Genomic DNA, 60948 nt, shown 5'->3' with positions numbered 1-60948 from the left:
CCAAAGCCCCAGGCATTTTCTAGTCGCTGGATCACCTCCTGGGGACAGCAGGTGGCAAAGCTGTCGGCACTGGTCAGGATCTTCTAACCACCACTTCCCCAGATAATTTTTGGACATTCTGTTGATACTATGGTCAGTCTAGTTGCCAATACGTTCAGTTACTTTGTTTATGGCAGGAATTCTGTCTGTATTTTGACTCAGTATCTTTAAAATGTCTTCATAAGGAACTTGTATTCAAAGGAATGACCTCTACTAGGACATGTTATTTTGATAAAATATCTCTAGTATCAAACAAGTATCAGACTGGGCTTCCGTATGCCTCTGCCAACTACTTCCTGATGCATCTCTCACGTATACATTGACAAATGTTTTCCTCATTCGTTTTTTCATAGTTCCTCTTCCTTATATAAAATAAATATAAAGTAAGAGCAAGATAAATTTCTCTGTTCATTTCTGTAGCTGGTATTGCCTTGCTCTCTGCAGTCTTGGAGCTGGCAGCAGAGCATTCCTGCAATACGTACCTCTTGCCCCTCCTTCACCCACACTGCTCCACTTCCCTGGTGGTTTCCCCTCATGCAAGGGGATTTCTCAGTTTACTGCCTGGGAAACTCTGGTTCCCCATGACCAGGTTGTTCCAATGCCCAAGCATTTTCTTCCTGCTGGACCGCTCCAGGAGGCAATTAGCAGGGAACAAAATTTTCAGCAGTCATTGGGATCTTCTGATCTTCTAGTCTGTCCCAAGGTTTGACGCAAAGCTAAGCTGGTGGAGGGCGGCAAGAACAGCTGCAATAGCAACGCTGAGCAGCAGCTCCCACCTAACCCAAGAAGTCTTCTAGATTCTTGCCACTCTTTTTTTTCTCATCTTGATGCCCCATGTAAATGGGGGCATTATATTGAAATATGCAGAATATGTGCTATACACACATAGCTTTTCTTAATTGCACATAGATCAGTAAGAGGATTATTGGAATGGTGAAAGCTGCATTAAATTATCCTTCGCCTGCCCATTTTGTCCTCCTTGGCCCACCAATATCAGAGAGTCTGCAAGGAGCAGGGAGACCATACTTTAAAACACCTACTTTTCCCTTCCCTGTTCCCCAAAATTGTTCCACAACTGCTGCTGCCTCAGTCAGCCACCAATGAAGGGGATCACTGGGTCCTAAATGCCTGTTTTCTTAAATCATTGTGAGATTTGCTAAAGCAACTAGTCCTTAGGGGTACTTGCCTCTAAATAGGTGATAACGATTAAATGCATTTTTGCACTTTTCCTTCCTTGCAAACACCATAGCCTTTATTTCTTATTGCGCTACGTTGCTGAAAATACCTTGTGGTCAACGGGGATCTTTAAGTTTTCATGCTTTCCTTTCTACTGCATTTTACTTCATAATATGATGTCAGGTGTATGGGAGCACAGCAAAATGAGAGTGAGAAACTTTTTCTGCCACCATGGAACATTCATATCTCAATGGGTGATTTATATCCTGCCTGAAGTCAGTGTCAGACAGAATATCTCTCTTCTCTCCCACAGGCTGCTTGCAAAGTCAGAAGTAGGCTGATCATTATCTGCATCTCTTAAGTCATGATTTCCCTCTTATTTTGCTCTTTTACAATTCCAATTTTGTGGGGAGTCGGGGGAAACTCCCCTTACTCCTGGGCTTTTTGTTGACCTACTACACCTGGAAAACATTTATTTAGTCTGAAAGTTATCAAATTACAAACTAGTAATATGAACGCAATAAGCAAATCAAGGGCATCTGTTTTCGTGTGAAGCCTCTTGATGCTGTTTCTGACATGAGTAAAAAGAAATCTCACTGATGTTTTAAATGGAAAAAATCTTTAATGTAGTTTCTTACTTACTGTCACTTTTTCTAGATTATAACCTGATACAAGCTTAGGATTGTTTCATGTATTAATACACTACTAGACTTAAGATAGCAGAAACAATTCAGACACATTGCTCATTTGTAAGCGTCTTGGATTTTTAAAGCCCTTATGTGAATCAGGAAAAAGGCCATTATGGCAATCTAGGTGTTGTGTTGGTGAAGCGTTTTGCCTTCTCTTTCCAGCCCTTTCACTCCTTTGGTTTGCCTGAGCCATGCTGCTGCTGAGCTATAATGCATTCTGTGTCTCGACAGGAAGAAGACAACATTTATCTTGTATCTCGTAACAGTAGCGTGAACATTCAGGATTATTTACAGTTCATATAAGATGACAAAAGATTGCTGTTTGAACTGGTGCTTGGTGTGCAACTTACACTACAGAGTGTGTGTCCATGAAGATGCTGTAATTTATAGATCACCATGGTTACTTCCATGAGAGATGCACGTAAAAGTCCCGGGAATTTTTAGTTCTAACTTTTGGAGATTTTTTAGTTGATTGTATCAAAAGTGGGAGAACAATAGAGTAGATGGGAAGGGAGTTACAACCAGCTGTGGGCAGGTATAGGCTTATCTGGGGGGAAACAGACTGGAAATGGTAGTTACTTTGGCTTTAGTCTTCCCAGTAGCACCACCTGATGTTATGTGTGCTGTCATTTGTGTCTTGGTGATATTAAACCCTGGTGTGTGTTGAGCTCTGCAAGCAATCGCTATCAGTCTTCAGACAATCGTAAAATGCAGAATGCTGGGGAGAAATGAGTTCTCGGTCTCACCAAACTCATTTCCTTACTTTTCTGTAAAACTAGAAGAGTGAGGCTTGTCCACATGCCTCAGGAGGGTGTTGTGAAGATTAGCCAGATAAGATCAGCTTTCTTATACAAATATGTAAAACTGCTTTTAAATACCGAGTGTGATTTATGACTGGGAAGCATTTGAATGGCAGCCCAGTGCCTCTCCTTCCCATAGCATGGCATATACCAGACTTGTTCTTACAGGGGTGCAAGAGACTCAGAAAAAAACAAGAACATAAAAGATGCACTGGGGCAGTTTTGGTCCCTCCAAAAATATCTTCTAAACCAGTGTTTGCCTATCTATCATTGGAGACAGCTTCTTATTAGATCTTTGACACTGCTTAGGGCTTGGGCTTGTCCTGCAGCAGGTCATGGAGTTATGTAAAATCAGGGATAGCAGACTGGAGCACAAGGGCTTTGGCTCTGCTGCTGTACTTCTGCCTTGGTAAGTATCATAGCAGAGACTCAAGCATATAAAGCTGTCCTAGTCAGGTTTCTGAAGACGACACTAGAAGTTTTGTAATAGCCATGCTACTGAGTGGATGCCCTAAAAAAATACTACTGTGGAACTGCGGATCTTGTGAATGGGTTTCTGGCTGAGTGCTGTCAGCAAATACCTTTCAAAGAAAGGGTTGTGTGCTGGCTGGTGTAGCAGGATTGGGAGAATTCTTCCTTGCTGAAGAGTAAAGTAGCTTCTCAGGTGTCTTTGGGTCATTCATAAGATCCAGTTTAGCATTACTTCATGCTAATGGGGAAAAAAATTGTATCGTTGTGGTGATACGTGGTATGGAATTGGTCTGTACGTTCCCAACACTTCACTCTAGTGAGACAGACATTCCTGAAGAAAGAGGTGCTATGTACAGAGATAATGGTGTTTCTTTCCAGTTTGCAGAAAGTAACCACTCCTACCCTGCATCCTCAGACATCGAGGGTTTCTGTCTCAGAAATCATAAAGTAAATAGTGTTCAGAGCCTCCTTTTCTTGATGTGGGTCATAGAAGCAAGGTGAGTGTGGAACTGTACATATTTGAAAACAACCACGCACCTTGCCATGGGCATCTGGACAGGTTTGAATGGTTGGAAGAAGGGCTCTTTCCTAAAATCACGGTTGATTATCAATTCTCCATTGTAAATCTATTCCACAATATAATCTACTTGTGCAGACAAGTCATCTTGTATACCAAATGTCTGACCTTTTTCACCTCCTCTGTCCCTCCTGCCCTATGCCACATCCTCTCCATCAGAGAGCATAGTATGACACGTCCTGCTAGAGAGCTGCTAGAGAAAGATAATTCAGATAACAGAAAAAGGTACTTGTTACAGTAAATAAGTAACTCCGTGGATTAGTTTCCTTTTGTTTTCATCTGTCAGTTTCACAATCCTATTGTGAACCAAACTCGAGAGAGAGGAGAGGCCCACGAGCATCCGCAGGGTCCCACATCTGCTCAGGGGCTGGCTGAAGGCATGTTTCGTCCTGCTGAGAGACATACAGCCCTTCCCACAGGGCTGCCCTGGGGCTTGCAAAACCTTGCAGGGCATTAGGGTCCCACGGAGAAGATCTGAATAAGCCTGTGGGGAGGCAGAGAGCTAAACTACTCGACGGTGGAGGACTGTCACGTTTCCTGGACTCTAGATCACAGGGGTTTGGGGGAGGTCACCGGTGCAAGCAAGCACTTGGCATCAGCTCACAGATGCAAAGGGTATGTGTACAAGGACAGATGGCAGTGGACGTACTTATTTCAGGTTGCACAATTCTGCACTGACTGCTTTAAGCCCACAACGATCATTTCTCTCATGCGGATTGCAAACCAAGGTGTCAGATGAGTAGGTATTTTGCAGAGGTATCTTCTGCAGTTCGGTATGTTTGGCTGGTTTTTCAAATTCTGTGCAAGAGTTTCCTATTACTGTCTTGCAGAACTGATTTGACTGCAAGCTGACTGACTACATTTGACTCTTGCCAGCTTATTTTGGGTAGAACTGAATTCATGATGTGTCTTTTGCTTGTGCCATGATTTCACAATTACTCTATCTATTTCATAAATCTAATGAAGTCATTTTGGGGGTAAAAGTATTAGAGAATTTTCTTTTTCCTTGCAGTTGCTGAAAACACACAGTTTAGAGCAGCTGTCTGCAGTCCTAGGACCTGGGAAGTCTTTTGCTCATCTATAAAAATCAACATTTTTCAGATTTTACACTTGCTACAGATTATGACTAGACACAATGCTGGTGAACTGTACATGCAAAGATATGAAAATCAAAGCATCACGGAAACAATGAAATAGCTTGGACTTGCACTTGGAAAATATTAACAAGACTGAATATCAGTATTTGCTGAGGCAATATTTGGAAATTTGAGATCTGGCATCATACTAAGCACTAAGATCTGTGGATGTTAATGAGCCTTTTTCTTCTGTTCAAGGCCAGGAGCATGTGGAAGCATTCTGCTTTGTTAGAAATGTGGATGATTTTCCTTTGCACTAGAATCAAAAAAAATGGTTATTTAGGAGAAAGCTGTCTGAGCTGAGTTTGGAGTAGAAAATGTAGGAAGATACAAAAATGTGAGAAAGATGAAATAGTTGTTTTATTTCTTGGTTTCACCTGCATAGGCGTTACCACAGAAATAGTCTTTTGTATTTTAATATTTTTTATCTTCTTATCTTATTTGAACCAGGTGGCAGAAACACATCAAGAAATGCACTTGATCTGATATCTATTACATGAGTTTAACTCCTTTTGTATAGTTGTATCAGATGCATTTTCTATAATCTATTTCTCTCTTTTCCCCCAAGCCCATATTAATGGAAACCTTAAGAATAATAATGTAGTTGATGAGCGTTTTCATCATGCTTTTGATCCTAGAAACATGTTCATCCCATCAATATATGCCTGTGTCTGTTCCTTGAAGTCTGAAAAATCCACCATACTCCAGTGGAGGTGGTGAAGAAATGACGGTCGTTGGAGGTCTTTTTAAGATCCTCCATCTCAAAGGCCAGCCCTGTTACAATGCCTCATCTCTTTTGTTCCTCTCTGGAACATGAAATCTGACCTTCCCTCACCTGTTTGGGATTTTGCCTTGTGTGAAGAGATCTAAGAAACTACTAGTAAGGCTGGAATAGGTGGCTGAGATAAGCCTCTTTTGTTTCTGTTGAGCTGAGCAGAGAGGTGATAGAGAAGCGTATCTGAGCTCATGGCACTATAGAAAGATCTTCTTTGAAGCCAGTGTTAAATACATCCTGAGAAAGAAACAGTTGTCCACAACACTTTCCAAATACACAAGCCCATTAAGAACTTGTAATTAACCCTGGATATGGTCTTGCTTTTGTATGTTAAAATGTTCATGAGTTCTCTGCTACTGAATATTTAGAAGGAGAAAAAAAAAGTGGCTATGGGCAGGAAAATCTGCAACCTTGCAAGAAAGAAGCTAAGCGACTTTTTCATGGTGTGTAGATGTTAATTTCAGTAAAGTGTGTAGATATTAATTTCAGTAAAATTTCTTCACCGAAAGGGTTGTCAAGCATTGGAACAGGCTGCCCAGGGAAGTGGTTGAGTCACCATCCCTGGAGGTATTTAAAAGACGTGTAGATGAGGCGCTTAGGGACATGGTTTAGTGGGCATGGTGGTGTTGGGTTGACGGTTGGACTTGATGATCTCAGAAGTCTTTTCCAACCTTAATGATTCTATGATTATCAAAAAATAAAAGTGATGCAGAAAGAAAACACAGAATTTCTGTTTGAATCTCAAGTCCACAAATATTTCTGGTGCTATACAGTGGTCAGAGTGTGCATTTTGCTGTAGCGTCTCACGTCAGTGAAATTGTTGGACTGGAGCTTTGCAGAAGCATTTTGACACCCACTGGTACAAAAACAGGATGTTCAAACCTTTCACCAAGTACAAACATATAAAATGAAGGCTCTTGAATACTTTTGGTGCTTAGGTAAATTATAGTTTTATTGGTTTAGCAGTTGTTATTTCCACCTTTTATATTTCAGGGGGACAATAAATACAATAAATAACTTTTCCATTCCCTCTTCTTATCGAAGAGTTTTGGGTTTTTTAAAGCTTTTAAATTTTTTTTTAAGCTCTAGATTTATGGATTGTTTGATAGGTTCTCAGGATTTTATTCAAAAATTCCTTCACGTTTCCCTTGGTCTTGTACTGGCATTGATCCCCACGTGCCAGGCTCTGTGATAGAAAAAGGAATAAAGATTGGTTTGCAAAAGATTTTGTAAAAAACCAAAGGATTTAGATGAAACAGTTAAAATATACAATCTTTGGAGCTAAGCAAGGATTTCAGAAACAATTCCTAAAGAACTGTTCCTTGAGCAGTGAGTGTAAGAATGGCTTTTCATGGTGATTAAGAAGGTGACAGCTGGACTGTCATATAGTTATAGCTGAAGTAATTTAAACTAGGCTGTTTTAACCCAGAAAACAGGGCAGACAGGGCAGTATGAGAAGCTGGGTAAGACTAGGGGAATGGGTCTGCTTGGTGTTGCAATGCCATTCTAACAATATTCCCCCTTGCAAGTTTGAAGCTAGTTTAAAGGAGCTTGAGACACTGCAGCAGCAGCATCTTCTGCGTCTCATTGAATTACACAACAGTTTTGCTCAGTATGTAAATAAAGGATGTTTCACTGCCTTAGAAAAGGCATCTGGGGATTCAGGAGTCTTCCTGAGCATCATCACAAGTTTGAAGACGCTGCAGGTAACAGCAGTATTTCATGCCCAAGCATCCTTGAAGAAACTGCAGCTTAGTTAGAATTAATGCTCCAGAAGAGAAGGATGTCTCTGCCTGCCTGTTCCCAGCCATGCCGCTTCTGCACATCTACTCTCATTTTATATCATTACTATTTAGTGTAGAAACACATTTTGAGAAAGGAAAATAGAAAAGCAATTTGAATAAAGGTCCTCTCCCAGAGATCTATGTTTAAAGGTCTTCATGCTAAAGGGGTTTGGAGAAGGGAAAGGGCACAGTGGGGCAGAACCCATCTGCCTGCTTCCTCTGCCAATTTTAATAGCTTTCCATTGCCTCACACATGTTGCAGCTATCATATCTGGCTCCTGCATAAAATGAGTGTTTAAAACACATTTGAAATTAATCAAACACTTAGCTACAAATGTTTAAATTATAAAAAATCATTTCTTTTGTAAAGGTAGACAAAGGTCTATAGAAAAGGAAGAAAAGTCTTACTTTACAGAGGTTTCTACCCAGCTGAATCTGAAAGGATAGATTAAGCCTTGCAATTACTGCTTTTGAAGATATGTTGTTTTTCAGCATGTGATCGGTTCCTTCGACAAAGCATGCCAATTCGTGGCCAGGCTGTTAAATGAAGAAGGCATTAGAAAAAGCTAGAATGCATTTTGTGTTTATGTACAGAAAGGAGAAATACGTATTCCTAAACATGGCAGCATGTCACAATTAGACGTAACATATTTTGCATTCTATTGAAAACCGATACAGGAACTTTGGGGGGGTTGTAAAACACTGAATCATCATGTATGCCATAAGAAACACCTGTCACATCTCAGAAAACCTCAAACCATAGAAGTAACCTCTCTGAAGTATAGTTTCAGCTAATACTGGGTTTCACCATATCTGAAGAGGCTTACAGAAATGAAATGGCTTTTGGATACACCTAGAGCTGAGCATCTGAGGCCTGACATCTCTGGCCCAGGTTCACTCAGTATTTAGGTACCTAACCATGAAACAAGGTCTTGCGGAGATTTTCAAAGCAAGAACCTGTATCTCTTGATTTGTAAGTCAAACCCACAGAGGACTTTTGCCTCACTCTGGGCTTGGTTCTGATTGCAGTGATAATGGGAGGACTTCTGCTTCCCTCCCCACCACTATTCATCAAGCTCAGTTTTGCTGCTACTAATGTATTAAAATCTTCCTCATAACTGAAAGCAAAAGTTATATAAAGAGCAAAGTGAACAAACTTAAACTCAGTTAATACTGAACTTCTGTAACAATTACAGTAGCTTAAAAATACAGACTTACCTCAGCAATGGGAAGACATGTACATGACTGAAAATGAAAAGAGTGAGCATTAAAATCCAGCATCGCTAGCGTTCAACACACAAGTACATTTTTGTTTGGTTTCATGATATTCTCAAAAGCAATGTACTCACACTGACGGCTGTCTCCCTACATGGGCAACTTACAGAACTTTCCTCCTGAAAGAATAACAAGTGAGAAGTCAGTTTTTATTATCATCTACTTTACAAGCATGCATTTTTACAGAATTAAGGTGATAAAGAGCCACTTACAAGTAGATATTTTGTATACCGGATAATGTCACGGACAGTGCAATTCTGTGCTTGCACAGAGAGCAGCAAGCAAGAGAAGAGTATGTATGACAGCATGCTGGCATTCATGTGCAACTCAGTCTGATGGGTGACAGAAGAATAGGAGGACACTCCTTTTAATTGAGTCTTCACAAAATTCCCATTCTAATATGGAAAAACCCAATTATAAAACTGATACCAGGTGCCCACTATTTTTTCCCACTAGCTTGGACAGCATTTTAGAGAAATCAAACGTGGAATTGAGTCACCTACTGCAGTGACTTTTCTTTAGTACTGCGGAAATTCACAAATGCTCCTCAGAAGTGATTAATTTGAACATTATGATATCACACCCCAACAGGAAACAATGGTTAAAAATCTATGAAAGCATTTTTTTTTCAGATGTGGGTTTTGTCTCCTGTGCTTATTGAAATTATGGTTCCATGAAAGTGAAGAGACAATAATGTTCAGCATTGCCAAAGTTCCTGAGAAAACAAACTGCCAGGCTCCAGACTGGCTTCCCCCTGGATTCAAAGCAGGACCTTTCTCAAAGAAAGTTGGTAATGCTGCAGGGGTCTGTTGAGCAGAAAGACAAACGGATGGAGTTGTGGAGCGGTGGCTGGAGAAGTTGTCACGCTGAATTACAGCTGCCGCGTCCAGAGAGCGATCGCATAGTCCTTGACTGAGATCCCACCTTTGCCAAGTGCAAGTGCACCAGTGCACAGATAAGGATGGGGCCCTCAGAGTGCGAACACTGACTGCAGTGTTGCATCCCACCCGTTCCTTTTTAAGCAGAAAGGAGTGGATGCAAAAATAGTTCTAGGTGACCAAAACGGTATTAACTTGGAAATTCTCTCAGATGGAGTCTCCAAATCAGGTTGAATGTCTGCTAGAGCTTTCTGTGGCCACAGAGGTTCTCTTTTTTCAGCAAAGCAAGTGGTAGCCCTTCAGATTTCTTTTAGCTCCCCGGTGTTGATTTTTAAGCTTCCCTCCTATTATGTCTTAAATCCTGTTATGCCTCAAAGATCTTCTCCAAAAGCTTGAGCCTTCCGCTGGTCAGTCTGGCTGAAGGATGAGAGCAACCTCTCTGGAAATTGTCCTGGAAAGAGAAAACACCAGGTTGCAATTTGCTGTTTTTTTCTCTGGCATTTGCCTACCGGCAAGGAATTCATCTGGCCAAGTGCGGCTCCACTGCCTGCCCGCATGCGAAGGGGAGTGGAGGTGGATCTGCCTGCTGCTCCTGCCCCTGCCTCGCTGCTGGCCCACCGAGCACCAGCTCCAGGCTGGGGTAGATGTTCCCTGCCTTTTCTTTGAAGTTCGTCCTTAGGTGATTTAGTGTGGGAAGTGTACATCCCATTAGGAAGCTGCAGCTTTCACGCAGGCCCCAGGGAATACCTAGAAAAAGCCAGAGACCCTCCCTTGGCAAGTTAAAGCTGGCAGCAGGTTACGTTATGATCAACAGACGCACAAAAGTATATCGCGGGGAGGGATGGCATTCATGAGCCAGGCAGTGGCATCTTTCAAGGCACTGGGCTGTTAGAGAAGGGCTAAAATCATTGATTTGTGATTGAGAGCCTGTGATTCCCTGGAAAGCAGTAGAGACTTCCGTGTCTGGTAGGTCTCCCTTGAGGAAACAGCTTTTTGCTCAAGCAAAGCAATGGGCGTGCTGCGCTCTGTTTCTTCAGCTCTCTGTTCTAGCCCCACAGCAAGAGCTAGAACAATTAGTTCGAAGCATAAATCCCTGAAGGAAATAAATTATGTGCAACATTTGTGGGACACTTGGTTTCTCAGATGGTTGAAAAAATGATTTTACATGGTTTTAAAGGAAAGAATTCACAAGCATCTTTGATTTAGCCAAGGTTGTGCAAGGAATATGGTAACAAGCCATGGAGGGAGAGGGGCAAGGGGCTCTTTGTGACAGCCAGGAGTTTCTACTGCTTCTTGGTTTTAAGGAAAATGTGTTCATTAGAAATCCCATTTTGCCCAGTAGCTGCTACACTCTTTCTTTGCAAGGATTTTACAAAATCTGATATACTTAGCAGGGTCTCTAGGGCCTCTTCACCTAAGGAATGATGTCTCAATGCAGCAGCCATGCTCTGTAAGTTAAAGTGATTGGTGGCATAAATTATATGCAAGATATGTAATTAGGACCTTTCCATACATGAAATGTAATTATGTTCACTGGACAGTGAGCAGATCAGATACCTTCTTCCCAGGCCTATAGCCCAAAAGGACAAGATCTGTATTTTTGTTACTACTTGAAAATCAGAATGGAAGGGCTTCCAGACCTGCTCCTGAGCTGCTCCCCGAGCCTGCAGTTCCTCCTCGCAGTCTCTATCTGCCAGCAGTGCCAGCACTATCTCTACATCTTTTCATTTCTGTTTGATAGCTTTGTGAGATCCGTCTCATGCTGTTGTTGCTCCAGGGCAAATAGGTCACCAAAGAAGCTGTATTCAATTTACAGTGAATCAGAAATCACCAGAAGTCAAACTGGCAGAGAAAGAACTTCCCATGTATTGGTTAGAGCAGCAGTGGATTGGGCACAGAAGCAAGTGGCACCAGTTACGGCTTCTCTTTGGAGAATTTAGGCTCTATTTCGGCATTTAGAGGCTGATCCAAAGACCGTGGAAATTAATATTTGCTGCCATCCCAGCAAAAAGACCAGCTTTTTTATATAATCTTTAAACAGTTTTGATATTTTAAAAGTTTTCATTTTGATGACCAGCTGTGGCAACGTATTTTCACAAATATATTGTCATTTGTGTGTTAAATATGATCAGCAGTTTATTTTCTGTCCTCACGTCTAGGTATCTGATCTCTCCCTGTTCCTCTCCCTTAATCTCTCTTTCAGCAACACAGGCCAAAATGTAGAGAGGAAATAGAGGTTTTTCAACATCACTCAAAAAAAATGAAACAAATTCATAATAAATTCAGTAGCCAAATTGCAGTAGGTAGGAGGGTGACTGTGTGAGTCCACTTCACTCTGAGGTCGCAAACCCACAAGCCTCAAAAGGCCGCTTGTCAAAGTGGGGAGCCACCAATGCTAAGTCTGGTCTTTCTGAAGCTTTTTCTTCCCTTTTAAGCTTTCTGGCTGGAAAAATGAGAAACAAAAGGAACTGAAACCCAAGATTTTTAATAAAGGTCACCAAGCTCAAAGGTAGTAGGTGCATTAGCCCATAGAAACATTCCCTACATTGCCATTGGGAAACCTGCAAGGGGAAACTCGCTGTGGTCAGCCTGGGGCAGGACCGTGCATTAGCAGATCGTATATCCCCATACTTCATATCACTTCCCTACATAAGGATGCAGTGACGAGCAGAGTAAGGAAGAGGGCAGAGAGCTCCTTCAGCCAAGGGTACTGCCAACACTAAGGCAGCACATCAGCTGGGTGTGTCTGGTTCAAGATCACAACGTTAAAGTAACAGGATTGTAAGATTTCAGCCCAGAACAGGTATTTGGAAAAGGTGAACACACAAAACTCTCCCAATACATTTCTGTGGTCTCTTACAGGCAGTTCCCTCTGGCTTTTTTGGAAATGCTCATCTAATGGTCTGTACATTTTTGATTATGTACATTATCTCTTTTAATGCACCTATTTTGATGAGAGGTCGATTGACTGAAAATGTCGCACAAACGTCCGATTTCCAAATAATTATTTTAGCCTGGTCAGCATGAACCTCCAGATCTGAGTTCTCATAAGAGAATTTGCATCCCACTGTAGTGTTTCCAAGAAACTGTGTACAGTTTGGGTTTTTTTCATGTAGAAAAAAGATTCCCTGTAGAAGAAAAATACCAAGATAACATACCAGCTCATTTTACATTTGCTGTGTACACTGATCAAGATGTAAGAGCTTGCAAAGACCACAAGTGAAAAGATGCTATTGATAGTTTCATTTTCCAGAGATAAGGTGGCTTGGAGTATTTTTTTTTCCTTTCTTTTAGATAAAGATGACATATGCTAGTGTAGAAATAAAGGAAAATAGGGTCATTCTAATTCCTCCACGAAAGGGTAAACCATAGCATAATAATAGCAAGATTGCCTATGACAGAAAGGTGTAAAATCCAGATGAACTCCGGGAACATTTCACATTTCAGCTTGAAGAGGGCAGTGGCACCTCCTGATAGCCATATGCTCTGCCCTGTCCTAGCAGATGGACCATGGGACGTCCTCAGGACTCACGTTAGCTTCTGTAGGTAATGGAGCCCCCATTACTCTCAGAAGAGTTTTAATTAATTTGAAACCATTTAAACTAACTAATCAACACTAGTGATGCTCAGGAGCTGTGAGATGGGGGAGCACACCTGAAAGGGACCTTCAGAGCTGCGAGTCATCCTTGTTTCATGCAATAGTACAGTCACCAGAGCTTTCCTGGGTTTTCTAGCAGGGGAACCAAGCTTTCCATGCTGCAATGATACTTAGCAAGACCTGAGGCATCTAAAAAGAAAAAGCCCTGACAGCAACATGCCAGCCATGCTGGGTGTTGCACATATTGCAAGTGCATCTCAACCAACAGCCTCCAGAAGCAAGCAGAGGAAAACAGGAATTGCCAACAAAGGTCACCAGTTCTCTTGTATTTTAAGGTTTTCCTGATGTCATTGCTCTTCACTTCAGCATCTGCTTTTATAGGCCTGACTGCTTTCACACCAGGAAAGAGAAACATTGCAGAGGTCTCAGATCATAAGTCCACTCACCCTTCCTTGCTTGTCCCACTAGGAGATGGCTCTGGGTGCTGGATTTCCCTCTCAGCGCAGCATGCAGAGGAAGGTTGAACATGCAGGACAGACAGACAGCGCAAGACATTCACTCCGTGGCTGCGTTAGGGCCCTCCACCAGCCAGACCTGCATTGCAGCTTGCTTTTCATGCTGGAAGCATTGAAAAACCACCTGCAGACTGCTTGACTGAAACACAGCAATCACAATTTAATAATGAAATAAGCACGGATATTGGTTCACACCTAGTTGCATGAGTAAGAATAGGCTGGCCATCTTCCAAGAGTGGGCAGGATTTTCTATACTATGTGTAAAGTAGGCTACATTAGTGCAAAAATGTTTTGAAACATGGGGGAGTAGACCATGAGCCAGTCCAATCCATGAAGATGAGCTATGTTAGTCCTGGTGCTTTTACAGCAGGCGAGGCTGTGTAGGTGCCAGTCTTGAAGCACCAGGTGTTGGCAGCCGGGCAGTCTCAGCTTGTGCTTCCCCAGTTGCAAGGTTCTTGTTTCTCCAAATGTTTCTCCTTGTGACCCAAGGTTATCTGTTGCTTTCTCCATCACTCAGGAGGACCTTTGTATTCTTTTCAGAGTTTTGGTGTTCTACAGTCCAGTAGCCTTAGTATTTCACCTATACTAAGAAAGGATTTCTTGATGTGTCCAGCATTTTATATCTTACAGTGAAACCTCATAGGGGACCTCTGAGACCCCCTTAATACTCTCCTTCTACTGCATGGATGGCTCTTAACAGGTTGGTTGTTCCACTATAGTGTCTGCTTCTGGAGCTGTCGCAGGACCTACAGTTTAGGAAAACTGCTTTGAAAATCAGTGTAGCTACTTAAATTTCCCCTCACTGCATGGCTTAATTCCCTTTGGAGCCTATCTCTGGAAGGATACTTTCCATACTACTTATCTAAGTTGGCGGTGATCAGTCTATGTATCCCTATAGGAGCATATATAGGCAGAAGATGGCTTTAGCGAAAGGAAGCTGTTCTTGTGCAGTTTATATTCAATTTAGCAACTTGAACAACTTCTCACTTCTTTCCTTGGATCTCACCATTTCTTCTGACTCTACACTTTACCTTTTTCTTCACGGGTACAAGATAGGCATTGGCCTTCTCGGCTTACATGAGTGCAATGTCTAGGAGAGAAATCTCCACTGTAACAACCTCTACGACAGAACAAGGAACTGCAGATAAACCAAGGAGGTATAATATATCTTAATGCCTGCAAAGACGTCACCTACTCCTCTGCCTCAGAGTACAACAGAGAAAGAAAAACCGAGATGGGGACTGTGATCTCACCTGGCCCGGAGCCATCACAGGCAGGCCTTCAGCAGGCACTAAAACCGCTGGGGGTGAGCTCCTGCATGGGATGTCAGCAGCACCCTGCCTGGGAGAAGGACTCAAGGACGTTATAGGTGCCCAGCAGCAGCGGGGATGCAGAAACAGGGAGGTAAGGTGGCCCCCTCCTTGCCCCCTGGCCAGAGGGCAGCCTCAGCCTGCTCCCACCTCACGCCCTGTGGGCACCACGAGGCTTCTGTCAGCACCAGAGACCTTCCTCCTGGTCAGGGCTGTTGTCCAGAAAAATAGCTTTTCACTGGGAAATTGGTTCCTGTTTGGTTTTGTTTTTTTTTTTTTTTTTTAAATGGGGAAATAAGCTGCTGTTACTTTTTTTTCCTTCCGTAGCACTACATAGTGCATAAACTGGGAAAAACAGCTACCCAGCCAGCATCTCATTAAGTAATATGGGGTGTTGTACGAGCTGGAACACCACTAGCGACATGAAAGTTGGGCAATTACAGACTCATTTGAGGCATGACAGGTCTGAGTATGCTTTCATATTCCAGGCAAGAAAAGCATAGAAGTAGGTATCCCTGGTCCTTCTGGTCTCCATTCTCATTTTTGACCAATTTCAGGATTTACTGCATTTATCTTAGAAATGTGGGACTCTGTGAGCATCTGTGAACAAGCTATCAAGCAGATGGCTTCTCCCGCTCCAGCGTGCATGGTGCTGGGGAACGTGCCACCGACGGTAGGTCACTACAGCCACAGCACTGACAGAGGAGCAGGTCCGTATCCTGAATTACATTGACACAGGGGATTTTTCTTTTGTGTAATTCAGGGACAAAACCACCAACATAATGCAATCGGTGCCCCATACAAGGGATTTGAATCAGCTGTATGTATGGCTGCTTGCCTGCCAGGCAAGGCACTGTTTTAAACTCCCATCAGCAGGTGCCTGAAAAGGATTCCTTAGAGATCCTAATTTCTATCAATGGATAATGATACTGATATTATCTCTAAAAATTAATGCATTTGATATATCATAAAGAAAATCATTCACAAGACGCAGACCTGTCAAGTCTCTGTGTGCATAAATTGTAATTGCCATCCCTCATCTTCGAGACATGGGGCTGACCCCCTGCGGTGTCACCCAACCCCACCACTAGACCTCTTTCCTCAGTGACACAGCCATGCACTCACCACTTGAAAAGCAAGACTAAATTATTTATCAGTCTCCGTGTGCAGGGATCCGCTGTGATCGATCACAGCGATGGGTATAACTGTACCACAAAGTGCTGTGCCTCAAAAGCCACTTGTCCCAACCCTTCTGTGCCTGACCCAGTGTCAGCCCGACCTCCTGCACGGTGGCCAGGGCTGCTGTCACCCTCAAAACCCTCATGCTCCAGCCTGGCATTGCTTTGCCTCACTCATGGTTTCTCTATGAATGCTAACGGGGTGATATACTGATTAACCAGTGCGTCCAGGGCTTGCCTTCCGTGCTGCTGGGCTAGGGAAGCCATTGGCAGGGCAGGGTCACCCCAAAATCACCTGCACGCTGCCCAGTGTGGGGCTGCCCTGTTGGGAAGGGAGCGTGTGCTGGTCTGGCAGCAAACCTGGACTCGGGGTTGAATGGAACAAGACAGAAAGAGATTGCCTGGCAGCTCCAGCGAGCGGCACACGGCTGTGCCCTGCCACAGACGAGGATGCCATCATGTGGCCAAAGCTTTTTATTCACTTCCCACTTGCTTTTCATGTTTTTATATTAAAAGCTTTCTGCCCTCTGCTCCCTTTCTACACCGGGTAGTCCACAGCTCTCCCTGACAGCTCCTTCTGGCAGGTGTGTGTTCCACGAGAGTTTTGTCCAAGTAAATCCTGGGCATCCGTCTCAAAACTGGTTTAATTGTATGAAGAATATCAGGAAAAATCACCGTGCAATTCCAACGTGGGCCTCAGGGCTTTATGCCCAGGGAGGCACTGAACAGACCAAACCTGGGCACCGTGAGGGCAGGATCATTCAGATACACAGCTTGTTGCAAACCTCATCAGTTTAATTAATTCAAGGTCCATTTTACATAATGCAGGCAGATAAGCAACACCATTTATTTGCACTGAAAAATCAGTCTCCCCAAGTATTATCCCTGGAGACATATGATATCATGCATCTAAAGAACATGTTTTACGTTTATGCATTAAAACAGGTAACATGGAAAGGATGAATCCTTAAATGCAGCCAGCAACAAATACTTGTGTGAAGGCTCATCAATTTTATCCATATTGTTTATCAAAAACAGTTCGCTGTGTTCTTGCCAAGCTCAAAGGCACTGTGAGCCTCCCCTCCTGCAAGTCCTGAGATGAAGCAACACCAGCTGTTTCTCCCACTTTTTAAGGCCAGTTTTGGGGGAAGCCACACTGCTGTTTTTAATTTGGGCCGCAGTGAAGAGGAGCCCAAGGTTGGGGACCCCATTTCTGAGTACTGCTCCAGGCCCGAGGTTTTAGGCACTTTCTGCTGAGGTCTTCAAGTCTTGTCGCCAATTCCTCCATTCATCCAGGGAAGGGGATGTAGGAGTTTCTCTTTCCTTCTCCTCCTTTTAGGGAAGAAAGCTGGACGGCTGCTCCAGGTTGTCTTCAGAAACCTTTACTGAGGGCATCTGCTAAAACTGCCATTGCTGGGCTTTTTCCCCAGAGCTCTTCTTCTCCAGAGGAAGATGGGGGGGAACCATACATTTCCCAGAGGACAGTGTTGTCCCAGACTGTTCCCCCATGCCGCATGTCCCTGTGCATGCGAGGCTGTTACCCTCAGCCTCTCCTGCCAGTGCCACCAGAGTCCTCTTGTCCCAGCAGAGCTGGTTCTTCTTGGGTTTTGGCATCAGAAGCTCCATGCTTAGAAAATAAAGCATGGAGATATTTAACAGCATAAACAGAAATAATCATGATGTAAAAGATCTTGGAATAATTGAAAGGCTGAGGTAGACCAAAGAGAGACCTGGGTCTGCCCCAGTTGTCTCAGTGGGGTTGCAGCAAAGAGCTGGAGGTCAGAAGCTGGCCCATGTATTTTAGAGAATAGTTTGGGATAAACTCTGCATCCCTTAAAGAGACTTCCTTTGGTGATCGTCTCTCAAGGCTGCAAAGTGATGTCTGCAGGATTTGGCAGTTGGCAAGCTGGACTGTCGTGTCAGGGAGATCAGAAGGTGTAATGAGATACCTCTAGCAGGTCGCTGGAGGCCTACGCAAGGCGAGTTAGGTAAATTAAGAGGCAGCCATCTATATGAAGTGCAGACTTGTTTTATTGTTTTCTGAAGAAAAAGAGCAGCTTAGTCTCTGAATTTAACATCCTCCTGTTTCCCAATTTAATTTATACCTTGGATAACAGACTGAAGTTGTTGAAGCCCTTCACATTTTTTCATGATAACGTGTTAAATTGTGGCAAACTGGAGAGTTCTGTGGTGTAAAACGCGAGTATCCGTTCATACGGGTGGAGTCATCCATTGCTTTGATGCTGAAAGCATGCTAGGATTTGGTGGGAATCCAGACTTTCCTACACAAAAAGCACCTGCGCACCCACCACACCTCCTCCTTTCCTTGTTCACAAGAAAGTCGAGCATTATACGCAGTGTTGTACAAAAGACGCTCCCTTGGCTGATGTCGGGTGGGCTGGGTTTGGGTGTCTCACTTGTGTGGGTAAGGGAAGTAAATTGTTCTCTCAGCTCAATGGGAAAATGTCATCGGTGATAAAGCCCAACACTACCATGGGAATTATTAAGGTGCTTTTAGACAACAGAGTAAAAGATAAGAAAATGGTCTTTGGATTTGATTGAGCTGGTGCAGGTTTTGGAGTCCTCCAGGGACTAAGCCCGTGGCAGAAGAGAAAGCAGATGCTGTGGGTGCAGGATGGGAGTCTTCGGTCAGAGCAGCTGAGCCTTCACCAACACCACATGCTGATTTGGCTCAGGAAAGTAGGAGACTTTCAGGTCTTCTTGGCAACGCTTTTGAAATAAGAAAGAAGGAGGTTTATGAAGTACTGCAGAAAACAGCAAAGACTGCTAAGAATAATCTTGAGCATTTAACTGCTAAAAAAGTTTCTTTAACCAGATATTTTTAATGCTGCTCCTTTATGCAACCCTAGGTTTATGAGGGAAAGAGTAAAACTGTGAGTTGACAGTCAAGACACTTTGAAAGGGCTTATTTCAGGTCTTTGTGGATGGATCAAGGGAGAAAAGGATACTGTGCAGGGACTCTAGTGAGAATGGTGTTTCAAAATTTATAAAATGTTAGAGAATATTCTCCTTTCAAATTTTCTTTTCTGATTCATACTAATAAAAACAATCACAACAATCAGAACAGATTGCAATGAAATTCCAGGAGATCTGGAATGAAACCAAAATCCATCGGCACATCTATTGTCTGCTCCAAATCCCACAGACCCAAATTTGAAAAGTGTTTGACTATTCAGATGTAGGTAGCCATGTAAGCTATCTGACTTTCAGAGATCTATACAATTGCAACTCCATTTGATTCAAAGATTAATTCTCTAATTTTAATAAAGCTAGAGGGTCTTTATGCGCTGACCTGGAAGTTAAGGATTGGTCTCAGTTTGGTCTCTTTTCATTGCTTTGAGGGAAAGTTCATAGCCAAGAAACGTGGCTGAACTCATTGGGAATCCTCGCACTGCATTGACCGTGATGCCCCTAAAAAAGACCTGTTGGGGATGGAGAAAGGTTAGAGCATAGGAATATACTGGCTATTTTAAGAAGAAGAAGAAAGCATTGAACAAAGTCATGGTGGGATTCTGAAGAACCAAATCTTGGTTTGCTCAGGAGATACGCTCTCACTGCTGGTCTTTGCTGAAGTCTGGAGAATGGAAATGCAATGGCAAAAGTCACTGGATTGGTACCATTGTGTTCCATGCTCCCTATGGACCCCACTCTCTATCTGCCAGCAAGAGCTACAAGAGGTAAAGGGTAAAAAATGGCCTCATGCCACTGGTGTAGAGCAGAAAGCAAGAAATCTAAAATGTCTTCCAGTGTTGGTCTACCTAGCTACTGGTCCTTCTTCCCTTTGCATACATCAGCGTGCGAGGATCATGCAAACCCCAGGGTACAACAAGAAGGCTGTTGCTTTCGTGCAGCAAATGCTCTGACTCCTGGGGCTGGGTCTATGGGTGCAGAAGACGTCTGGGAAGTGGAGAGGGAGCAGTGTGGCTGTGAGCCAGCCCGGCCGATACGGGCACTGTGCCACACGGACTATTTTGCAGGTTTCACCTTTGAGCATAGAAACAATTTCTCAATCAGCAGAAAACGAGGCTTACTCTGTACCTTGCTGAGAACTAGCTCTTGCCACCGGCTTTGGAAAAAAGTATTCGATAGAAGCTGATATTCTCACATGTCGGTTCCTAAGGCCAAGCTTTGGTGCTCATACATATCCCAGAGTTTTCTTTCATTAAGATAATAAATATGAATTTATACAGCCAGACTTCCCCATTCTACTCAATATATTTTTTTTTAAAAGATGGTGGCACTTACAAGAGTGAAAGACGCTGCGGCTTTTAAGTGCTTGAACAGTAAAGTGCTTTTTGGAAAGTGGAGAAGGGGCCCTTGTTGCTCCTGGCATTGGCTTGTCTCCCTTCGAAACCCCCCCTCACCACAGGCATTGCTGCCTGGTATGTGCAAGGGTGTGCACAAACCACTCACTCTGGGGTGAGCCTGCTTGCAAAATGATGATTGCAGGGAGTATCTCTGCTGGCCTGTTTCTCACGCAATCACTCCGTTAACCACCCAGGCTAATCACTGTGGTCACTAATCTAAACACCAGAAGTTCAGAATAGACACGAAAAGTAACATCAGCAAAGCAAACTCCCTTCCAGGCTTTACAAAGGCAAAGCTCCCACAGCTATTCTGAAAGCGCGGAGGATCTTGGCTGCAAGAACCAGAAGCCCATAGATTTAAGTGTCTAACCAGCATTTTCCCTGAAATACTGAGGTCTGCTAAACATGACTATATCTTGTATCCAATAAATCCAGTGCATAGTGCTGACTTGTACGAGACAGAATCAAAACATCTTCACATTGTTTAGAATAGAGTTTGCAACATGAAATTGCAATATTGGGATATTTAGGATATTACTTGATTTATTGGGGTGTTTTATTTTGCTAGGAAACATAGAATTTTCTGGGAGGAAATTCAAATTTTTGCAGTGTCCGTAAAGTAACACGAGAGACCCAAGTTAAATAATAATGAAGATTTATGAAGAAAAGCCCAGAGGCATACTTTTTTTCTCATCAGAATGAACACACCTGACTACGGAGAAAGAAGAGGGCTATATTTACATTTTTTTGTGTACACCAGGCAATTATTTTCAGCACTGTGAATGCAGTTCCTTTGTCCCAGAATGAAAACATCCAGAGCTGGGTTTGCCGTTTATCAGTTCTGTGTCCCCCAACACATAAAAAGGTTTTCCTTACGAGAGAAGGATCTAGTCTTATCATCAGCTGTTACTTAACCCTATTGCTGGCTTTGGTCCGGGTGTCAGGTATGATAGAAAAACTGCAAGCAGCTCAGACCTCAAACAGAAAAACCCTAAGTGCCTGAATTAGTTGTTAATATTCAGGCAGGACAAGGAGGGTAGGGGGTGAGGATGAGGACGGAGAGAGAAGGGAAGACACATGGAAATTCCCTTTTCAGCCACCCTGTGTTTTACTGTGAAACTGCATGCCAAACTGAACGTGCAGGGCAGGTGGTCTGCATAGAGCCCAGGGCACCCTGACCCTCTTCTGACCCTCCGAGCATGGTCTTTAGCATCTCTCCAGGTGCCTGTGCTTCATATGGCTGTGACTTTCTTCACTCAATGGCAAAAAATGAACCAGACTGCAGGCTCCTGTGACGGCTGGCATAACACAGTGGCATGTTGGCAAATATTTAAATCATGCTAACTTGTGATTTTGCAGGTTATTTTTCTTTTTGTAACTTGTTACTTTTCCCTCAGAATGTGAAAATTAACACTTTGGAGCTAAGAGCCCACATGATGTTTTGATGACAACTTAAATACAGATTTATTTCAATATCAGAAGACGTAACCATGCATTGGCAATGCAATAAAGCTGCAAACCCTGGTTCTCTGCCATTCACATTTAACTGAGGCAAAGTTTGCAGGTAGAACAAACAACTTTTATTACACTAATAAACAAAGTCAGAAAAAAGGGATAAGTTTTTTTGGCATGCATTCTTCACATTTGAAGCAGAAGCAATTCTGATTTAAGAGCATTCTCAATCTACTCTGCCTTGGTGCAAATTGAGGGTGGGCAGCATCAGTTCCACCAAAGCATTGCCCAAGGCAACCAAACGCACCCGGGGTGCCAACCCGGTCCCACTGGAATCAGTTCCCATTGACTTCGGTGTCCGTGAGAAATATTTGACTTCTGCATTTTGTAGAAGCAATCACAGGGGCAAGATTTTCTACCTCTGATTTATGATGTCAAATCATATTCACAATTAAATGCACTGACATGAAGTGTTATTTTAAGTCAGTTACACCAGCCGGCTGTGACCCCCAGCCATTCATTTTTTCATTGCTGTAAGGCACATTATTACTCTCACTATTATGATTTAGAAAGAATCTGCACTATAATTACCTGCTGTCATTATTATAATTTAGCAGTAACTCGCTTTAGCTGTCTCTCAACCCTGCAGATAGGTTTGTAACAGCCATTGTATTTCCCAATTGAAAATTAAATGCCTCATACCCAGATTTTACTTCAAATACCACTTACTTTTAAGCCCTCGTTCTGGTAGCTCTGCAAGATACAGTCAAGGGTCCCTTTGTACTTGTTTAAATAAACTCCATCTGCCTGAAGTCGACTTTTCACAACATCCATTGGAGTAGCAGTCCCCCAGGAAATGGCTCCTAGAAAAATGCAGAAGTATTTGAACAATTTCTTCTCTATATTTCCTTGGTCGCAGGTCAGTGAACTCAGAAATTCACCTCTCATCTACCACGTCATATTCATGGGATTTTCATTTCAGGGCATTCACCCTGCTCAGGTACAGGAACGGTATTTCTGGGAGTAAAATTCCCTGTTTCTGAAAGAAGCATTGAGATTTTGGGGGTTACGCTGGTAATCAAATGCAGGCAGGAGGTGTTCCCCCAGGTGCAAATACATCTTCTGCCGTGCTTCTGGTGGAGCATGGACGTGTTGTGGAAAGAGCCCGAGCTGCGGGGAGCTGCCGCTTTCAGAAAAACTGGAGTCCTCAGATAATACTGTTGAAAAGCGAAGTTTGAGCTGAGAATGCAAATAAGAGGCTGGTCCATCTCATGCAACCAGGATTAGGCTCCATGCAGCTGAGATACATCGTTATTCCAATAAAGAAACCCTCTATCTGCACTGATCAGCCTGCAGCTGAGTGGGACGTTTTGCCTCTCTAAATAGGTCAGCACGTGACCGCAACACGTGGCCCAGTTGGACAGACGAGTTTGGACCTACGTGAGTGTTGGGGCATACTAGAGCAGCTTTCCAGATGGGCCAGGGCTCTGTTTATTTGCAGGAGAAACAGAGAGGGCATTTTGTAATTATTACCTGAGCTAAGGATTGACTTGCGTTTAGGGGCCTGCAATTTAGAAATGGCCGAGAAATGGGGAGTGGGTGTAGGGGTGACCTTACACATGTAAGCGTGGTAGGGGGACGCACATGCCAGTCTTACTGGCAGGTGTACACAGGAAAAAAAGATGATCAGTAACAGTCAGCTCTGCTTCTGCTCCGTGCAGGTAGGGTGCACACCCTCCTGGTGGGCAGCCAACAGGTTGAAGTCCTCTTCTGGAGGCACTTTGGCTGCCGTGTATCACTGGCAATGTGATACGCAGGCTGCTGCGAGACGTCCAGGGAGATGAAGGCGCTGGCTGTTTTCCTTCTCGCTGACATTGACCCTGATGAAGATCTGATAACACAACTCCCATAAAGTTTGTCAAGTCATAAAGCGCAGCCGTGGTGCCAGGGGACCTGGCCCTGGGGGAGGAAGGTCGTTCAGCCCCATGTCCTCTCGTGGTGACCAGGAGGATGTGGCAGCCCCTGAGCCACCGCTGGGAACCTTCCTGTCCTTGTTTTGCCAGTGTTGTGGGAAAAAAAGGTGCTTACCTGCTACACCCCCTGCCAGCCAGATGGAGGAGGGATTAGGGGAAATGCATCCATCAGGGGTAATCCATCCACAGAAAAACGTGTAAGGGGTGAAATAGAGGCAGTACCCAGGAACATCCCTCAGAAGCATTGCTCCCGCGCCTCGGTATATTCCTGCTATCCCCTCTTTCTGTAGGACTGTCCTAAAACAGTGAATTGGGCCTCGGTACACAGGAAATCCAGGAACGGTGGGCTTTAGTTTAATGTTTGCTGCAAAAAAAGATACAACTGTTACAGTAGCTATATTGGTACAGAACTCCTCTCAAAAGCCTACCGCCACTGAACAGACAGCAATCACTGCCATCCATTTTCTTTTGCTGGGATCAATATGTAGTGTGGGAAATAAAGTTTTAAGAAAGGGGACTTAGGTCCATTTTTAAAAGATGTTTAGACACTTCAGGACAGATTTTTCTTAGCTGCATTGCATGCTTCCCAATAGGTATGTGCCCAGTGAGATTTCCAAATGAGTTTAAGGCTACGTGCCCAATTTTCATGGATTTTAACCACATCTGGTGCCAAGCTTCATCTTTGAAAGCCTTGGCATCTTCAGAGTCTGGCCCTTCTGATACAGAGGACCAAGCTGCTTTTGGAAAGGGCATTAGGTTGCTAAGCTGCATGGAGGCTTTTAAAAATTGATATAATATTATTTCATCAAACCAATACAAAAATGTCAATTTTTCACAGTTAAGCACCGCAACTGTAATCATGAGAATGGTGTTTGTGAAACTGCTGAAATCCAAGCTGTTCAGCTCTGAAGCTGCGCCGTCTCTTCGTGCATGTGCTCCGGCTGTGCATGTGCTCCGATAGGGTTTGCTCCGCGCTGGCAGCCTGCGATGAAATTCAGCTGCTGCCTCGAGCAGAAGCAGCTCCTTCTGCCTGCAGCTTCTGGAGAGGTTACAGCTGCCCGCTGCCATCCTGCCAGTGTCCCCTCCCGATCCGTCTTGCCTGCGCCTGGGTTACCTGCAACCCTGCCCCGAATAAGCCAGCCGTTTTCAAATGTACATGTGAAATTTTTGCTTTTGAACAGAGGAGGGTGGAATAACAGAGAGGGGTTTATGGGCAAATATATGTGGGGCTGAGAGTGTGCAGCAGGAGATGGAGAGCTGGCATTACCGCTGGCAGCTGGTGGGATCTCCAGGGGACCCGACAGCCCAGGGACTTGCTGTTCCTGCCCCACAGCCGTGTGGGGGAGGCGGCTCCAGTGGCTCCAGGTCCTGAGACCTGCCCCTGTGTTTGTTATAGATCCCAATCAGCTGGGAACGCCAGCAGAGATCTGATCAATGTCACTGATAAAAACCCTCCTCTTGAGCTGAGCAGGATGGGGTCCATCCTGAGGCAGAAGGAAGCATTTTTAGCTTAATTGCAGCAGCACAAGGCAGCAGAGAGCCAGGCCTTGAAGCAAAGTTGTCCTAAAGCTCTCGGTAAACACTGAGAACTGGCAGAGAAAGGAAAAAGAAACTCTTGCTTCCTACCTTTGATGTATGGCTGCATTTGCATCTGTAGCCTTATCTTTACCAGGTCCACAGGAGTGCCGATGCCCACGGAGACGAACCCTGCCACCATGCTGGCCAAAGCCACGTCGGCAAGTGCTGGCGTTTGAGATGGATCTCCGTGGCGGAGCTGGCTGAGGAGCCGTTGTGTGTTGCTGAAGACGCCAAACACCACGGAGCTGTAGACAGCGATGCTGGCCAGCGGGAAGGACATGCCTTTGAAGAAGCCGGCCACCTATCCAGGGAAGGGAGCAGGAGTTAAGAGAGCGAACAGGACTGAGCAGAGTAAACCCCAACTTGTCTATCAGGCCAGAAATGCAAATCCAAGTACCAGATGTCTCCTGGAACCAACCATTTGCACATGCTGAGCAAATGAAAATTAGTTCATACTGCTAAAGACTTGTAAACATTGTGCAGAATACAGGATATGCTGAAAGCACAGGAACCCATATAAAAGTCCCTCTTATGGCCAGCTTCTGTCCTGGCATCACCAAAGTCAGCAAAATACCTGCGGTAGAGCTTTGCCAGCAGGTACAGGCAAAAGAGCCACTGTGGATGTAACACCCTGACCCATGCGGAGACATGGGCAATGTCATTTATCACTCCCTGCCAGGCATGTCTCTTTTCCCTATAGGAATAACCAAGAGAGTTACCTTAGCGTTAGCAAGAGAAGGCTGTAGGAATTTGCAGTCTCAGTTGCACCAACTTTATTGGTCTTCATATAACTGCTGGTGTCAACTGTGATTTTGTATGATTGCTTTATGTATTTAGCTGTTTATCTATTTGCATTTCCTACCAGCACATTTTAAGTAAGATAAAGTACTTACAGACTCATTTCTGTACACAGTGAGAACACAGTTGAGTGTATTTCCATATCCTTGTCCAGCTTGCAAACGAGTCTGCAAAAGACATTCATGAAATGCGATTAAAATCCAGCCCAGTGAAAGCTCATACTACATAAACAATGTGTACTTTGCTTTGAGAGCAAATCTTTCCTTAGCTCAAAGAAAACAGAGCAATAAAATAAGATATATATGCATCCACCCCCCCCCCTTGAACTTTGCCAGAAGCAGGGCTGAACAGGACCTCAATGGTCTGAAGCTTTCTGCGACATCTGGAATCGATGACTGTCAAATTGCTCTCGAGACCAGACCAGCTACCCCAGCCGGGCACAGCGCTTGCAGCAGACTGCTGGTGTGCAGTGCTGTCATTGGCAAGGTCCTGATTTATGTGCAGATTGGAGAGTGATGTATTCTCCTCTGTTTGGGGACTCTCAGTGGAGGTTGGCATGCGTTGCTTAAGGATGGAGAAGAGAGCTCCCCTGGGAGGCTTCCGGGGCCCTTCTGATACAAGGTGGATTTTAAGACATAGAAATACTATCATAGAATACATCACAGAAATTCTCCATGCTTCACTCAAAAATACATTTTTACATCATTTCCAACAAAGACATTTTGTTTCTGGAAAGCAATGGTTATACCCCTTCCAAAAGATGCCTACAACAGCTGTAAGAAATGGCGTGTAAATCACGACAAAGCCTGTATGCTTCAACATGCTTTCCCCTTCACACATAAATATATATACACAAACACATGCACACACATATTTAGATCATCTTTCATTCAAGCTGCTCACAAGTTTGCAATAACAAAATACCAACAAGTGATGCATTTTTTTGGGCTTAGAGGTGTGTGAGGAAATGGAAACCCTATTTGGTTCACAGGACTTGGGGCTTCAGCAGTTAATCTTGGCTGAGGCCAGAGCTCATTTTTTATAGGAAGACACTCACACGTGCTCTGTCGGGGATGTTTTTAGGGAATGAAGACAGCATTTCTGATTGTATCCATCAGCATTGCTGCTAGCAGGAATGGCAAAATGAAGCCTGGAGGGACAGTGCCAACCCGTGCTGGAGGCAAGTGCCCGGTCCCCTCCAATGGCTCAGCCCTGACTTACACCAGGGTGAAGCAGGAACTTTATTTGGGAATTTAAAGCCCAAAGGAGTGAGTGTCCTCCGGAGTTCGTGCCTGGGGTGAGCTTTTGGACAGCAAACGGCAGGTTGAATGACACAATGATTTGGCCCAAAGCCCTGCCCAGGGCCCTGCAAGAGGCTGGCCGGTAGGGTGCTGCTGTGGGACCCGTCCGGGGAGCGAGAAGGACCGAAACCCGGGCTCACCCCTCACCCCGGGGCTGCTCTGTGCAGCCGTCTGCCCGCACCGAGCACCGCTCTGCGCCTGGCCAGAGGCCACGAAGAAGGTGGCAGCGAAAGCAGAATATTTACTGAGCCCTTATAAACAAGCTGGTACGTGACGATGCCAGCTACGGCTCATGCAGCACACATTGTGCAACGCAGGCAGGCCCGGGCCAGGGGTGCAGATCTGTGCACACTGTGGCTCATGTGGGGGGTAATGGGGCCAGGGGGGATCGGCGGGGAGGCTGGCTGCACCCCGAGCAGCCCGGGACAGGGCAACCGTGGTGCACAGACCTGCATTCCTTCCTGGCTTCATCTGCACGCTTAGCCCAGACATTTCCATTTTGCCCCCATGGGCTTGTTTTTTTTTCTTTTACACAGTAACCAGGTATTTAGAGGTTCAAGTTAATGCATTTTTTGAGTAACTGAGGGCAACTGAGCGTCCTCACAAGCTGCTCCTTGCACATATGCCCCTTAGCTAAGCTGTTAACACCCAGCGCTGAAATCCCTGCTGGCATCTCTGTCAAAGTCAGCTGATAGCAGTATGGATGTCCCTCAGAAAACTTCTCCTTTCTGTTACATTTTAATTAGACAGGGCCCTTGGGTGACACCCAGAAACTGAAGAAAGTTCTGGGGAAATGAATGCAATATGGAGGATGAAAAGTGAGTAAATGTAAAACTATTTAGAGTTTTGCAAAGCTGCGGAAAAACAGCTGCTTGGGTTTGATGGAAGCCGCGACGCTGGGAAGGGGCCAGCTGAAGGAGGAGGCCTGCTTGATGGGAACCATGGTGCAGATACCACATACCCCATCCAATCTTTCGTTCAGTCTTGTCCTCTCCTCCAGGTGGGGAAGGAACCCCAGTCCCCTGGAGGCTGCAAATGCTGCTGAGCTGCCCCTTTGCTGGCTTAGTGCCATATAAAAACTCTCCTTTCCACTTCCCTTCCCCTAAATTTGGAAAGATAACAAGTCTGCCTACTTGGTATTCCCAGGCCATGTCCAAAGCCAAGGGCAACGGAGGGGTCAGCCTGACAGTTGTCTTTATAAGCACTGAAGGATGGGCTCGCTCTTTCTTGGCATCCAGAAACTTGATGCTTCCCAGCAGGATCAGTTGTTGCCAAACTCCCCCAAACCTGGCAACGACGCCCTGATGGCCAGCCTGAGATGGAGATCGCCTTGGCAACCCTTGGGCAGAGCCTGCCTGCGCTGCCCATTCCCTGGCCTTGCCCATCGCTGGGATGGTGCGGGCAGCCTTGCGGCTCCTCCTGCGTGGGGTCTGCACCCATCCTCACACAGCGTTGCTCCAAGGGCTGGTATCACCTTAGCAGCTCAGAAAGGATAGGGCTTGCAGGCCGTCTCCCAACCCTAGGAGAGCCAGCTGTGTGCGAGGGGATGGCTGTGATGGCTGGGGAAAGGATGTGCCATGCTGGAGCCTGCCTCCTCCCCATCTCCCTCCAAGGGTCTCTAAGGTGCAAACAGGACCACTGGCTCTTGGGTCTGCTGCATCTAACAGCCCCGCCTGGTGCCAGCAACGAGGCTTAAACCAGATCAGAGCACGTGGGCAGAACAGTTGAAGCAGTGAAAGCTGGCCAGAGATGCCTATCACGCTGTGCAAAAGGAGAGAGGAACAGGATCTTCCTCTATATCTCTGCATCAGTAGGGATGGTCAACTTGGTTGGGTCAGGCTGTATTGGTGTGTGCATGGGCTTGTCTGCATCATGCTAGCGAATATCTTCTTACATGTCTAAACCCTTCCCTCTGAGGAATAATTGTCTTGCGGGAATAGTAAATATTGCATCTCATAGCCCTGGGATAACAATTTCAGCACTCTGCCCTTCCAGCGTTGCCAACACTAGGAGAACACATAAAAATGTGCCTGCCATAAAACAAATACAGTTCCCCCGTTGCCCTTTGAATACTCGTCTGTGGCAAAGTTCAATAAAACATTGGCAGAACTGTTCAGTAAACCACACATTAAGTGAGGCCAGGTTTAATTATCAGCATTAATCCTCACTGGAGGAATTCGCACCTATCAGCCGGTTCTTTTAGTTTCTCATTCGAAATGAGCATTGGAGAGGAAGAAAGGCTAAAGTCTACGAAAATATTTCTACCCAGGCTAAATTCCTCGTTGGAGTGATGGGGGAAGTGAAGGTCTTTAGAAGGGTCATCTAGAAAGAGGCCACCTCCCCGTCGGTGGAGTTTTGGGTGGTGACGTGAGAGCACGGTTCAAAGTGGTTTACCTTGATCGTGTCCAGGGGGTGGCCCACAACCACGCTGGCAGCTCCTGGGGATAAAAGCAAAGTGTTACGCAAAACATTGAAGAAGCTTTTGTGACAGGACAGGAAGCGATGGGTTTATAGGGGAGGAGGAGAGATTTCCATAGGAACAGCCGTACTGGGCCAAGCCAGAGCAAAGCCCAGCGCAGTGCCCTGTCTCTGACAACAGGCAAAAGCTGGGCAGAAACACTTGTGCATCTTCCCCCAAATATTCTCCTGGACTCCATCAACTTTACATCTCAAAGGCACCCAAGTGAGAGGAGGAGGTGTTGTATTTGTATGAGCTGTCCATGAACAACCCCCCCTGCACTCTTGCAAGCTCATGCAAACTTTTAGCCTCAAAATGGTGAGATTCAGGTTAGACACGAGGAAATGCTTTCTCCTGGCTCAGATAGAGAGCTGCACTACCGCTGACTGCTGATGGGGACTGTGAACCCCCAGCCTTTGCCGTTTTAAGAGCAGTTTATAGAGATACCTGTCAGGGATGATTCAGATAAAGAGGATCCTGCTCTGTATCGATCTCTACAGTCCCATCCAGCCTCATTCCCCATGGTTCTCTGGGAGAAACTGGCCCATTCCGCCTTACCATCCTGCCCACCTACACACACTGCTCACTGCCAGGAGCCCCCGTGGCAGGGCAGAGCACAGCTTGGTTTCCCCCTTCTCTGGGAGGACGGAGCAACCCATGTAGTGTGGCCAGGATATGGTTTTGTGTGCTTGTTGCAAGCAACACCGGCAGTTTTTAGGGTGTTTGTGGAGGTGGTGGGTAATTTGTGCTGCTTTCCCATCTGCAAGTCTCCATGCAAACCAGTGTCCCCAAGTGCTTTACAGACTACATGAAATTACTCACTTGTAGTGGATTAGGACTGAAAAGAGCATCATGTCGTTGGTCAACACATTATGACTTTACTCGGAAATGTATTATAAAATGTCCCCTTTCCTCCTGAACCTTAACCTGAGACCACCAGTAGTCCAGTGCTGTGCATGAAAACTGGCCGCTGCCACCGACACTGAGCGCTGGTGGTTGTCACCCCCCAGACGTCCTGTGCCACTCCTGGGGGTGTGTGGCAATAGCACAGGGCCAGCGGGGCAGAGGGAGCGACTGCGTGCTGCACAGCCTCCGCAGGCTGCAAAGATCCAAAAATCAGCTGCTCGCGTAACCTTTTGGCAGAGGTTCCGGTTTTTTTAGAGTCAGCTAACCTATTAACCTCGTCCGGCCGGTCAGGATCCATGAGCCGTCTCACACCCATATCCTGAGCCTGGCGTGGGCGGTAGCCTGGGCAGAGCTCTGGTCTGGGGTGGCCGGTGCTGCGATTGCCCCTCTGCCCGGCCGCTCCTGCAGCCCATCCCGGGAGCGTGCAGCTTAGCCGTGCACTTTATCAGCTGTTAAACCCAGTGGGAACTTTCAGTTCTGTAAGACATACTACATTCCTGGTGCCTTTACAGATCCTCGCGTTTCCTTTTCTTTCTGGTGTCTATTTTCCCGGTGTTTGCAATCAGCGTTTTCAGCAGACCGGATCAATACCCCCTCCGTGCCAGCATCGCCGCCCTGGCCATCAGACTGTTTGCCCTGTCGGGATCGCGGGGTCAAAGCCAGGCGGTGCCTCTCCCCGGGGGTGTGTGCGGCTGGGGGACCCCGGGTTGGCTGCCGCGAGCCCCGGCAGCTCCCCTCCGAGCCCGGCGGTGCTTCCAGCCTTGAGAGCAAGAAAGGGAGAGCCGGCGGGGGCCGGGGGCCTGCGGGGTGGCTCTGGCAGCCGCCCCCCACCTCCCTGGGCGCAAAGCAACATCACACGTACTGACACTTAAATTTGAAGTATCCCGCCCGCGGAAATTGGATTAAACTGTACTTCTGAGCCAAAGCAAAGCAAACCGCGCCTCCGCTGGTATGAGCACGCCGGTCGGAGGCACAGACCGTAGGTTACACGAAGGATTTGATTCCCACGCACGCTCCTGTCCCCCCTCGCTGCCTCCCCGTTCCCCCCCCCCCCCCCGCCCCCCGAGCCCACGGCACCACTTACCGCCCACCCAGCCCGCCGCGAAGTCCTGCAGCTGGAAGCTGCCCATGCTGCGCCGCCGAGCCCGTCCCGCCGGCGGGGCAGGGGGTCCCGCCGGGCGGGGGGGGTCCCACCGGGCGGGGGGGGTCCCCACCGGGCGGCGGTCCCCTCCGGGCGCGGGGTCCCGCCGGGCAGGGGGTCCCGCCGGGCAGCGGTCCCCTCCGGGCGCGGGGTCCCGCCGGGCAGGGGGTCCCGCCGGGCAAGGGGGTCCCCACCGGGCCGCGCTCCCCGCGGCAGCCCCGCCGCCCGCCGCACGGTGTCTCCCAGCCGGAGTGACATCACGCACCGGGGCTTAAAGGCGCCGCGCAGGGGCGGGCTGGGGTGGGGAGGGTCTCGGTCAGGCGTGGAGGGTGAGGGTGGGGGCAGCGCGGGTGTTTCTCAGGTGTTACCCTGCCAGGTAACGGGGGTCAGACCAGGCTCCTCTTTACGCTGGGGGTGGTTGCACCGAGGAGCGGGAAAAGCAGCATCACCCCTTTGGCCAGGCAATAGGGGACGGGGGCTTCTGCGTGAAGGGGAAAACCCGGGGATTTGGGGTGAAGTATGCTATAAACTCTTAAATTAAAGATGTAAGTCCAGAGATAAAGAGTATAACTCACACAGCCTTACTCAACTGAAAAACATCTCCATTTGCTTCATCGGAATCATGCTGTCTCATCTTTTCAGGAGATACCCCCAATTTCTGTATTATCTTTTCAGGAGATACCCCCAATTTCTGTATTATCTTTTCAGGAGATACCGCCAATTTCTGTATTCTCTTTTCAGGAGATATCCCCAATTTCTGTATTTCGGCAAGCAATGAACAATTGCTCCCTACCCCCTTCCTTCTCCATAGCAGTCACAATTTTCTTATACCTCTATTACCTGCTTCTCCCTCAGTCCTGTCTTTCCCAGAGTCAAGAGCCCGGCTCTGTTCAGTTCCCCTTTCATGCAAGATGCTCCTTTTCACCCTCCTCAGTCATTTTTTTTTAAAAGACTTTTTCAAGTCTTTGAACTGGGCAGCCAGAACTGTTGAAGATTATCTTAAGTTTTACTGAATCTTTCTACGTTTGGTTGCGAAATAATCAACCATAAGAACATCTTGATTTCAAGAAGTTAGCCTCTATGTTAGCGTTATGTATGTGTCGCCGTGTTACTTGTTGTCCGAGGCTGTGTTGCCTGAAGTCCCTGTTCTCTGGACCATGTCAGCCTTAGTCCTTCCTCTCTAGACCATAACCAGAGCCCCTGGGTTCTATTGTATATGGGATGAGTTATTTGACAACCTGGCAAGGTAGACATCTAGCTGGCCAACTTGGCAACAAAACTTACTTTTAAGGTGTCCTGAAGTGAACTGCCTTCATTATAATACTGAGAAACACACCCACAGGTCAAGAAGACCCTTGCCCAGGTGAAGACCCTTCCCCTGCGCAAGCGTAGTAACAGAAGAGAATGACACAGCAGATATTATAATTATATGCAGATCACTAACCAATCATTGTAACTGGGAGTGTACTACCTCGTAATTTTTGTGTATAAATGTAATGGTGACATCGGCATAGGTGTGCTTGATTTGTGGAAATTCCACCTAGCAGCCGGCGCCGTAATAAAGAATGCCTGCTTTCTAAACCTCCAAATTGAGTCTTAGAGAGTTTTTCATCTGCCGACTTACGGCAACAGAACCACAAGCAGTAGGAACGAACCAGGCACTCAGCAGCGTAAAGATATTTTCTGTTTTGATCTCAAACCCTTTTCTGGCAATTCCTAACATGCCTTTCTGATTGACGCTGAAGACTGGGCTCTCTTTCTCGAATGGTAAATACCTGATTTTGAGCCCAGCCTGGCTGTTGTGCCTCCTGTGTGGCACTTTCAATTAGTAAATCTAACGTCTTACGCCTGAATAGCACCCAGCCACTCAACAGCAGGACATCCTTCTGGTCCTTAACCAGGTCGCTGATGTCCTTGTGCTCACCGACTCCATCAGAAAACTCCTCTTGGACTTCAGGGGCAGGATTTTGCTCTGCAAAAGATGCGTTGGCCCTTTGCCACTGTACGTATACATCTATCTCATCTGGCTGTAGTTTACTAGAGCCCAAAGCAAATTTTATTCTGTAGAGGTCAGATTTCTGCAGATAGCAGTTCCTTGGATCAGTTTTGGAGGCTTTCTGTCCTGGTTTCTTTCAAAAAAGATGGCATCAGTTTTGCTGCACTGCCTTCCTGGAATACGAGATTGGGTTTTGCTGAAATGTATTTTGCCTGCATAATCTGGTAACTACGGAAAATGTTGATAGTTCATAAACAAGAAATCCTGGACACCAAAATACTGGCTGAAAATATAGGTGGTTTTTTTTTGCTGAAATAATTAATATTTGACTTTCCATTCATAAATGAATATTTTCCACAAAAAGAGACATAATTATTCAAGCCAACCTTAAAACAATGTCCCTTTATGCATATGCACATATAGACAAGAAACCTTATCACCGAGTTGGCTGAAGGGAGCTTTTGTCTAGAAATTGCTTATAGACATTTGATACTAGGTGCATAGTTATCAGCTCAGATAATCTACACCTGAAACTTTAGATTTTTCAATGTATATAACAATGCACGTTCTCCATGAGGAGGGTTTTCCTCAAGCCCCAGGTCTCTAATGGTGCAGTGTGGGTTTCAGGGGGCCTGTGGTCCTGCGTGAATGTTGGATACAACATGTGTGCACAAGCACTGTGGAAACCTGTCAATTATTTGTTTCCTCAAATTTATTTTCTTCTTCTTAGGAGAAATGTGATTCCATATATACAGTAATACAGAAAGAGGATATTGTCCTCATTTTTCATGCATATTTTCTTGCAAAGCGAGAAGAAAAGCTGGCTGAATGAGGTAATTATTCAGACAGCAGCATTAATCATTAATCATACGAATTCTCTTTAACTGTGGGTAACACATTTCCACGCCAAATTCAGAACATCTGCTAACCCAGGGAGAATACTGAAAATGGTCTTTGTGCGATGTTGAACCAAGAGTTGAAACCAAATGTTACGGAGACTTTATTGTAAACAACTAGCCTAGAAGAGGAAGGTAGAGAAGCTAGGATGGACGCAGAAGGTGAACTGAGGTGCTCTTGCAGCTGTACCTCTGGACACACTCACCCCAGCAGCATGCAGGGGTGCAGGACACTTATGGCTCTTGCCCTCGGCTGCTGTTAGCAATACCCACAAACCTAGAAATCAGCCCCAGAGCGAGCAGAAACCTGTGCACGAGCTCAGAGTGGTTAATACTCGTTTGGCGCCTCGGTGCCCTGCTCCTCTGTGGTTGGTGGGGGCTTGTTTGCCCTTAAAATGAAGTGGCTGTAACTCAAAAAGAGAGTTTATCATAACTGTCAGCTATGGATGATGAGCAAGCGAGCCATTTCCACGCAGACTGCAGCACCTCTCAGTGGTTATGCACAAGTCAACCTGTGCCACTGCTGGTCTGTCTGCAGTGTATAACTGCTGTTATACTGGGGTGAACTGGGACCCATTAAAGCAAAGCAGAACTCCCCTGCTTTGGGCAGTGGCACTAGCAGGGGCATCTTTGCACTCAAAAATACTTTCCAGCATGCTGCCAAGTCCTGCCGATGGGCTGGGAAGCTCGTGGCTCTTATCTTCAGCCAACAGTGTCAGATACACTGCTGTTTGCTGAGACATGCTCATACACCTCCATCTCCCAGCTGCCGGAGGATCTCCTTTAACAGGGAACAGGCAGCAGTGCCGTATGGAGAACTGGGAAGGGATCCATCCTTTCTGCTGCTCTGAATCCCAGCCTGGGCTTGTAGCCACTCACAGCAAGTGCTGGTCAGAGGGAGATGAGCGTGGTTTCGATTAGGGATGAGGAATCCTCTTCCTCCTGCCAAGAGGGGGAACAGGGAGATTGTGTCATCCTGAACGCTCTTGATTCTGCCTCCTCCTCAACCACAAACCCATTGTTTTTCACCGTACCACACTCTTTTGACCATTCTTTCCACAACAGGTTTATAATGCTACTGATAAAAGGGAAGAAATTTCCCACCATCTTACCAGGAGCCGTATATTTTCTCTGGGTGAGCACTGCAGTGCAGGGACTGGGGCAGACTCAGTAACTCGTGGTAGATTCACACTTAACCGCTCTGGGAATTAAAGAAATGACTCAGCAGGGACAGAGTATGTTAGAGATGAAAAGGGATTATACATTTCATGTCCAGCTGTAAAAGATTTCTGGGCTAGGATGCATTTCACTGGAAATACAACTGATCCAGGAATAAATTCCCTTTAAATATTAACCTATTAATAACATATAATGGCCTAAGCTGCTGGGCAAGATACGAGTAAAACAACATTAAACCTCGCTGCTGCAGCCAGAGTCACTAGTCATCAGGGTCTAATGCTTGGTGCCTCTTTGAGGGGCTGAGTCCCACGAGCAGAGGCCAGTAAACTAAAAAGCAATGTACACAAACACCCTGAAGCAATGTGCAAGCAGTGATAAGAGGGCAAATTCACGGGCTACAGCAATCAGACAGATCCAGGCAGCGGGAAGACATGTCAGGGGCCACATAGCAGAAATAGTTTTCCCCTCCAAGAGCTACCGAACAAGCTTGTTCCTGTGGGCGGTGAGACATGAGTGCTTTCTCTGCAGAAATATGCATGGAAGATGGATTAGGGACTACAAAGACACCAGAAACAGGCATGGAGGGTCCCACTATCAATGGCTGCGAAGCTCTTCTCTGCCCTTCCTTGCCCAGGACCTGGGTAAGTTTTACTGGAGAAATAGTGTCCCAGGAAGAATTAGGCAGTGAGGGGAATCCTCTGGTCTTTTCATCACCCATTTGCTTATGCTTTTATATAGGGAACACCTGACAAATGCCTGAAGTAGCTGATGTCCATGTATCTCTCCAGACCTACAGGCAAGACTCAGCTGATGCGATTATGTGATACTGGAGCAGACCTCCTGGGACAGGCTGCCCTCAGCCTCGAGGGACCAGACTTCCCAGTTACATCTAACATATCCCCCCAGATCACAGCCTGAGCACCAGCCAGCAGTCAGGGCAAGTGTCCCACGAGCAGCCCCCTGGCACCATCCAACAGCTTCGCTTGAGGGCCATGAACAGACCTCTCCAGCGCACCGAGGTCTTTCTCTGCCACAATTTCTGGAGAGCAGGAGAAGCAGCAGCATCTGGAGCCTGGCAAGCTGCGGCCACACTCCCATCCAGACAAGCCTGACCCTCCCGCAAGCCGAGGAGGTTTTGGCTGAGATGAGCCGTCTTGTTAGGAACACGCTTGAAGTTGAGAGCAGAGCAATGCTGCAACAGGTGGCTACAGTATGGAAGAAAAGGCATTTTCCTCCGTCCTGTCGGGAGGAGACAACCAGCTGTGACTCATGCTCCCTGCTCCCATCCCCCAGGTTCATTTTCGACACAGCAGCTATTGATAAGACCTTGAAAGAGCAGGAAGTTTCCCTGGCAGAGGCGGCTGGGCAGGCAACGTGTGGTTATACTGCTAATGAGCCTAAGTGGAGCACTTTGCTCAAAGGCATGAACAAGTTTCCAAGCTTTGACTGTATCATCAGCAGCCGCCTGCTCGCAGTGCTCAACTCAGCCCCACCACACTTCATGGTCAAAGGGACACTTTCACACCAGCACCACCATTATATTAGTTTTATTATAGGCAGAGAAGGGAGAGAGCTGCCACGGAGGAGATCAAGGGACAGGTTGATGTTCAACCAGAGCAGAATTTAACAGCACAGGCTGTGCTGTGTGCAATAGCAATGTGACGGTCATGGGAAAAATACTTTCCCAGATCTCTCTAGGAAATGTTGACTCCCGTGACCTGCTCTCCTGCACATCAGACCCTCCACACTCCCACAGAGGGAACTGGAGCATGTAGAAAGAGTGGTTGAGCAGGGAGGAGGTTTTCTCCAAGGTTAGAGACAGGAATGTCTCTGGAGGCTACAGGCAAGTTGCAAGCTCAGGGAGCTTCACGCTCCATCAGCCAAGCATGTGCGACAGCCACCCCAAGGTACTTAACTGCAAATAGCTGCAGGAGAGATCGTGCATTTGCTGCCCTCCAGCCTGCCTGTGGTTGAGAGGCAAAGCCCTGCCCAGGCTGCCCAACCTCTCTTTCTAAACCCCAAAATACTTCAAATATGACCATCACATGTTATCCCCCTGACAGTCACCTCCTGATGGACAAAAGTCCTTGTAAAATGCCCTTGGAAGGTCACCTGGCTCTCTCTGTTTCCATTTCTTGGACAATGGTTAATGTTTCAAGCAGAAAACCAAGTAATTTTGCTCAAACACATGAATGGGAAAATCTAAGCCTCGGCCAGTTTTTATTGGAAAACAACAGTAGAAACCTGGAAAAAGCTTTGAAAGAAGTGTCTAGCCCTAAGAGGTGTTTGTAAGCTGTGATAGTTGTCCTGCCCTCTCTGATGGTGGAGGGGAGCTGAGAGGACTGGAGCCAAAGCAGGGCCTGTGCAGGTGGGCAGGAGCAGAAGCAAAGGGGAGCAGAAGAAGAGGTGGAGGCAAGAGGCAGGCACAGGTCTGCAGGGCTGAGACATGAGAAGGTCCCGGAGAAAGGGATGGTGGTGGAGAGGAATCTTCTCAGCATTTGTGACAGGATTTGTCCCTTTGAGCTTTATATTTCCCTTCTGCAGTTGTCTGCCTGAGCTGATCATCTCAGCAGCCCTAGGCAGCTAAGGTGAGCTGTGGCTTGTGATCCAGTGGGAACCTAAGCTAAGCTCAGATGTACACATTTCCACTACAGAAATCCACATTTATAGAATCATAGAATCACAGAATAGTTTGGGTTGGAAGGGACCTCTAAAGGCCATCTAGTCCAACCCCCCTGCCATGGGCAGGGACATCTTCAACTAGATCAGGTTGCTCAGAGCCCCGTCCAACCTGACCTGGAATGTTTCCAGGGATGGGGCATCCACCACCTCTCTGGGCAACCTGGGCCAGTGCTTCACCACCCGCAGCGTAAAAAATTTCTTCCTTATATCTAGTCTAAATCTGCCCCCCTTTAGTTTAAAGCCATTCCCCCTTGTCCTGTCGCAACAGGCCCTGCTAAAGAGTTTGCCACCATCTTTTTTATAAGCCCCCTTTAAGTACTGACAGGCTGCAATAAGGTCTCCCCGAAGCCTTCTCTTTTCTAGGCTGAACAACCCCAACTCTCTCAGCCTTTCTTCACAGGAGAGGTGCTCCATCCCCCTGATCATTTTTGTGGCCCTCCTCTGGACCTCCTCCAACAGGTCCGTGCCTTTCTTATGCTGAGGGCTCCAGAGCTGGACGCAGTACTGCAGGTGGGGTCTCACCAGAGCAGAGCAGAGGGGCAGAATCCCCTCCCTCAACCTGCTGGCCACGCTGCTTTTGGTGCAGCCCAGGATACGCTTGGCCTTCTGGGCTGCGAGCGCACATTGCCGGCTCATGTCCAGCTTTTCCTCCACCAGTACCCCCAAGTCCTTCTCGGCAGGGCTGCTCTCAGTCCCTTCATCCCCCAGCCTGTATTGATACTGGGGTCGCCCCGACCCAGGTGCAGGACCTTGCACTTGGCCTTGTTGAACCTCATGAGGTTGACACGGGCCCACCTCTCGAGCTTGTCCAGGTCCCTCTGGATGGCATCCCGTCCCTCTGGCATGTCGACCGCACCACTCAGCTTGATGTCATCTGCAAACTGGCTGAGGGTGCACTCGATCCCATTTAGGTAAAATAATTCCCATTCTTGGCTTTCAGGTCTTGTGTCAAGTCAGACACCAGACAGAGACTCACCAGGTGAGATGAGCTCTGTTTGAGCTCCAGCTTCATGTGATCAAACCCCTCCTGCTTATGTGCATATGCTAAATACCACATCTGTAACAGCAGCACGTGAATGCACACTTCCTCACACGAACCCCACTGGCAATTGAAAATTGGAACAAACCATTCTTTTCAGCTTGTGAAAGCTGGATATCTTACTCTCTAGAAAAATAAATAGCAATTTGGAGCTTGGCTTTTGTAAATTGCCTTGAAAATCTCAGTAATTGTGAGTAATTAAAGTATTTGGTCCTAAAATTTAGTTTAAATGGTTTTTTTGTGTGCGCATGTATGATTGTCTTCAGCTAAATAGTTTCCTCCGTGTTTACCCCTCCAAACATCCTTCCACCCTTTTTTCTATTATTCTCTTGCAGGAAAGGGATTTTGTTAGGTTGCCAAGCCCAGCTGGGCTGGGGTAGAAGCTCATCATCGGGGAAAGAGGAGCAGGCTAATTTTACAAGGTGAACACTCCTATTTGCATGGAAACATCTCTGCAATCAATAACATCAGGAAGAAGAATGGCAAACAAAAACAGTTAAACTGAGATCTTCGAAGTTGCAAATACTAATCAGAGTGCTTGAAAGCTGCAGGAAAATTTACATGAGAGAAGCAAACACCGCTTCTTTGTGGGCAATGATTTGATTAAACAAGCACAGTGAGACAGTTTCTCATTTGTGTTAACGGAGAAGCATCCTTTGTTCATGTTCAGTCCCACTGATTCCCTGCTCACAATGTCCTATTTAAGCTCCATTAATTCACTGTGGAGCCTATAGGAAGAATTCGTGTTCATCCTTGCTCGAAGGACTCGCAGCATCGCTGCTAGTGAAAGGAAAAATCAAGACAGCAGCTGAGAAGGGCTCGGATATGAAAAATCAGCAGAGTGAAAACTGAAAAATGAGGAGTGGAGCCCTGGGTCTGCTGAAGAAATCCTGGTGGTTGTGCCTGAGCCAGGAATTCACCCTTTGCGAACCTCTTCATGACAATTATCTGACCTTATAAATCAGGAGTCCTAGAAGGTCCCTCTGGAGGCTCCCCGAAGGCCAGTAAGGCAGGGAAGAATGCTGCACCTTTAGCTGGGGCTGGCTGCATCCTCGTGCATTTTGGCTCCACGAGCTATTGAAGACGAGAAACGCCTCAAACACTAACACACGAGCCGCATTTTGGTACCTGGAGGAAGCCAGACCCCCAAGGAGGGATTTCCACCTGAAACAGCAGCTGATGGTTTGATAATATTTGGGCAGACAGTGCCACCAAAAGGAAACGTGATAAACTACCCAGCCTAAAAATGCCTTTTGCCGGTGCTTTTCGAGCAGTTGCCATGACTACCCTCCCTCCACACACCTCTGCTTTGTTCCCCCATCTGCTCCTCAGACGGTGCTTCGGTGCATCCGTCTCTCTCAGAAACACACACAGCCCTCCTAAGGCACCGGGGCTGAGAAATTAATGTTTTAGTCGTTCAGCTAAGGGAGAGTCTCTTTTTAGCCTAGCAGCTAAAGATTTTTCCAGCCCTATACAGCGCAATCTTATCAAATTGCTTGAATACTAAATTGCAACACATGGAGAAATCGTATTCTTTGAGAGTTTTTAGATAACACATTCCCCTACATACTGCAAAACAACACTTTATTTGCTTGTGATTAACTGGAATACTTTTCTCATTTTGTTTCAAAGCCGGCACTACCAACAGGAAATTAAACATATTAGAATTTGCCTGGATCTTTAAAGTACCCATTGCCGTAGCTGACTTCGCTCCGGGATGCAGCTCAGAGGCTGAGCCGGGTCCCGGTCCATGGCCTGACTCTGGCCACAGCCGCTGGAGCATCGCAGCCTCATCACGGCTGAGACCCGACGGGAGCCTGGATCTGCTGGACAGGGACGAGGGACTTCACATCTGATGTGCTTTACATCAAGCTGGTATCACAACTGCAAGATTCTCCTAAATTAACGAGAAGCCAAAATAACAGTCTCCATTTATACGGGAAGATGGATTAAAATGCTTCTCCGAGGCTGGGTTCTGCCGGCTTTCGCTGCCGGGGTGGCTGCAGAGGGTGCTGTTAACCTGCGTACACCAGCGCCGAAACAGGGACTCCACCAAGCGGGACAGACCCTGCGGGCTGCTGCAGGCAGTGTGCGCGTTCAGGGGGGATATTAAAGAGTTTTACCGTTAGGATGTCAATTCACGCGCTGCACAGACCTGTCTGCTACAGCCCCACCTGAAGACTTTAACTGAATATGACGGAGAAAGGCCGGGTGCTGTTGGCACATCCCATCCAGCTGCCTTGAGTTTGTATCTCAGAAAAAAACATTGTCCTCTGTTTTGATGTTAGGTGTAGCAGGATCTCGCAGCTCCCTGCTGGGTCTCAGCACGCCCTGGGTGTCCCCAGACCAGTGTGTTTGAGGGGGACAAAGCCGGCGAAGGGGGTTCGGTGAGACAAGGCTAATTGCTTGGAGCGGAGCAGAAAGGATCAATGAGCTTCACGCAAGTTGTATTTTCTTTGCTGGTGGGGGAGGATGTATGTCCATATTTCTTTTTAATCTGATGATGAGGAAACCACAGTTTGGCCTCCCTGCACGGCTGAAGTATAAAAATAGTCCTTTATTGCTGTCCTAAGGATCCTTGTTCCTTCCCAACATTTTAATTTCATTACCAGTGACAACACAGATGTTATTTATTTTACCAATCTGAGAATGCCCCATTTGTTCGTGGGGAATGGGCTGGGCACAGTTGGGCTGTGTCAGTCCTGTCCTTGGGGCTGAGAGCCGGAGTTTTCCTACAGCATCACGTCTCAGGAGGTCGTAAAAATTATTTCACTCCTTTGGCATGATTCAAACCTTCACTTTCTGTTTTCAAAGGCATCTTCTTGCCCTAAGTAATGATAAAACCAGGCTGTGCTCCCACTACCAAACACCGCCTTCTGCCCTTTCCTTTGACTTTCCCTAACGCGGAGGAGACTGCCGCCGGGCTGAGAGCATGCTGGAGGTTTCACTGCGGTGCTTGCAGGGTGGGCACCAGGACAGGGCAGGGATGGGGACACGGATGCGGGTGGCAGGTGATGGTGGGGGCCTTGAGCCTTCTCCAGCTGCTCGACATCCTGGAGGAGCTTTCACAGGACTCGGCAGCTGAGATCATTTTTTCATGATGGCTTTTAAATCCACTTCATTTCGGCATTAAATGCATATGCCTTGCTCATCAACTACGCAATGGTTTAAAAAGCTGTTTTTTTCCCTTAAAAATCCTGCCATGGTTTTGCTCCTGGTTGCTCTTGGGTTTGCTCTAATCCTGCCGCTCTAGCAAAGGCGGATCCAGCAGCTCTCCCATGCCTCCACTTTGACGAAGACCACGATTTTCAGCATTTGGCTCGCCACCTATGCAATTATTTCCCATTCAGTGAGTACACGCAGGTGCCGGCTAGCAGATGCAGCCGACAGACTGGTCTGAACGGGCCAAGGGTGGCGGGTGCCCTTTTGACTTGGGACTGTGACATTTTTCCATATGGACTACTGTTACCTTCTCAGGTTTGGGTTGGGTTTTTTTTTTCTTTTTTTAATAGTAGTTTCAGCATCATTTCTCTGGCTTTCTGCCTATCCATATCAGGAAGAGTAACGTCAGAGGAGTCAGTCCAAAGCTGATTGAATTTTTGCTGCTGCTGCTACAGTAGGATGGGGGCAGGAATAGACACACTGGAGAGTGAGGATCCTCCCAAGGGCAGGCTGGGGCTGTGCGGGGAGGAGGCAGAAAGCTCCTGTTTCCAGCCTCAGCACCCGTCAGACAGGGCACGTGGTACCCAGCCTGGTCAGCCCTGCCTCTGAAACCACAGGTGTTTTGATTGTAAAAAGGCAGGGAAGAAAGACAAGAGGGAGAAAAATGTTCCCAGTGAGGGACTTACAGGAAACATCAGAAGACCAGTTCCCAAACTATCCCAAGATCATCCCGCTCCATCCACTGTTGCTGCTCAGTGGAAAAACAGTGAAAAATCATAGAAAAAAACCTAGTCCAGAACTGCTGTGCATGAAGGCAAACAGAAACCCTCAGCTTGTTTTATTACCCCACAGCTGCTTGCTGCTGCACGGTGGTTTTAGTCTCTGTGACCCAAACCTCAAAGCTGCACCTGTAGGCACCGTGTCTGGATGTGCTTCGACTTCGTCCCCGTCACTCCTCAGGTATCCCGGCTCCATCAGCAGAGCTGCTCCAGCAGTGAAGGTCCTGGGGAGCCTGGAGGGAAATAGCTGCAGCAGGTAGTGCTGCGGCTGCTCTCTGTGAGCCCCAACGTCGCTTGGGGCCACTTTTAGCACAGTTAATGCAATTAGTGCAATTAGCAGCGTTAGTGCCATTAGCACACGCACACACACGCTGGGGCCACCGTTGAGCCACTCGAGCTGCTGCTGCTCCCTGCCAGCTCACCTCCTGCACGGACCTGCAGCCGGGCTCCCCGCCTGTGTCATCTCCTTTCCTTTTCCTTGTATGTGTTTTTATGTTTTATTAAACTTTAGAGTTCCTTGATGGTCCCTAAGAAGCATCATCCTAGTTCCTGTCCCTTCATTCCCCCATGAGACAGCAGCAGTGATTGCTGGAAAAAAAAAAAAAGCCATTTGTGTTTTTCTACCCAACTATTTCCTTGCTAGTGATTCAAGTGCCGTGATTTCCCTTCGGCTCCTCCGGAGTTTTCAGTAGTTCCTTCTCCTGTCCATTTTATGTGATAACTCAGTCTGAGAAACACCTGCACCCCATTAGGAGCAACTTTGGGTACATAAAGCTGAATACAAAGGGTAAAAAAATGTTTGATGGCTGAGTCACGCTCTCATCCAGGAAGCAATCTGGCAATCGCCACAGGGTCCCTGGGGTACCCAAGCTGAAAAACAGGCTCGACCCTTATTTCTAGCACATCACTGAAGCTACTTACTCTGCTAAAATACTAACGCTGCTATGAATCATACCTAGAGCATGAAGCAGCTGATGTCTTCTGCGTCACCTAGCAGTGTCAGCTTCCTTTTTAGTAAAAATTACCCAGGGAAGTGCTATCGTAGTGTCACCACCCAGAGAGAGGGGCTGTGTAACCACTTTCTGGCTGCTACAGCAATTGGCTTCGCTTGATGTTTTCTCAAAAGCTGGAACAAGGAGATGCTGAAAATCTGACTCACTGTCAAGGGGCTTCAGGTAGATCTGATTTTGGTAAATTGGGGGCTATTTGGCCAGTCACCCATCAGACAGCAGTGATTTGCCAGCTGTGCTTCATGGTTAACCTCGGCCGTGTACCTGAAGTCAGCATGGTGCTTTTCAGGGACCGCAAGCTCAGCGTGGGACCGGTGGGATACATCTCCATTGGACTTGGGTCCTGAGATCCCGCTGAGCCAACCAGCTCCCATGGGTGATTTTACACCCCGTCTGCCTGCTGTGATCGTTTAAGCATGCCCTTTGCAATCTTTTCTCGGGAAATTCAGAGCGACCCTCAATTTTGGTGGGCTTCATTTTTTTGTTCTACCTGTTGATGCCACGTGGCTCCTTTCTTCTGCAGATGACCAGCACGCTCCCCGAGAGCTCACCTCCCCTTTCTGCCAGCCTGTTTTCTCTTAAAGCATTTCTGATTTTCCTCCTCTTTCTGGGAACAAGCAGAGATAAAGGTGTTTAACGGCCATTTGAAGATTTATTTTTCCATTTGCCATCTTCTATTTTGAGGTTGTTTTGACTGTGAAGCTCCTTCCATGCCCGTTGCTGTCAACAGCAGGCTTGTTGCTGACTGCTGCAGACCCTGGTGGTGGGTGAACTCAGGTGTCCTTCTCACCGTTTCCCTGGGCTGGACGTGGTTTGCCACGTTTTCACAGACATTAGGGCATTTCCATCCATTCCTGAAGAAAACTCACAACTGTGCATGCAGCTGGTTTTTTTTTTTTTACATACAACCTGTTTGTGCTTTCTCTGTGCCCACATGGTTTAACAACTTATTTTGGAAAGTCTGACTCCGAAGTTTGAAGTCTTTGCAGGCTGAGGAATGCTTCAGGCAAAAAGGCTGTCCGTATTTTACATCTGCTGACTTCCTTAGTCTTTACATGAACGTAATCGCAAGATTCATGTTCCTCCTTTCAAGTGAGAGCACAATCAAAGAAATCGTATCCAACCAGCCAGGGTTCAGGCATGTCTGGGGAGGGTAATAAAACATTAAAAAAATGGAAAATGTTTTTCATGTGCCTATTGCTGCAGCTGACAGTGCATCGCTGAGAGCCGGGAGGAGATTCCTCCAAATTTAATAGCCAGGACTTAGATGGATAACTAGAAATAAATCAAGACAATCGTAAACCAGAGCCAAAGGGTTTGCTACAGTGTGTAGAGAGAGGATCGTGGTTTGGGAAGCACAGTGATTAATTTGTTTTCATAGAGTAATTACCAATTAATCATTTGGCTAATGATGCTCTATTATGAATTAGTTACAAACAGACTTCAGCCCAATTATAAGGACTCAACTAGATCATTTAATTGAATGTTTATTCTTCCAAAAGTGCTGCACAAGACTTTTTTTTAGCAGCTGAACACATACATCTAACTGGAAAATGGCACACGTTTAAAATCACTGGCTGCTAAAGATGCCTTAAATTACACCCCGTTGTAATTAGGAGGCTCAGTGGTGTATCCATAGCTGAGCTTGACCTCTGTGACAATGACAGTTGTTTAAGCATGTAATCATTCTTTTACATCAGATCCTTTTTCCTGAAAATGTTGGTATTTAAGGGGTTTTTTTTTAGTTCATCAGATGAGGGGGCCTAAAATAAACATTCTTCTCTAGGCTGACACGTGACAGCATTAACAATGAGCTGAAAATAAAATTGCACATAATACGCTGTTTAGAAGTATGTCCTCAAAGTTGCTGCAGAAAATACCAGCTGTACATAGCAGACTAATACTTAGCAATTCTAGTTCCCCCTTGGGGGTACATCTGCCAGATATAAATATTAATGAAAGGGAATTGTGACAGGAAGATTAAGATTCATTAATCATTATTATTATCCAGCATCAGGTGCTAACGGGGCAGCTGCTTGGAGTGAGACGTCGTCATCTTGACCTAGCGCAGACGTTCGTGAGGATGCCGTAGGAAAATGAGGTCTCCCAAGGAAGCAATAAGCACACTGCTGCAAGACGAGATGTACTGAGGGAGCAAATCCAAAGCTCGGTGGCTGTGGGTGTGCGTCAGGTCCCCGGGAAGATGTGGTGGGACAGGGGAGGACCTGGGGCACAACCTCTGGTTTAAGCAAGCAGCACCGCAGCCGCTGTCTCTGCATTGCCGGGGTGATTCCCTCTGCTTTCCCCTCTGCAGACGGGACCCGCGCTCACCCCACACGCTGACGGTAACTCCGCTGTCTAGGGAAAATGCAGTCAGAGAAACCAGGAAAAGCTGCAACTCCCATGCTCCGGTGGGATATAGAAGATTTCACAAACTTTCCCATCTGACACGTTGTTCAAACACTCTGCAGCTGTCAGACCCCCATTGTTCAGGTTTATATTGTGTTGGGGGTTTTTGATGTCTCAGCCATTGCAGAGCTTTCTAGTGGGAAAGAGAGGCCACTGCATCCTCCTCGCTTCCCAGACAGGTTGGTGTCTGTTTTCACAGCCCTCTGTTCAGCCAGGCAAGCTTAACTCCTTGCTCTCCGCCACACTCCTTTTGCATTGCACGTGCTGCCAGTTGCCTTCTTGCTCCAGCAAGAATTTCCATTTTAGCTGCTTGCATTTGGTCATTTTGCTCAGTACTAGCCATCGCGGCGTGTGCTTGCTCCTTCGTGCAATTGCAACAGAAGCAGTTTTGTGCCACCTCTAGTCTTCGGCGTTATTTTTTTCTCAGCTAATAACATGAGAAGGTGCCCCAGTTTCCCCCCAGACTGCAGACAATTGTCATGCAGGTTGCCGTGCCCTGTGCAATAGCCGTTGCACAAGAACACCATGCACGGGAGGTAGGTGCTCAGAAAAGCAGAAACACAGTCGACTATTCCCCTACACAATGTATATGTTTCAAACATTAGCTTGGAGGAGTCCCACAGCTCAGGTGATCCTGTTGTAAGGCTGTCCTGGGGAATTGGTTTCTCCATTTATTTTTGCCAGTAGCAGAAACTAGCCCAAGGACACCAGCCTTGATAAAAGACTGCTAACTAAAATGCATAGCACATGCATTTTTTCCACGTGTGAGGCTCTAATGATTGCTGCAGAAGTCAAAATGAAGACTACATAACTTGGATCAGGTGCTAGCATTTCTGCCTTACCCACACCTGCAAATCCCATCAGCTTGCATCCCTGGGAAAGGCAAAAGTGCCCCCAGCAGCCTGGGAGCCTGGAGCGAGTTAATGAGAACTGGTAGCGCTGGGGTAGGGACAGATAGATTTATGGGGGATTATCTAGGTCAGTGGGCTATTTGCTCTTTAGTCATCCGTTCCCACCTGTATCATTAACTGAGAAAGGATTACAGACAGGTCCAGCCTGCGCCTTCATCCCAGCCCAGCTTTTCTCTTTGTGTTTTGGGAAACAGTTGCCCTGGGCAGAGACCTCGCCTGGATTACACACACATTCGTTCTGGAGAGAATTAAGATATAGATCTAGATAGACAGAGAGATACGTCTGTGTGTCAGGATAGACTAATCAAATCTGTTTGAGGGTCCAGGTGTGACGGGGAGCGCAGCTGCTTTCCCTCCTGATGCACCAGCTTCCAAGTGGATCACTGGAGCTTGCATCCCTCTCTGCTTCATTCCTTTGTATTTCCATTTATTCCTGCTGCTGCTGAGCATTCAGCACAGCCCTGAGGCACTACCTTCAACCTAGCCCTGTTCTGCAAAACACGGTTCCTAATGTCTGATGTGGTTCCTAAATTGCATTGGCAAAACAAAGAAGCCTGGATTAGACTGTCTCAGCAGGAGGGCTGTACGGTTCCCCCATCGGCGGGCTTACCCGGTGCTCTGCGTGCGCTGGTCTTTGCATGGGAGGTATATATTCAAGGTATTCTCTAATCGCTTACCGTAAATACGGTTCTGAATGGAAGCCAAGTTGTTTCATATTAATGAGTCGCTTCCATTCCTCCCTATCACGTTGTTGGGAAGGGACCTGTTTAAGCTTCTTTGTTTAATGCTGGGTTCTGCTCCCCTGTGATAAGTGCTGCTTGCCAAAAGCTTCGTTTCTAATGTAGTTCAAAGTAAAGTTATTAAGTCATATACGTCGACATAATCAGGATTTGGGAGAGGAAGGAGAGCTTAGCTAATCACGGTCCTTGGGGCAGGATGCACACCGATACAGTTAAACGCTGGTGAGCTAATTTTCTCCCTAAAACAGCATTTTGGTGGAGTTCAGGTTTATATTGAGAGGGAGCATTTCAGCCTGCTGCTCTGCACCAGATGGGGAGACTGGAGGCCCAAGCCCAGCCTTGCTGGGGCTGAGGGGATTTTCTTATTGATTTTAGAATGTTTTGGGTCTAGATCTTAAGGCCTGGAGTGCTTTACTAAAGAAGGCCTCTCGTACCTAATTTCAGAGACAAATTCCATGCCCTGCAATGTCTGTGTGAACCTTTGTACTGACTTTGAAGTAGGTTTTTCCCTAGGGGTACGCAGATTGACAAATATTGTGACTAAGTCCTTTCCAAATGAAATCTAACATCAGCTCTTGATAAAGAAGAACTTGCGTTATAAGAAATCCCCAAAGACAGTGATGGTCATCACCACTTTTGTTATTAAAGGGCATATTTTGCCATGGTTTGTTTAGTTTGTTTTATGAATTAAGTTTGTGAATTCATGAGATTAAAAGCTTAAATGGGATCAATGAAGACTACACAGCATGCATCAAAGTAATTGCGGATTGTTTTTCAAACTCCAGAAGACCACTAGTATTGAAGTACTAAGGGTTTAGAGCAATAATTATGAATTTTTCAAATAGAGAGATGAAAGGAAATACATTGTCAGTACACAAGGCTGAACTGAACTGTTTGTTATTTCCAGCTGACCAGGACCTCTCTTGGGGTAAAGGTACGTGATGTCCTCTCTAAGGTAGCAATCTGATCCACGGAGCAGTTTGAGAAAAATCATTTGCTGTGTACAGGATGTTGACTATGTGGAAAAGTAATAAAGCGGCGTAAGCCTTCGAGAGAAATACAGAAGCTTCCAACTCTGCCCTCCATCCTTTCCTTTCTACCTCTGAGCAAGACTGTATGGGAAATATATTAAAATCATGAGTTTTGTTCAGCTCCAATTTCCAGATGGCAACATATGATACGGTATTTGCCAGCTTTTGATTAAAATTAGGCTTTTCTGATCCATAAGGGTAAAGCTTGTAATATTCTCGTCTCCCAAACCTTTGATTTCTGATGTTCATTGTTCCCATAAATTATCAAGTACAGCCAATAGAAAGCAGCTAATTTCTATCTAGTGGAAGTCAGGCAGATTTGTGGATTTGATACTGCATAGTTTAAACTATTTTAATATGCCGAATTTATGGAAATGCTGAATTTAATATTCTCAGAACAAACCACACCTGATTTTCAGGCAGAATTCCCTCCCTCCTCTGCCCAATCCCTTCAATTTAGATAATCCCACTATATTTTGCATGGCTTTCTTTCAACATACCCAAGAGGTAGGCCTTCTTCATGCTTAAAACCAGAAGCTATTTCATACGGCCTGACTTGGTTCAACCGGAGTCTCATTCATCTTGTTTTTCAGTGAGGAGGTGGCAGGATGATATTGAGGTGCCCACGGGATGCAGGGATGTGGGGCAGGGAAGGCACCGCCAGCTGCTCCAGTCGCGTTCCCGTTTCCAGCCAGGGCAGATGTGCGTGGATATTGGGATGAATTTTCACCAGTTTGGCTGACCCCAGGTTTCCCGAAACAGCACCAAGCTCTCATCCGCTGTGGGACCCAGGCAGCTACTGCTTCAGGGTGGTGCATCGCCTCATCCTGAGCAGTCCCTGGCAGAAAGACCAGGGTCAAAGCTCCTGTCCTCTGCTGGGTCCCAGCATCCAGCCAAAAACCCTTCCCTGCCTGTCAAAAAGACTTAAGTGCAGCACGGGCAGAAATTATTATCCAAATCATCATGTGCCTTACGAGGCTGTAGCCTTCCTGGTCTCAGTGTCACACTTACCCGCAGGGAAAATTGGTCTAACTATGGGGATGTGAAATAGCTAAATATGATGTGTTTTGCTTCTCTGATCGCTAAGAGAAAATAGGTAACACTGGTACATGTAGCTGCAGGCTGCTCTCTGAAGACCGCTATTGGAGGCTATTGATGCCTATGTGTAATCATTACAGAAGCACTTAAAGATTTACTAAATTAGTGGAGTAAACACATCTGTTTTGAACAGAAAGTGTCTACGCACATAGCAGCAATGGGGAAGAGCCGTGTTTCATCAACTTGTGTGGTGTCTCAAAGAGGTAACATAGTTGGCAGTAAGGAGAATATGTTGCAGGATTTCACAATTGCAAAGAAAACACCGAGCTGACCCTTATTTTGGTCAGATCCTCATCTGGTGTAAATCGGTCAAGATTCACCAAAGCCAAGTTGTTCCTGGATGCTGTTACCCAGTTTTCCAGCGTCAGAACTGATGTTTTATAGAAGCTCATAGTTGCACATATTAAAGTAATCAGGAGTATTTTCATTACTGACTGTGCAAGTGAAATGAAGACAGACAGAATGGAAATGTGTTCAAAAAATTTTATTGACAAAGAATTTGAATAAAAATGTTTTTTTTTTCTCCTGTGTATGACTGTTGTGCACAGTAACCAGATCTAACAGATGCCATTAATACAATGGAAGGATTGTAGTGGAGGGGAGAGGAAATGTATTTCCCAATCCCTACTGGAAATTATGTCTCTGCTTAATTCCTCCAAGCAGCTTAGATTTAAATAATTCTTGGTTTTTTCCCATTGGCCATTTCCCATAGCTGCACATCCCTCAAGTGAGCATCCAGCCTTTGGGATTAGCCACAGAAAAACACAGTTCTCTTCCTCAACCTCCTTCTTTGGGACGCTTTCTAGAGCAAGTTTACCTGGATTCCCCCAAATCAGGCATTTCCCTCTCTGCTGCTTTCTGCTGTCATTACACAGTCCGGGTTATCACTTGTTTTGTTTGAGGGGAGAAGTATTTTTACTCCATATTCATGCAGATTTTCATATTGTTGTAGTTTTCAAGAGCTTCTCATTCACGTCTGCGTTGACTCAATCTTTTGCTGACAAAGACAACCCCCCTGCTTTGTTCTCAGCACACCAAGCAGCTGGCACCGAGGCTCCAAATACCTGTTTCTCCCCCTTGTCCACCCTCTTTGTTCTCCAAACCTTCTATCCCGGTGAAAAACCTGTCACCTAGAGCTGGACTCGTACAGAGCTCTCCCTCTGTCCTGTAGTAAGGAAAGTACCCACCGAAGGGAAAGGGCTGATTCAGACCTGGCAGCCCGCTGGGGAAGGCGATTGTTGATGGGCAGTGTCCAGAGGTGCTGCCTCTTAGGAACTGGTGGGCTGTTGGGTCTTCATCGGTCATAGAAGAAAGTGCCGCCTTGTCCGACTCCAAACTTGGTGTGATGGTCTGAAAGAAACATGTACGGGACCAAAAGCTAAGGTCTCAAATGCATGAAAAAGCAGGGATGACACATTGGAAACCGCGCCGCCTTTGGGGACACAGCAGTCCCCCACGGCAATGGGACAGATCTCATCCAGAGCCAACAGTGTCCCGACACAGCAGGAGTCCAGGGTCCACAGGGCTGTTTCAAGGGACAGGGACCTTGCCAGGGCTGTCTCAGGTATCTCCTCCTTGCAGATAGCTCTACCCCTGCATTATGTTTTCAGAGCACAATTCATTATTGTTTTCTTGGGGGCCTAATTTTGGGGAACAGTACAGAGGTGTGCCCGCCTCTCTTCTTCCCTTCCTACCCCTTTCAGAAACATTAAAAGTGAGTTTCACCTCACCTGATTTAACCCAATTTAACCACGTAGACTTTGAAACAGTCCGTGCAGGGTGACAAGCACTCCTAAGAGGCAGCTGACGTGATAGAGGGAGCCGCGGCGCCTCGCTCAGACGGGGGGGACGTCCCCACTGCACACACCTAAAGGCAGCTGCAAGGGCTCCCACTCTCGCCTTTGGCGTATCTTGTTTGTTTTTTTTTTCCCAGTTATGTTTCTTCCTGCCCTGAAAGTATGCGTTCATGCAAAGGCACTGCCTGCACAAATTCTGCATTTCTTTGTGCATGACCTCGACTAAAGGAAAGTGCAAGAGCAATACTCGGGCAAAACACATCTCCACGTCCGATTCAGCTACAACACTGGTGCCGTTGGAAAGGCCAGCAAGGCCCCAGGACAAGCGGGAGGCACCGAGGTTGGTGGGGTCAGTGCTCCCACTCGTGGCAGACGGAACATTCCCTGACTTTGTGCAATCTCAGGGAGCAATTTAGCAATTACCCTTGCAGCTTACTTTCTCAGCATCTCCAACATCCTCTGCACATCCACCTCCGCTTTCATCTTTCCCATCGTTATCAGGCTTTTTTTCCTCTGTATTTAATCCAGATGTGAGTGGCTGGCCAAGAACCTCTTCATATGTTCTGTAATATGGAAAATATCCTGTGGAAATGGCTGAATAACTCACTTTCTCATCCTGCTTAGTGTTAACCTTGCCATCATTGAAGCTTTCTTCTGTTTCCATGCTGATGTGCGATGCAGCAAGGGAAGATGGGCTGGTAAAGACGTAAGATGTTCTGTAGTAGGGCAGGTACGCAGGAGCAAACACCAGGTGATCTGGGACTGACTGGTCATTGCAAAGCAAGAGTTTGGTATTCAAGTCTTCAGGACTGTCCCTGGCCAGCAGGACGTGCTCCAAGACTCCTGGGCTGGATGCTAGGGGAGTGGTTTCATCCCTTGTCTCCAGATCTCCTGGAAGCTCCTGAAAGAAATTCCCATTTGATCAAATATAACAAAATTATGCTATCAATGGGCAAGAGCCATTAGCAAAACCAATCACCAATGTCAGTCAGTTCTGCTGTCGACCCAGGGCATGGCACATCGGCCACTGCAAAGAGATAATGAGGCCAGTCAGAAGATTGAGGATTGTAAGGATTTGGCTGATTATCTTTCAGCTCTTTCTTTTTGAGTCTTGAAATGGTTTCTCATATAGGGTTTTCAATTAAATTTAAATACCAGGTTAGCTCCTATACTCTCAAGCAGTCTTTAGTAGTTCACACAGGAAAAATACGCAATTTCCTGTTTTCCCTGTGTTGATGAACAGCAGCAATAACCAGGCTTCAGAAATAAAAACCGTCTCCATCCCCTGCTACCTGATTTTTTACAGACTACTGTTTGGCACTGTACGAAACCATGGCCCGCAGAGACAGTGTTTGTACCTGATTTGAGGTTAAACTTGCATCTGATTTCATGAGCTGCCTTGGCAGACTCCAAGCCAACGAGACGGGACTCCCACAGGCTTGGGCTATTTAGGGTGATTTATGGCCTCCTGAAAATCTTGGTAGATCAGCGGTGCTTGTGAGCATTCTGGAAATGGAAGAACATTAAAATTTGGGTAGAGCCTGAAAAATACTCCTGTACAGCCCTCTTCTCCTCCAGGTGTTTTCTTTTTGAATTTTCCATACAACCCAAACTGGTATATGCAATTCAAGGCTCTGAAGGAGCTTGGACTTGATGTTTCAATTCAACTCCAGTTTTAGCTCTCTTTATTTGAAAAGCCTATTTATCAGATCACCACTATCATAAGACACTATTTCATTGAAAAAAAGGTAAAAGGTCATCTTATTTTTATAGATAAACACACACAAATATTTTGCTACTAGAAAAATTGTCTACCCCTTAGCTGTTTGCTGCTCTGGTGCTGTTAACTCCCCATCTCCATTGACTTTCTTCCACTTTTTTTTTTAACAAAAGATCTGTCTCTAAGGTTTTTTGCATTTTAAGGATATCTTACAAATATCTCATTCAAATTGGCCTGAATCTATACATTTGGGTAATATAACTGCAACCCATCTGTTCACAAGGGTGAGAGAAAGGATATTTTTATAGTTACCGGGTACCCAAGAAGCATCCAAGAAGGGAAAGCCAGTGGGGAGAGCATCATCCCACGCCCGCCTGGCTGCCTTGGTGACGGGGTTCCAAGGCAGCATCACAAATGGGGGGACACCCCACCCACCCACCCCAGCTCCCTGCTGGCAGAGCCGTCCCCTTCCTCCTCCCCAGTACAGTCTTGTGGACATCCTGGTTTTACTGGGATGCTCACAGATGGCCTGGCTTCCTTCTAAAGAAGGATCAGTTGCTTTTATCCCTGTCAGTGAGATAACGAACCAGAGATAAGCCCTAATAAACCAACTGGTCCCAGTTGAGGTGATGGTCCTGGCTGGGGTGTTTCAGCAAAGCCTGGAGATGACGGGCTTCTCCACCTTGTTCTTCACTGGTGCAGGAGAGCTTGTTTAATGGACTCTCAACCAAGCAACCGGCAGCCCACGTGACACATTTGAAAGGATAAATTTCAACAGAAATAGCATCAGATTAATGCATTTTTTCATTTTCATACTAATCGCTGCAAAGACGGTGATAAGTATAAATTTCATTTTACCGTGACAGAACAATGCGTCCCTCTCTGGTTTATAAACATAGAAGAAAGCACGGCAATGCCTCAGTTGTGCCTTCTAAGGCATTTTCAAAGCCACGTATTTCCATACTTTAAGAAAGAATATATCCTGTAAATATATAGAAACAGACAAAGACTTCCTGATATTTCACATTGAAATAGTTGTCATCTGTTTTCCTCCATTCAGGTTTAAAATATTTTTTGCTAAATGACAGATCATTTTTCTTATTACTGCATCAACATGTATGTATTTCAGTGTTCAACTGGCAAGTGTAATAGAGTGGAGCAGCTTCTCTGACAATACATTAAAAATGCTCATAAATACCCGGGTAACAGAGAAATTCAGAATAAGATTCATTCCCGCGTAGTATTTTATCTATTTACTGAAATTCCAGAACTCTAAAGCACAGGAACAATTTTGAATGGACTATATTATTATTCATCTCATTTATTATCCTGGTTGCTGCCTGCAGTAAAAAGTGGTTTATTATAATGTGGTTTCTCAACTGCATCAGTATGATATACCGGCAGCTAATGAAGTGTTCAGGCACCCAAAACCCCAGCTTCATTGAAATTCATTGCCACAAAGGTTCTGCCAGAACTAATTGCCGTCAAAGCTGCTTATGCATATGTCTTAGTTTCATTTCACAAAATGACAGAGCTAATGTTGGTACAAACCAGCGTAAAAAAACCCTCCAGCCTGCAACACACCCCAGCACATGGCAGGAGGTTTCTCCAGTGAGCTGACACTCCTGCAGGGCCAAGAATAGTCAGGATTTGGATACTTTTTTTTAAATTGAAAGATGGCATTTATGTGCAGAGGAAATAATGATTGAATATGGGAAGGTCTTAAGGAAAAGACAGGGAGGTCTCCGTTGCCTCCAGCGCACCAGGCTTTGGACAAGGCATGGGGTTTGGGCCAGAGAGGAGTCAAAGACCTGGGATTTGGAGACAGGAGAAGGCAGGGGTGAGCACCAGCCTGTGGCTGCTGAGGTGTCCCGGGCCCCCCTGCACCCCTGGGTGCCGAGCTCCCACCTCGCAGCCTCCCCCAGCCGAGGCGCAGATCCTCCCTATGCCCCCAAATTCATACCCAGAAGACCAGACCCTCTTTCCAAGCTGCAAATGCTCTTTTGCAAAGCGAGTGTTGCTTTAAAGACGCTTTTGTGGTGAAAAGCAATAAATGCAATTTGCCGGGAAGGAAGGGAGAGGCATTTGCGAGCGCAGACGAAGGGACTGCTTGAGCAGATTTGCTGAACAACTCCATTTACGTGATGTTTGCGCATTCCTGTTTCAAAAGTCAGCCTACGCGGATCGCTCCAGATACGCCTTGCCAAAATACTTGGGACTGATCCAAGGGAGTGATCTTGACCGTTGCAGGTGGGTTATGGACCCCCGAGAGGCGCCGGAGGTGTCAGGGAGTTCACTAATTACGGCTCATTACGGGTTGTAGGGGAAGGATGCTCTTAGCACGGCGAGTCGGGGCGCTTTAGCAGGACACCTTTTCAGACACCTCCTGATGCGGACAAGGTGAACAGGGATGTGGGTTTTTCATTTTAACCTTCTGGAGTTACATTTTGCTGCTGAGATCGGTGGGAGCAAAGCTGCCCTTTCGTGGAACGTTTCAGCGTTTTCCATAACGATTTCCCCGCCACCCCAGACCTCTGAGACTTGGCCAGTTAGTTTCAACAAAGACAACTTTTATTATCTTACTGAAAAGCCTGGATGTGCTGGTATGCTGTGCTTGCTACATACACATTTGCAAGCATTAGTCATGCCATAACATCTGCTTTTTATTGGTAATTACACTATCCCCATTTTAATAAGAGGTAATTCTTAAATTTCTCATAAAATATATATGACTCCAGGGAAAGAAGGTGAAAGGTTTTGCAAGCCTCTCACAGCCACAAGACCAAAATGAGTGGAAATAAATCCTTTCTGAGCACAACTTGTCCAGCCACTCACGACAGCGCGTCCAGGGATGCCTGTGCGACTCACCGTCCCTATTTCTCCTAATTGTTCATGCTCTGCAGAACAGACCTGCAAAGTCTGTGCGCCACGGCCCTTCTGGGTGCTATTAACGTGCTCAAAAATGGGGACCTGGTCCTAAAATTGCACGTACGTGGATACCCCCTCCTGGGTGTAGCTCGACTGGAATTAGCATGAAGGGGGTTCTGCGAGATCAGGTCCAAACTGGGGAACAGTAAAAGTTTGTGGGCTGTTTCCAAGTGTTTTAGATGCTTTAGAACTGCAAATAGGTGTCCAGATTAATGGACCGTAACTTGTTTGCATTCGTATTTATTGTAGACCCGGTATAAACTGAGTTTAAATAGTGTGCCTGAAAAATGACTAACATCTGAAGTGGAAGACCAACATCCAGATAAAGCATCAAGAAAAAAGGCTTTTGGAGCTCCATTAAAAGCTTCCAGTTTCTTATTTCTCACTGTCTCTCTGTAGGTGGATGCTGCTGCGCTGCTTTGGCAATGCGAGAGTTGGGCTCTGTGATTCCGTAGCGTGTTTCCAGGGATTTTTGTAGCAATTCTGGACAAGGCAGTGACAAATGACACTTTTGCAAGGTCATCCCTAAATCTTTGAAAACCAGGGAGCTTTTTCAGTGGCTCCTGCCATTCACTGAATGCCAGCAGCCAAGCCCATATGGAGCATTGTGTGCTGAGCTCATTGTTGATGCAAATGCACACAACTAGTTTTGATTAAGAACAAAATGCAGAATTGACTCAAACTGCTTTTTTTCTTTGAAAAGCTTCAAGCCTCTCATTATCATCAGGGTTTCTTTCAGGGCAGGAAATTGGAATTTCCATAAAATAATGCTGAAAGGCAGAGGGCGAAGTCAAAGAACATTTACGTTCCTAACGAATGGAAGGATAAACATGCAAAACAAATTTGGGGACACTCAGCTAAACATTTGGGGGCATGTTATGGCATGTGGATTGTTTAAATTATTCAATATATATTAAGCAGCCACATACACACATGGTAAAAGGACAAAGCAGTGGGTTTAAGAGAGGCCTTTTCCCTTTGCACAGTAACTCATAGCTATCCAGTATGTGATTATTGCATTCAATAGCCAAGGAGGGTTTGTGTTGTAGCGTGCCTGGGTTAAAGTGGTTTCATGTGAACAAGGAGCTCATTCCAGTGCAGAAGAAGGTCCCACGGCAGCATTTGTAGCCCTGGGGTCACTGAGGTGGGATCAAAAAGACTTTGTGTAACCTCAGGACTGCTCTGCTGTGTTTGGAAATGCTGGTGCTTGGAGGGACTCGCCGGCCGCTGAGCACAGCCAGCGCGCAGGTGGTCCGGCGCCGTTTCCCATCCTCGGGATGTCCTGGCTGATTGGAAAATCCTTGTGCCAAGGGAAACCAGAAAGTGGCAACCACGTTCGTCTCTCTTTCAACACCCAGATGAATCTGGCTAGAGAGTTCCTTCATTTTTATGGGGGTTTAATCATAGCCAGGACTGGCAGTGTTCCTTACCAATAAGGGTGTTCGGTTGGACTCGATGATCTTAGAGGTCTTTTCCAACCTCAATGATTCTATGATTCTATTTCCCGGCGCAAGACCAGGCTACTCTGCGTATGATGCTGCGGGGCGGTTTTGTGTTTTCTGGGAGGAGGGAAATAAAAGAAAGGACATTTTTGCCAAGGGTGACATAAAAAAGCTATATTGCAAAGACAAGCTCTCCAAAATTAGAAAACTGGGGAACTGAATCTGCTTTGTCCCTATTTCTCTGCATGCCTCATTGCGCAGATTTCGGTAATAAAAACCAGCTCCTGTTTCCTTGCGTTGCCTGCCTGCCTTCCCAGGTCTGCAGCAAGCTGTGGCACTTGGAGTTCAGGTTCGTTCGAAGTGGCTGGAGAGAAGGAGAACTGTTTTCGAGGCACTGTTTTGCGGAGTATAGACTACTTGTGAGCAGGTGGGGGTCTGGCAACTGGGTGGCCATTGCTTTACTCTGCTCCCAGGTGACATTACTGGGAAAACAATTGTCTTTGAGACACATACTTACCAATGTGGCTGTGGTTTCCAGAACTACCTTATAAATAAGGAAACAAACAAACAAAAAATCTTAAAATCTATCAAAAACCTAAAAGCAATAATGTGAGGGAGATGAACTGTGAAACCATCGTCCTAAACAACACAGGACCTACTCCTTTCCTTCAGGCTGATGATTCAAACAGCAGCTCCAGCCTCTCGAGTTGCGGACTCCCGGAGTATCAGCGGTGGCCAGAGAGAGTAGAATAATCCTAGAGAAATGGGAATTTTCCTATGGGAAATAATCCCACCATTTGGGAGTCGCTGGCATGGTGTTGGAGAAGTCTTGCAGAGGAAAGAGGAAAGAACAGGACAGGAAAAAAATAAAGCAGCTTTCACAGTGAATTGGAAAAAACTCGTGGTGGATTGGAAAAATACCGGAAAATACATTTTCTTTTTGTTTTTCCACCTCAAATGAAATATCACTGTATCTGTGCAGGACAAGCCAAAATGGGGAGAAAGTAGTACGGCTGGCAACATCTAGGAACCAGAAGAAGCCTAAAGCAGAGAGCAGAGAAGGAGGATGTGTCGGGGATTGGCATCATAAGGTTTCCTTAAAAGAAATCTATCTCTGCCTTCACACTGGTAGGTGGCAGCGGAAAGAAAACTCATTGTGTGTTTGAAAAACAGGTCATCTTCAAGAAATGTCACAGAAACCTTCAGTAGACAGGAGCAAACAGCCCTGGGGGAGTCATTAGTCTTTGCTGTCAAGAGGAAAATTAAGACTCCAGGGGACACAGAGGCTGGGTTTGATGGATGCTTGCAGCAGAAGGCAAGTGGGTCAGCATTCCTGTCCGCCACAAAATCGGTTCTTTCCCTGGAGAAAAGTGACTGTATCAAGTGTACACCTGTGGGGAGGAGAGAGGGGATGGGAAGATAAATGGTGGAAAGTCCCCAAAATTATAAGTGTCTCTTCTTGTTTGATATTGACAGGAATAACCTCTCTCTAGAAAGGCGAACTGGATCACCATGAGCTGGTTATTGCTGCGTGAGCAGATTTGTGGGCAGAGCATGGTTAGTGGCTACATCTTCATGAGCTTTAGCAAGCAGATCTGAGAAGCGGGTGCCCATGCTAGATGTTTTCAGGGGGGATTGGTCCCGGTACTCAGTGATCATTAGCGGCCCATGCGTTCAGGTGAGCTGGAGCACATCATCTGGTCTCGTGTCCTCCAAAAGCCAGTTCTTGTGCTGCAGCGCCACTCCATGGTGCAAACCAAATTGCCGTAAGTGGAGCTGATTGGGGTATTTGCTTCAAAATTCCTATCCTAATGACAACCCTTATGTAGATACACCTGGTACTATACTATGTAGATAGTACCTTCACATAGGTACTATACTGGATATAGTACCTATGGAGAACATTCCTGTGATGGACGACGCTATGCAGCTCTGCAACCCCAAACCATACTGTGTGAGACCCAGCCCTGAAAAGGAAGAGAAAATGCAATTTC

At 46.2% G+C, this 60948-nt stretch overlaps 2 protein-coding genes across 4 annotated transcripts; both read right to left on the bottom strand.

Annotated features, from left to right (window-relative positions):
* Window positions 1-6601: 6601 nt before the first annotated feature.
* Window positions 6602-9047, bottom strand: LOC143165951 (uncharacterized). Its single transcript, XM_076349853.1, has 5 exons — window positions 8935-9047; window positions 8797-8841; window positions 8666-8692; window positions 7856-7984; window positions 6602-6849 (listed from the first exon to the last, which is right to left on the bottom strand). Exons 1-5 carry the CDS (start codon window positions 9040-9042, stop codon window positions 6742-6744), a joined length of 417 nt encoding a protein of 138 aa, XP_076205968.1. The 5' UTR covers window positions 9043-9047; the 3' UTR covers window positions 6602-6741.
* Window positions 9048-9957: 910 nt separating this feature from the next.
* On the bottom strand, window positions 9958-32181 carry SLC25A48 (solute carrier family 25 member 48). Of its 3 annotated transcripts, XM_076349850.1 has the most exons (8): window positions 32080-32181; window positions 30026-30069; window positions 26426-26497; window positions 25581-25833; window positions 24070-24318; window positions 22711-22844; window positions 19515-19644; window positions 18845-18931 (listed from the first exon to the last, which is right to left on the bottom strand). In XM_076349850.1, the coding sequence occupies exons 1-7, from the start codon at window positions 32123-32125 to the stop codon at window positions 19522-19524; spliced, it is 921 nt and encodes a 306-aa protein (XP_076205965.1). In that variant the 5' UTR covers window positions 32126-32181; the 3' UTR covers window positions 18845-18931; window positions 19515-19521. The 3 variants fall into 3 exon arrangements, with proteins under 3 accessions (XP_076205966.1, XP_076205967.1, XP_076205965.1); XM_076349851.1 differs by lacking the exons at window positions 18845-18931; window positions 19515-19644 and adding an exon at window positions 9958-10051; XM_076349852.1 differs by lacking the exon at window positions 19515-19644 and having other exon boundaries at window positions 18213-18931.
* Window positions 32182-60948: the final 28767 nt, after the last annotated feature.

The sequence above is a fragment of the Aptenodytes patagonicus genome, chromosome 12, assembly GCF_965638725.1.
Source record: "Aptenodytes patagonicus chromosome 12, bAptPat1.pri.cur, whole genome shotgun sequence".
NCBI lineage: Eukaryota > Metazoa > Chordata > Aves > Sphenisciformes > Spheniscidae > Aptenodytes > Aptenodytes patagonicus.
Note: the sequence above shows the minus strand (reverse complement) of the source record. Positions and strands in the feature narration are given on the sequence as shown.

Bases quoted from the DNA above. Each gene is read 5' to 3' on its own strand.
- LOC143165951 (XM_076349853.1), bottom strand. From the start codon at position 9,042: ATGAATGCCAGCATGCTGTCATACATACTCTTCTCTTGCTTGCTGCTC. The intron at 8,693-8,796 runs GTGAGTACATTG...TTTCATTTTCAG, and splicing joins GTAGGGAGACAGCCGTCAGT to TCATGTACATGTCTTCCCAT. The intron at 7,985-8,665 runs GTAAGTCTGTAT...TTCATTTAACAG, and splicing joins CATGTCTTCCCATTGCTGAG to CCTGGCCACGAATTGGCATG.
- SLC25A48 (XM_076349850.1), bottom strand. From the start codon at position 32,125: ATGGGCAGCTTCCAGCTGCAGGACTTCGCGGCGGGCTGGGTGGGCG. The intron at 25,834-26,425 runs GTAAGTACTTTA...TTCCCTGGATAG, and splicing joins CTGTGTACAGAAATGAGTCT to GTGGCCGGCTTCTTCAAAGG. The intron at 22,845-24,069 runs GTAAGCACCTTT...GCATTTTTCTAG, and splicing joins GCTGGCAGGGGGTGTAGCAG to GAGCCATTTCCTGGGGGACT.